The sequence below is a fragment of the Diadema antillarum genome, unplaced genomic scaffold, assembly GCF_040938485.1.
Source record: "Diadema antillarum isolate AM-2024a unplaced genomic scaffold, OU_Dant_1.0 seq00001558_RagTag, whole genome shotgun sequence".
Classification (NCBI taxonomy): Eukaryota; Metazoa; Echinodermata; class Echinoidea; order Diadematoida; family Diadematidae; genus Diadema; species Diadema antillarum.
The window spans coordinates 1,478,634-1,550,722 of record NW_027272284.1 but is presented as its reverse complement, the minus strand read 5'-3'; the positions used below and the strand labels follow the sequence as shown (position 1 = coordinate 1,550,722).

Below are 72,089 nucleotides of genomic sequence, written 5' to 3'. Positions count from 1 at the left end.
TCTTCTTTGCAGAAATTTATTTCCATATCCTGGAAATCTATCTTGAACGGTTGTCACAAGAGATCTGAATTCAGTGGAAGGTTTTATGTCGTTTTATGGGTCTTACTATACACAATCGCCTGGTACTTTTCTAGGTCCAAGAACGTTCGCAAAATTGTCGCAAAGGATTTGCAAACAGTTGCTAATATTTGCAAAACTGTCGCTAACATTTGCAAAATTGTCGCTAACATTTGCAAAATTGTCGCTAACATTTGCTAACATTCGCTAATAGTCGCCACCTGCGTTCGCAAACACTTTCGCAAACATTCGCTAAAGTGTTGCTAATTGTCGCTAAACATCGCTAAAAGTCACTAACTGTCGCTAATGGCAGAAGCGAACTTTGATTTTTCGCAAACATTCGTCAGAAAAGTTGGCGAATCTCAAATTCGCTACGTTCGCAAACGTTCGCCGCTCAGTGAGATACCAGCTTTATAAAGATCGAGAAGACTGGTGGGGGTCCGAGAAATATCCTTAGTTTGAGTGGGAAGTTTCGCGAGAATTATATTTTCTTTGTATCGTAGTCCATTATGTGATGTCATGATCCGCAGTTGTCTTCTGATCCAGCATTCTCATCACGAAAATTTCAAAAATTCATAACTTTTCAACGGATTGTCCGATTTTCCCCAAACTTTTACTGATGTGCTGCGTTCACTCATTCCACATGTTAATTTGGGGTTAATTTCCCTTTAAGGCCCTATTGCCCGAGGCGAGGAATTTTGTTCTCCGGACGTTGTCCAGACGTCGATCTCAGCGGCAAGAAGCAAAAATAATTTATCTTTTAGAGTAGCAATTGAGTCTCCTCTTCCAATTCTATACCTGCCTCTAAGGAATTTGCGTATGTTCAATTTCAATGATTTTGTCTGAATTTATGCTCATTGTTCATTCCAGTTGTGACAGTTTGCTTCTGATGGATGAGACCTCTGCTGTCAAGTAGTCAAGCTTCCCGCAGACCATGTTGGTGTTTGAAGTCACCGAGCTCGTGTATCAGCTACGGCTGGTGGAGGTTGGTCATTGACTTGAGACCGATTTAGATTTCGACTTTCGCTTTGATCGCTAAAAATTCTTGCATATAATTCAGTGTCACTCATTCGCATCAGTGGTGAGGGCTGTGATGGAGCTGAAGCTTCAGAATGGGAGGCAGCTTGAGCGGGTGCACGTCACGAGACCGACACCCACGAGTCGTACAGCCCACGAGTCATACAGCCCACGAGTTCGACACTAAGCAAACAGGTCCACGAGGCTGACACATTTAACCTCGTGTTGTATCTGTCGAACTCGTCATACTCGTGGGCTGTTTTACCAAGCATCAAGCTCACGGGCTTTATTTGCCGAGTGTCGAACTCATGGGCTGTATGACGTACTCGTGAGCTGTATTACTCATGGACTAGTTTCAATGTCGAACTCGTGGGTGTCAGTGTCGTGGGATGACCCCGCTTGAGCAGTAGCCTCGTTGTTTTGACTTGTGTCGATGCTTGGTTGTTGCGCGGTTAACTTCATAGTATTAAATCACCAATTATTTCTAGGCACTGAGGCATTGAGTTGATAAAAAGTAAGCGGTAGGCCGCATATGGATACATCAAAACATGGGAAGACAAAGTCCGACCTAATGCACACAGTGTAGTAATTACTGTCGTGAAGAATGGACCGATTCCTTAAATTTTGGGTCAATTTGCTGACCAATTTACTTGGCACTGTCTAGCAGGCTGGCATATTGTTTTTAAAAGCCATGTATCCTCTTCCCTACTGCCACACCCCTCACCCTAATTGTTCCAGCTTCCCTTCCAGAAACTCTTTGACTGTCCCTATAACGTCTTGCTCAGCGAGGAATCCAAGCTTGACTTCCACTGGTGTTTGGAATTCAGCACCTTCAACTTCCCTGTGTTGCATGACAGTTTCTCCATGGTGTGTATCAATCGTTGGCTTTAAAGAAGTGCCTGCTGTTGTGGTAATTCAAAGCAAAAGTAAAACAAAATACGGTGTATCTTTGGAGAGAAATGAGAATGGAATGAGACTTAATGTTAACGAAAATATTGTCTGAACTAGTTGGTGTGTCATATAAACCAGAGGAAAATAAAAGCAGAAAATTCACAATGTTGCCTGTTTTTATTAAAATTTTGTTCATTTCATTTCATATCATTTCATTTATTTTTCCACTTCCAGCGAAAATTATACACAATCATAAACACAGCATGATTGCCTGGATACAAAGTACATGTATTTCAAATATGCACGTGAAATATGTGACAAGGTAACAAACCTTAAACAAAGTCTTTTGAATTAAATAGATCTATTAGATAATGGACAATACATTATAGGCTGTTGGAAATGGAGGGGACTGCTCAAATGCTTAGCTTGTACAATGCAGTTTCTGTGGAAAAGAAAACCCACAAATGTAAGCAACTCTTCCGGCTCATATTAAAAAGAAAAATAAATGAGAACCGAAAACAACAATAACAACTACAAAACAAAAAACAAACGTGCACTCTGGATGTGCAGCATTTAGGAAAACGAAGAAGTTAATGGGGGGGGGGGCTTAAAAGACTGTATAAATTAAGGAAATGCAAGACATTACAGAAATTGGTAAAATGTTTATAGAAACAAGTGGTATATGATTTTCGCAGAGCAGGAAATGTTTGATCCAGTCAGGAAGATGCCTGTTTGTTTCCAAGAAGCAGTCTTGATGTCAGATGGTATATAGCAGCAAGTTTAATATCTAAATTGATGCAGACAGAGCTGAAGTCTGCATCACATTCTTATTTCTTAGTGTGGTATTGGGATGGAGAAGGTTATGTTTGTTTGCAGTATATCAAAAGTGCATGGCTACAGACCTGTGCATTATTGTACAAGATCTTGTATGAGCTGAATAGGTGAGACCCTCAGCAACTAACAGAATGACTTTGAATACCGCGCGTATAATTCTTGTACAGAATGCGAAATCATATTAAAAATCATTTACTGTTTGTGTTTTTGTTTACACAACTTATAAATAAACAGGTATGGTCTAAGTCATGGCCTGTGTATAGCAACGCAATAACTCATTTTTCAGGTCTTATAGGCTACTTCTAGATGAAGAGCCCAAACTAAGGGGAAATGTACAGTACGTCGTTGGTGGCATCATTTTCCATTCTACATCCTGTAGTATGACATGGTCACATATTGGTACATGTCAGCAAATGTTATGTGAAAGATGATAAACCAATTACATAAAGAGAACCTTTTAGGCGTTGTGTCAAAAATATGTACAATGCTGTATAGTATCTTTACCTTCGTGACCACTTTCCGCTTTATCCTCTGCTTTTCCTGTTTTACTTTGAGTAGCAGCATTCGCTTGGTTCTTATTCCCACTCATTTTCCGCTAGACCTGCTGTTTTACTTCTTGCCTAAAAAATGCAGTCTTTCCCCAAAAATGATCAATACGTTATAACATATATTTGCTTTCCTGCTCATGCACTCTAGAATGTGTGGAAGGAGGGGGCTCGTGTTGGTGAAGCTAACATGAAGCCTTTGCCATGCAGATGGATCGGGACGCCAGCGGTCGGGTACTGCTTATTCTTCCTGTAAGATATCAAGAATCAAATATTTAGGCATTCATAACTGACCTGTGGACAGGCACTGCATGTAATGTATAAATACATGTCTTAAATAACTCTCTGATCTCTTGAGCATTTGTATTGTCATGTTTTCTTACCAGCAGACGGGCAGCTCAGTAAGCGTTTTCACATCAGCCCGATAAAAACCCAAGCTTGAGATATTTTCTTATTTCCCAAGTCAGAAAGTAGCGCGCTATTTCGAAACATCGGGCTGATGTGAAAACGCCTAGTGTGCAAAAATTCATCCTACAGAGGCACATTATCTTGAATGACAATGGTGATGCAAATGAATACTCTGGGGAATGTACAGCATTAATGAAGGCATTCTTTTCATGTTCATTGTCATTTATGATGTGCTTTTCTATGCCACCAGTTTGTTTTGAATCAAAGTTCATCGACTCTACATCTATATCACTCCCAGTGGCCTCCCAAATAATAATAATAATAATAATAATAATAATAATAATAATAACAATGATAATAGTAATAATGTTTTCGATCATGCAATCTTGGACTAATTATGTAATTCTTGAAGATCAAGCTAACAACTCTGCATAAAATGACGGGGCGTAAGTTGAATAATCAGCCAAGTCAAAAAAAAAAATCAAAGAGAGTCAATCTACACTGCAAAAAGTCCGGTGTTAAATAGTGAAAACCGAGCTGGTGTTAAATTTTCGGTGCTCATTTATGGTGTTAAATTAACACCTCCGGGTGTCATTTCCAAATATAAAACTGTTTTTTGAAGAGTTTCTTAGTAACTGCACATCTTGTTGATTTTTAATTTAAACAAGACGATCAAGAATTTTACATTAAAATACTAGATTTTTGAAAAAAAAATGTGAAAATAAATTTACACCACAGTAACACCAGCTGGCGTGGTCTCTTATTGAAGCTGGACGGGTGTTAAACCATTGATATTAACACCAACAAATATCAAATCAACACCATGTGGTGTCATTTTTGAATTAACACCAGTACAGTGTCAAAATAACACCAGGTACAGTGTCAAATTAACACCACGAAGTGTCAGGTGAACACTTTTCAACACCAGCACAGTGCATTTTCTACACCTGTGGGTGTGGTCTTCTATTGAAGTTTGATCGGTGTTAGATTTAACACCCATGGTGTTAAATCTAACACCGATGTTTTTACAGTGTACTATTGTCTAAGTGTGTCCTTACGTGCTCCTTACTTCTTCCTACTTCCAAAAAGGCGTACAGACCACTTGCGGGCCTCACTTTTTGAGCAAGACACACCCATACTTCCCCTCCGATTTAATTTTCACCCTGCGACAACTCCACGCCTGACAGGAACTCCGAGTCCGCACGATCTCTAAACACGCACGACGGGATGTAAGAGAGGCTTTAATATCACAATTTGTATTGACCACTCACTCACCTCAGGTTCAGCTGCCCGGTCCGCGCATTCGGTCCCAGTTGAGAATTATTACCTATACGAGGTAGTTTTGCGAGGCAATTACAGTTGGTATTTTGCGGGGTCGGGAGTTCAGCAGGCGACATTAGAGCATATCACGAGCATCCGGGGTTTCACATATATACAGTGGACTCCTGTTATAAGGAAATCCTCGGGACCGGCAGTTTTCTTTCATTATATCGAAGTTTTGTTAAAACTGAACAAATAAACAATAGAAATACACAGAGTGGATGACATTGCAGCTCAAATTTATTCTTCATTATAACCGGAATTTCGTTATAATCGTGTTCAATATAACGGGAGTGCACTGTAAACATTCCAGCTGACCACAAAGCGAGACACTCGGGAACGTCGCTGTGTGTCGGTTACACCCACCGTGCACAAAACAATGTGTGCCAAACAGTGCAATGTCAATGACTGAGCAGACAATCGCACATACGTAAAGCTCTCACAGTGGTCAGTACAAACGGCGCGGCCTATTTGAGCATGCAAAAACTAATGTGACGTTGTACCAAGGAGGTACTAGTACCTCCTTGATGTAACACAGACTCTTACCCCGAAGCTATGGACTGTCTGAACACCTAAGAGGGAGAGGCACGTTGCACCCGACAATGTTTTCTCGGTCATTATCCTCACATTCGGAAATCACAAACAACTTATTCTGAGGTAAATAGAAAAAAAAAAGAAAAGAAAAAAACCCCACTGACTGAAGTCAGCTTTTGAGCGGAGTTTGAACAAAGCATCGCCATCCCTCGACCTCCTTAAAAAATTGCAGGATTTCTGAATGCATCGAACAAATTGCCACGTATTTTTTGTTTCTAGTGTTTGTTTGTTTGTTTGTTTTTTACAGCTTTTAAACTTACATATGGCACAGTTCTATTTGTTTTTGAAATAGCGTCATATTTTCACAATCATAACACATTGGTACCATGTCCAATGTGTTGAGTAAAAAAAAAAAAAATCCGAAGCAGAAGAGTGTGTCCTATTACGTTGCAACATTCACGGTATACTAAACAAATATAGTACACTATTGTACCACGCACTGAGAGTTTCTATGGGCGACATTATGAATTCCCCAGTGAAGGAACATCAATTTCAGCTATGCATAACAATGGGGTTCTTAAACATTGAATTACATTTTGTTTTGAATATATATCGACAGAGTGTATTCATAAAAATATATGCGATTAGTCGAAATAGTACCACCATTTGACATTCATTCATTAGTAATGGATGACTTCTACTCGGGTATATATTGTACTTGACAGGATCATTCACTCTGAGCATTGCGGTGTAGGGTCCATGCTCTCAATGTGGTATCGTCGGGATTTGTGAGTGTCTCGTGCAGTATACAGGCAGGTCATACTCATAAAAAAGTGCGAGGAAAAACGTGGGTAGGGTGTACATTTGAGATTCTGAATGACTGTGGACTCTATAAGGCACGATGTATTTTGTTGATTCGAGTCTTAGATGGGTATTGAACAAAAAATTAGCTTGGTTGCCACATCGGTAACATGGGCAATTATTTCTACTAGCCTGTGTTATTCACATATAATTTACCCCTCCCCCAATAATTCCCGAAATGTGGAAAATTAGTCTGTCTTTTTTATGCTATCCAAATATTTAACCTACAGTGTGCATCAGATTACTGTATTTCAATTCTGAAAATGCAAAATCTCCCTCACGTGGGAGGGGCTAAGCCCCTCCCCCGTTAGGTACGTCCCCTTCCATACACTCGTTACACTTTGGAGACTGACAAACTTGTAGCCCACCTCTCGCTCTTTCACACTCGTAGACCTTAGATGGAGAGAGAGAGAGAGAGAGATGGACTTCTTGTGGTGAAAAGCAAGTCTTGAATGCTTTCACCCCGCAGACGAGATAACAACCCCAAAGAAGTGTTGGACTCTTCCATTTGAAGATGGAGTGTCAGCGCCAGTATATTATATTGTGTGTTGTTTAGACGCCCTCTAGAGGCGACTGTATTGTAACCATGTTTCAGCCTGGATCTCCAATAAAGTGGAGTGTTCTTTTCGCATCCTAAATCCGATGTGTTATGTTTGTCTGTTTTACGGTAATGGCGTGGTGGCAGCGCTCGGATCGTTTTCCACCCATCAACCAAGGCTTGCAGGCCACATATGGCCGACACATCAACAGTTAGATACAGTAGCTGTCGTGATTTTTGCGATTTGAACTGGCTGTTCATCACCTCCATCAGCGTTAGCGACACACAGGTAACGCTTTGATAGCCCCACGTATACATACGATACGATGGCGCGGTCAGCTGCGGATGCGCCCGCACAATGGCGCTTATGTCGGGACGAGACTCCCGAGTCCTTCCTAGCGTGGAAGAGTAGTCTCATGAGCACACTTCGTGCATACCCAGAATTCTCTCCATTCCTAGCGGAGGGAGTTTCTTGGAAAAGGAAGTCGAAGGCAAATCGTTTGCGCGGTTTCGTCGATGATTCCTCTGACTTGTCTGGCGGCAAGACAGCCGCGCAGAAAGTTCAATTGCTAGAATTGATGCTAGGTCAAATTTCAGCTTTCTGCCCAATCATTTCTCGAGGTTCGATTGTCAATAATTCAACTTCCCTGGCAGACGTTTGGCACCTGGTTTGCATCCACTATGGGTTTGATAGACAGGTAGTTGATCATGACATACCGGTACGTAACTGTGATTTTGTTGATGGTGAATCTGTTGCCAGTGATGATGAACCAGTTAATGATGTTGGGCCATTAGAGGATTATAATGATAGTGAACTGAGAATCATTGATGAGTCTGAATACGAGATTGGGCCCAGAGCTAATAAAGAAAGCAATCATGATTGGTTGAATGTGAGAAGTGTAGATAATGGGATAAGTTATGCCAGATCTAGTCACAATTTGGATGAGTCACAAAGTGAACTGACTAGCAGTACCAGTTGGGATATGTCTGTTGGACGTGTTGTACGTGTAGCTCTACCCATTGGTTGCACAGGATCTAGATCTGTTGCAGACTGTGATCATGATCATACCGCTGTTCCCCCTTATGGTCTAGGCCAACATGGCACGTACACTGACAAGAGGTTGGTAGTAGATAAAGTCGAGCTCCCTGATGACATTCCCAATATTCCTGGTGATCATAAGCATGTGGAGAGTGTGTCAGTGTTAGATGAGGGTATTCTCGGATATTCTCATGGTCTTGAACTCGCTCTTGGATACGACTGCCCTTGTCACATGTTGGCACATTTTGGTTTGTCAGAAATCAGTAATGTTGAGTTTACTGCCAATGTTGACAACTGTTTTAGTTGTGTTGGGCCAGTAGAGAAGGGTGAAACTGTCAAAGAAGCAGAGTTTTGTGGTAGCGTCCCTGTATTGCAGGCTCAGTTCTCTTCTTCTTGTGTCGATGAGTCCCAGTGTTCTGTAATGCTGCGCTCTAGGCGTACACACACTCAGCATTCACACTCACGCAACATGCACGCTGTATTTGGTAGCGAACATCACAATTTCGCCATCACGCAGAACACCGGTCCAGCCAATGCCTTGAGCACACATCATCCGGATCTGTACGTGGACCAGCCATTTCCACGTCAGCCATCACCGCTCGATAGTCCACCCCCCACACTGGGTGCTACTCACAAGCACGTTACGGCAGACGGCCAGCTCTATCCGTGTGTTGATGCTCCCCAGCCCCACACAGACCAGGTCCAGCTCATTGCAGTTCCTGATCATCCTTGTCTCTGGGATACACGTCCACAACATCTCTGGCGCAAAGCAGCGCAGTCGTTCCTTGATGACGCGCACATCTTCATGTACCAGCCAACCAGTCCCGTCCACCCCACCCCCACTATGGTCGATGTCGAGGGAACTCAACTTCAGCTTGATATGAATCAGGCTCCTCCAGGCCGCCCTCCTGACACCCCCGCTGATGGGACCCACCTTCAGCTCGATGTGAATCGGGCCCCTACAAACTGTCCTGATTACCCTGCTGATGGGACCCACCTTCGGCTTGATGTGAATCGGTCTCCTCTAGGCCGCCCTCCTGACACCCCCGCTGATGGGACCCACCTTCAGCTCGATGTGAATCGGGCCCCTACAAACTGTCCTGATTACCCTGCTGATGGGACCCACCTTCGGCTCGATGTGAATCGGTCTCCTCTAGGCCGCCCTCCTGACACCCCCGCTGATGGGACCCACCTTCAACTCGATGTGAATCGGGCTCCTACAAACCCTCCTCCTGATACCCCTGCTGATGGGACCCACCTTCAGCTTGATGTGAATCGGGCTCCTTCAGACCGCCCTCTTGATATTCCTGCTGATGGGACCCTCCATCAGCTCGATGTGAATCGGGCTCCTACAAACCCTCCTCCTGATACCCCTGCTGATGGGACCCACCTTCAGCTCGATGTGAATCGGGCTCCTTCAGGCTGCCCTCCTGATACCCCTGCTGATGGGACCCACCTTCAGCTCGATGTGAATCGGGCTCCTACAGGCCGCCCTCCCGATACCCCCGGCTGCCAGCAGACAAGCGGTTCTTACTCCACCCCTCCTGTTCCTGACACCATTGCGACCCTTTCTCCAGGCCGCCCCCCTGATGTCCTTGACTATCACCCTGCCTGTGGTGCTACCTTTGTTGCTGTCAAGGGTAGCTGTTGTGGAACCTACCTCCTGTGTGACAACATGTCATCTCCTCCAGGTCGTCCTCCGGACATTCTGCAAAATGACATCACCACCACTGCAGCACTAGGGTTGCTGTTACTGTATCTTTGCATACCAATGAAGATGCCTGAGATCATCTGCACTATCTTGCCACAATATCTCGTAAGTGTCTCGGTGCTAACTCAATCCATGTTTGCTGCCTTGCACTGATCATTGTACAGCATGTTTCTGGCACTGGACTGTTAAAACATGTTTTAGTTGCAGGCTTTGCCTTTTTGCTTTGAAATGTTAACGCATTTATCAGAAACGATGATGTATTTTTGCATATTTTTGATAGTTATGGTAGCCTGCCGGCTGTTTTGTATGTTGATTCATTTCTTCATACCACTTTTGACTGAGCAGACAGTTTTGTTGAAATCCTTCTTGCTTGTTTAATACACATGCATATGGTGCTCGGATTTATATATTATGTGTATGTAGGTTCTACATATTTACCAATCATTTCCTGTTTGTACTGAGTGTTGGTAAAGTATGACTTTATCATTTGTGCAGGTTGTCGGAATTTTTGTGTGTACTTTGTTTTATTGTCTCTTACGCTCATACTCGTACACTTGAAAAGAACTTTCTGTGAATTTGTTGATGGTTTGTTTAGAATATTACAGCAGTACTGTAATGTTGTTAATGGGATTTTTTTTCTCCATTGGGAGGTATTTTATTGACCACAGTATTTTTGAAGGCTTTAGTGATATAAGTATTTTGGTGTACTCTTATCGTTTATGTACATGTCGTATGCTGTGATGATACAGTTTTGATTAGTTTTATGTCTGTGGTTATTTTTTCTAATTCACAGTCCTGAATAGTTCAGGGGAAGGGATATGGAACGTGGTAAAAGAAGGGAAGAGTGTATAGCTAACAATGCACTTATACAGTGTACTTGTTTTATGGGGGCAAATATGTATAGAAGTTCGGGTAGTGAAAGAACAGATGAGATAAGGGAAGTAGTGTGTGTGGATAGGACCAATGAAGATATTATGACAGAAGAATAAAGAGAAGTTATGATGTGTATACAGAAGCCACAGTGTTTTGATAGGACAGAAGATTATAGAGAAGTTATGTTGTATTGATAGGATAAAATGATTAAGTTATATGTTATTAGAGGGAAAGAATGATGTTATGATTTAATGGATAGTATACAGTAATTGACTATTGTCATAGGACAAAAGAATGTCATATGTGGTGAGGTACAATGTAATGACAGGACAGAGTAATGTACAGAAATTTTAGTGTAATGAAAGAAAATGCTGAAAGTTGTATGGATGAGAAGAAGGGAGATAATTTTATGAGTTATTCGCAGTTTTTTGATGCATTCTGAATATGTTAAAGTGTAGTATACAGCACTTACAATACATAAGTGTATGTTGTATTATATTTTGGAGATATACAATGGTTCGGTGAATGTAGGGTTTTTTTATTTAGGGGTTCCAGTTTGGGCTTACTGGATTGATAAAAACAGTTCGCATACTATCCCCTCTCCTTTTATGGAATACGGTGTTAGATGTTGTGTGATGGTACATGTGTATTGTGATGTTAGCGCTACACTCGTACTACGGTCAATCCTTGTTTTTTTGGTTTGGCTAATTATATAAATTGTCAGAAGATAGTAGATATTGGATGCATACAAGTACTGCTTTAGTTATTTTTGAACGTGTCTTGTATAGTATGTATGGCAGTACACCTGTAGTTCAGAATATAGTACCTCACAAGTTTTTTAGTATTTTTATAGTTTATACAATAGGCCTGTATATACGTGAAAGGTAAAAGATGACATATTAAAGAAAGTTTGGTGAAGTAAAAGGTTGCTTTGATGCCAACATCATACACGTGTGATTTTACACGTCTTATGTGAGGTTGTGGAACACGTGACATTATATTTATTGTTAGTTATTTCTAATAGAAAGTTCTGTCTCAAAAGCAACACATGTTTGCACTACGTACAATACATATTGCTTTTAGTTTGTTGGAGTACGGTACAAAGTGTTCCCATACTTGTGATACATTATTCCGCACTACGTACAGTACATATTGCTTTTAGTTTGTTGGAGTACAAAGTGTTCCCATATGTATTCATTATTCATGGTATGCACATGTTTGCACCATTCCCAAGAGAGGAAGGAAAAACAGAAAGAAAGAAAGTAGTCACGCCAGTATATATTGTGTGTTGTTTAGACGCCCTCTAGAGGCGACTGTATTGTAACCATGTTTCAGCCTGGATCTCCAATAAAGTGGAGTGTTCTTTTCGCATCCTAAATCCGATGTGTTATGTTTGTCTGTTTTACGGTAATGGCGCAGGGTCAATCTCTTGAGGGGTTACCTCTTCCTAATATTTTAGCAATGTGTGGGCTTGCCCATTGCACTCTCCCTCAAACTAAGAGGCTCACGCATAAGGTTTAAAAAAAACTTAATCCTTATATCATTCTACATCTTTATACATATTAATATCATAATGCTCTTCTAATACAATATGTACTATAATCTGGGAAATAATAGTCATTCTCAGATTTTCATCCAACAACACAACCAGGGACCCGTTGCATAAAAGTTACTATTATGGTAACATTGCCATCCAATGGTAAATTCCATGGAAGTCTTGATTTTGATTGGCTGTTGAGTATTGTTGCCATGGTAGTTACCATTGGATGGCAAAGTTACCACAAAAGTAACTTTTATGCATCAGGCCCCAGATGGTGCATTCCCTTACCAAGGGCAGTTGGTGTAAACATCGATTACTGGAATATAATTTATCACAAAGCATCCCATGACGACTGGAATCTAGCTTGCAATGACTCAAACGTGTTTCCCTATGGCTATAGGATTCTCCCAACTTAGGGTTCATGTAATACAGTGGCCATCCTTTTTACACGAAGTGGATTTTTAATCCTTCACCAAGACGTGCTATCACCTGGTAGGATTCTACCGATACAAGCAACTTTACTTTCCACATACTCTTCTCCTCAGCTAGGTGCCGTCAAGTTGCACAAAACAATATGATTGTTCTGTCTAGAACTTTTCCATTCAGATTTGATTGTCCCTGGTGCAGTGGTGTCTTAACAGACAACTTTATGCTTGAATTCAATCATTACCTAAAAATTGAAAGTAATCGTAACTATCTAGCGTCCCAGGTCTGTATGGGTGGGGCTGGCCAGGTTTCAACAAAGCCTTGTCGTCCCTGGGTGTAGACTTGTCCATACCGAACCGAATCGTTTTCTCATAGGTAGTGGGGTGTTGCCATCATGCCCCACGGCGGTACTTGACTATGCTGGAACTGGTGCGTCGGCTGTTGCCCATTCCAATGGAGTGGAACCATCCTTTGCGTTGCGGCAAGGTAGTTCATGGTCCCGTCTGGACATGCTTGGTGCGGTTGCCCAAGCTGTGTATATGTAAACGATGGAACGGGGAACAAGGGGGGCTCCTTCGAATGAGTGGAGGGGGACTATCACCCAGCGCAGCATCGAAATTAATTACATCAGCTGGTGGTTGTTGGCATTGAGGCATGGCCGGGGTGTTAGCGGGTTAGTTTTTGGTGAGGTTAACGGAGGATTTTGAGGCACCGAGTGGTGTTGTTGAGGCAGCGACACTGATGGGTTACTCGGTGGTGGAACAACTTGAATTCGATCCGGTTGGAGTGGCTCCTCCACGGACATGGGTACAGTCTAGGGTTGAGATGGTTCTGGGTTCTGTGGCACAGGACGAGGTACAGGGTGCCTCTCCTGAGATGGGGTGGTTGGAGGTGAAGTTGTATTTGTATAGGGTTGTCGCTGGGCAGGTTCATCGATTAACCGGACTGAAGTTTCAGGGACAAGCACAATCTTCTCGTCATCCTCTGAATCACCTTCTCCTTCCTGCCCCTGTTCTAGCGTTTTTGAGTTGTCGTTCACTTGCAGGTACTCACATGGAAACAGGAGGTTGCGATGAAGTACTAGGTGTTACAAAAAACATTTCCCACTTTTGATACTTAATAGCTCGAAAACTATACATCAGATAAAACTGTCATTGATATGAGTAAAAGCTGAATAGTGTACAGCTTAGTTGGAGGTGATTTGAATATGAAAACCTAGATCAGTTTCATGAAATCGATGATTAATTTCAAAATTAGGTTACAGATTTTGGTCAAATTTTAACCCTCTGTACAAAACCTGAACTTTACACAGGAACTAATGATGTGTATGTGAGTGTGTACTTACAATGACCCTGAACACTGGACCTGGATAGCACCAGTTCAGAGCTCTGCCCCAAGGCACAATGCTTTATTGATTATTCATGATGGATTGCCTGGGCACTGCTACTCTGAATTCCTAGCAAAGGGTGAAATGCATGCACATGAAAAAAATAAGCACATGTTTCCACGTGCTTCCATACACCACATTTCAGACTGAATAAAGACTAGCTGTGATAGTGGAATTTCTCATGAATGAATAATGGAGCATTCAAATCTTGGTTATTGTCCAGGACCAGGTTTTTGTCACGAAGGGTTTTTCCACTCATAGCCCTCGCATGTGAGGTCTTCCTCGCTAATTCATACGCTTCAGCCATAGCTTCCTTCCACATCTGGACAAAGGTTGAGTGGTCCTTAAACGGCTGTGTGCTTCTTGGGTTCAATCCAACGACAAGGTCGACAGGAAGTCGGGGAGAACGACCAAACATGAGGAACGAGGGCGCATAGCCAGTAGCCTCTTAAACTGGGGTAGAATTGTACGCACGGACAACTTTATTCAGGTGCTCCTTCCAGTTCACCTTCTGCTCCGTGGTCAATGTCCTAAGCATAGAAAGTAGGGTGCAGTTAAATCGCTCTGCCTTCCCATTCCCTTGCGGATGATGGGGGGTAGTACGGGAGTTCTGTTCCCCAGAAAGAAGTTGTTGTAATCGATGGAAGAGCTGATTTTCAAATTCCTCCCCTGGTCGTGGAGGATAAAGCCGGGGAAACCAAAATTCAAGACAAAATCGTTGAAGATGCGGTCCGCTGCAGTCAGACCTGCTTTGTTCCTGGTGGCATATGCTTGGGCGAATCTGGTAAAATGGTCAACTACCACCAAGATATATTCGTACCCGCCTTTGCTTGTTTCCAGGTGGAGAATTAAAATCAACGGAAATCAGCTCTAACGGTTCTGTTCACGATCGGTATCATTGGTGTCTTGGGTGGATGGGCAGCCTTCTTATTGATCACACAGCTGCATTTGTTTTTGATGTGGTGCTCCACTTCCCGCTGCATGTGTGGCCAATAAAATCTCTATCTGACAAGTTCTAGTACACTGTCAGTTCCCAGATGTCCCATTTCTCATGGGTTTCCTGGATCGCACGGCCCCTGAACTTGGTGGGAAGAACTACCTGCATATGCTGTGCAGTTTCCCTACAGAGGATCCCATCCGAGTTGATCTTCAATTGATTCAACTTACGGAGGAATGGCCGCATCTCTTTTGCCGCCCTCTTCCAGGTTGCTGAAGTTGGTGTCTCATTTCGCTCCTTCCACTTCCTGACCTGTCCAAGCAAGGGATCACTCATCTGAGCATCCATCATGTCTTCTGTGGTAACCTCTTGTATACCTCTTTCACTGGGTTCGGGATACACTTGGTTGCTGGTGCACACAGAACAGGGTCAAGGGTGTCTTCTCTATAGTTTGCGAGACGGCCTTCACAGCGAGACCAGCGAGAGCCTCCAGGGAGCATTTGGTCATTTACCTTTCCATGTCCAAAGGTATTCTGGACAGAGTGTCTGCATCTGTCACCTTCCCGGGCGGTACTTGATGGTGAAGTTGAAGTCCGTCAGCTCCGCCACCCACCTCTGACCTGCAGCATTCAGTTTTGCCGAGGATGTGATGGGGTTGTTGTCCGTGTACACAACAGATGACGGAGCATAGTAGAGATAGTCCCGAAATTTGTCGCTTACAGACCACTTCAACGCCAGAAATTCTAGCTTCCCTGAATGGTTCTGCATGAACAATAAATGGCTGATCATAGTCAGGAAATGCCATCACAGGAGGCTGGACCAGTCTGTCAACCAGGGTTTCGAGGCGCTCTTGATGGAAAGGAGTCCATGTGACTAGGGTGCGGAATGGAACTTGCGCCTTCTTCTTGAGTTTTGATTTGGACTGGGTCGTCGGTGGAGGTTTGGCTTGAGGTTGCTTCCTGGCACGGCAACTCCGCAAGTAGTGTTCACTGCTACCACATCGGAAGCAGTGATCACAAGAATTGCCTGTGGCAACCTTCCGGCAGGCGGTCAGCAGAGCCTCTTTCCCTTCGTTGCTGTGCTTTGCTTGGTTGGGTCTCTGCACGCAGGTTGCTGAGCTCCGCCTTCACAATGGCCTTGATGCTTGCAGACGGCCAGCTCACTTAGGTCGAGGTTGGTGGCCTTAATAGATTTAGTCTTTGATGGGTGAGCCCGTTCTTCGGTCTTAGAAACTGTGACCTCTACACTTCTGCTCTTGCCCCCCCCCCCGGGTTTTAGCTTGTGAGCCCACTGTGCTTCATGCTCGACTGTGCACAGCGGTCAGAAACTCCAGTAGTTCCTCGTCGCAGATGTCTTCATTCTGGAGATGAGGTCGCATATCCACCTGAATTAACTGCCTCATTGGCTATGCCTGTAGAGATGGACCTCAATGCCATAAGTTGTACTTGGCTGGGGTCATGTACCCCAGCTCCTGCTTCCTGGGAGGCGAACAACACCTTCAGGTCCAGAACCCTCAATACGAATAAGTCATGGGCGGCTTCCATGTGACCCTAGGAGGCCGTGGAAAGTTCCTGGAAAACTGCCGTGGCATCTTTCTCCCGATAGTGAGCTCTCAAAATTCATCTGAGATCAGGCAGGGAAAGGTTGGTCCGTCCTTCCAGGTAGGATCTTAGTCGTAGTTCAGGACTCACTGCGCGCACTATGGCTTCTGTGACCTCCTCTTTAGAGAACCCCTTCCGAATCCCGTGCTCTACTTGACGAGCCAAGCTAACGAAGGACAATTTGTCCTTCTGGCCAGGCTCTCCCACTAATGACCATTGATCCAGAATTCCTTCCTCCACGTCGTTAAAATAGGGCCCTTACCCTCCCCTACATACAGAAAATGTCCCTGTGTCTCCTCTGGGCAAACTAAATCCTCTATTTTTGTTGGGCCGGTTTCTGCCCCTGCCTCATTTCCTACCTTCGTCACACTCGCCGGCAAACCGACCACCCTCACTCACACAGCCTTACTTCTATCATCAGCATCGGCGAAGTCATCCCTATCCAGGTGTCGGCGGACAGCTCGTTGGAGTTCCAGCTTGCCTTTGCCTTCAGCCTTGGCCCTCTCCGTTGTGCTGATACCTATCTCCACGGCCATTCGTTTTAAGCCCTCTTTACTGGCTAATATGCAAGTCGAGCAAGGGATTTCTTCTGGACCTCGTTGAAGCTCTCCATCTTCTAGTCTACTAATCAGGCCTGCTTCAATGGCGTCGGTAATTATATCAGCACAGCCATAGTGTCAGGCTTCTTGGGCGGCTAAATTGTAGTGGATTACTGCATCGGTGGTTTGCAGAGAATGTGAGTTAGAAATTTGAACCACCTAGCAGCATCCGGGCAGTGCCTCAAGAATTGTAGCCCATCTCTCGCTCATTCACACTCGGAGACCTTAGATGGATCGACAGAGAGCTGGCAGACTTCTTGTGATGAAAAGCAAGTCTTGAATCTTTTATTCCGTTAATGAGTAAATGAACATTGAAATGATAAAACAGAAAACTACAACAATAATTATATAGGTCCCCAAGAAATAACATTGATTGTTTTTTATAAAGTTTTGATCAAATTCTGAGTATTATTTCTCAGGAAAAGAAAGACACTTTTATAATGGGAGATTTTAATATTGATCTTTTAAATAATTCTGATAATCATACAATGCAGTTGCTAAGTTTATTGGCAACTTTCTCATTTCAACCACATATCAACAACCCAACAAGAATTTCTAGTACATCAAAAACTCTTATTGATAATATATTTTCAAATGTAATAAACACAGAATTCACAAATGGTATATTTTATTATGATATATCCGATCATTTACCTGTTTTTACCATCAACAATAGTTCTTTACAAACAAAACAATATTTTGAAAATAAAAAATCTCAAATGTATTATAAGGAAACAGAAAGTAATATAAATTCTTTGATATTTGATTTAGCGCAGGAAGAATGGGGCGATGTGAAAGCAATGCTGATACTGCTTATGAAAAATTTATCAGCAGATTATTGTATTATTATCAGAAAAATATTCCTTTGGTTAAACGGAAACCTTTAAAGAAAAATAGACAACCCTGGATTACCAAAGGTATTATGCGGTCTATATCAACCCGTAATAAGTTATATAAGCAAGCAATAAAGAATCAAAGTAATAACTCATTTATGAAATACCGGAAATATAGAAATCAGTTAACATCAGTAATAAGATTGTCCCGAAAATTGTATTATTCAACTAATATAGAAAAAAATAAGGATAATCTTTTTTCATTGTGGAAAACTGTCAATGCTCTTATGGGAAAGACGGTAAAAGAAACTACCAACTCTATCATCATTGACAATGAGGAAATTACTGATTTTACCACAATTGCCAATTCATTTAATGATTATTTTATAAGTATTGGTCCTAGTTTAGCATCTAATATGAATTCATGTAATACACATTTTACTGATTATTTACCCAATCCTTGTGAAAATCATTATTTCTCACGCCTACCAATGATCATGAAATAATCAATGTTGTTCAGAATCTGAAAACAACTAAATCGAGTGGGCATGATGGTCTTAGTGTTCATTTATTGAAACAAATAATTTTTTACATTGCAAGCCCCCTAACTCACGTATTTAATATGTCTCTTTCAACAGGCATTTTTCCGAACTCATTCAAACTTGCAAAAGTTATTCCCATTCATAAAAAAGATGATTTTAAATTAATGAGTAATTATAGACCAATTTCATTATTACCAAGTATATCCAAAGTTCTTGAAAAAATTGTGTATAAAGGTTATATCAGTTTTTACAAACCAATAATTTATTGATACCCAATCAATTTGGATTTAGAAGTGGATATTCTACTGACTATGCAATCGCTCACATGTGTGATAAAATGATTGAAGCTTTTGCTGATAAAAAGCATGTTATAGGTACATACATGGATTTGTCGAAAGCATTCGACACCATCGACCATGAAGTATTGATACATAAACTTAATACGGGGGCTACGGAATACGAGGTCACGCTCTGCTCTGGTTTATAAATTATTTGCAAAACCGTCAACAGTATGTTAGTTTTCAGTCTTATGAATCACACAAACTTGATATTAAATGTGGGGTACCTCAAGGCTCCATTTTAGGGCCTCTGTTGTTTAACATTTATATAAATGATATTATAGGTTCTTCTCCATCTTTGAATTTTATACTTTTTGCTGATGATACATCCATTATTACATCAGATTATGATATAGGGACACTTGTTAATCGTTTGAACACTGAATTATTGAATATACTGAAATTGGTTTAAATCAAACAAGTTATCTTTGAATGTTAATAAGACAAATTTCGTTCATTTTAGAAAACCCTACTCACAGGATCTTAATGTCAACATCTCAATTGTTGGGTTTTCTCTTTGCGAGAAACAGGTTATTAGATTTTTTGGTATTACAATCGATTCTCATTTGACATGGAACGAACATATATCCTGTTTACAAAGGACCCTATCAAGAAATATTGGTGTACTCTGGAAGTTGAAAGATCTCTTATCAGAACGATCCCTGATTATTTTATATAATTCTTTAATTTTGCCTCGTATATTGTATTCAAATATTGTATGGGGAAATTGTAGTATTACTAAACTGAATTCATTGTATTTACTCCAAAAGCGTGCTATTCGTATTATTACTAATTCCACATATTTATCTCATACAGATCCTTTATTTCATCGTTTGCATACTTTGAAGCTTCAGGACATCCACATTTTACAAACAGGTATATTTATGTACAAGTACGCAACAAATCAACTTCCCTCTTTATTTCATAATATTTTTCACTTAAATTCGAATATATACACATATCCAACTCGCCGTTCGACAGATTTTCACCTTGTAAACCCCAAAACTGTTTTAGCTCAGAAATCAATTAGACATTACGGTCCCGATGTCTGGAATAACCTACCTGATCAATTAAAGCAGTGTACTTCACTGTTTTCCTTTAAAGCTCATTTAAAAAAGTATTTATTATTGAAATATGTTTCCAGTTAGTAGTCTTTGATCAATGTACTTTTTCTTCTTTTTTTCTGATGTCTCAGTAAGCCCTGATCCATGCAAAGTGTTTTTTTAAATTTTTTTTCATTCCCTCCCGTTCCTTTCTTTGATAATGATATTGCATACATTCATTAAAGCGTATACCTTACCCCCAAAATAGGCATGCTACAGCCTTTATTCTCTCTTGCACTGTCACCTGCACACACGACGCACTGTCACTCGCACACACCTACACTTTTATTGTCTACTATACTATGCAGCAGTCAATGGTGCTGCGTGCTGTTTTTTTTCTTGTTTTAAAGCGCCAAGTCACTATTTTTCTTTTCTGTTTTTTTTCTGTAGCAAAATGTGTTTTGTGTATTAAGATTAAGAGTTTTATGAGTACATATATAATTGGTGTTGTATTACATTGGTATCACATATTCAGATAGGGCCTCATCCACGTCAAGCTCTGCTTATGATGACGGTCCCCTGTATTGATTTCTCCTTTGTTAATAGATACAGTATGCCTTAATATGTTATTTTGATTCATAATTATGCCACTTCAGACTGAATGTTGTTACGCAAATGATTTTTCTTTGTATTGATTTGTATGTATCTGTATCATTTTGTTTTCATTTGCAATTGTATTCGGAGAAAGAAAATGCAGAAATAAACCAAACAAAACAAAACAACAAAACATTGAAAACATACTAAGTAGGCCTACATTGTTAACAGAATTAGCTGACATATGGAGCGGAATTGCACTAACTTGGCGTATACAAGGCCAGTATAGATCTGTTTTCAAAGATTAGGCCTAGCTGTTGTCATCCAGCACAGTGTATTACTATAGAAATTATTGTGCTCATCATTGTTTTACGATACATAGCGCCACCTGTGGCCAGTGTTCAGAAACCCCGTGTGTACATTGCTTTCAGACTTCGGATATTAGACGATCTCGCTCATATTGCCTTGAATAAAATGGTTGCTAGTGCTACCAGGATGAACCTCAGCTCACGCCTTTCTTCACTCATGTCCTTGCGCATGTTGATTATCAAATGATTTAGAGAGGCGTCTCTATAAAAATGAGAAAATGTACGGTGCTTACATGGATGAAATTCTTGAGTGAGACGTTTGGTGGCTTAAAGGCATAAATATTGACCATTTGCACACTGCAAAAAAGAAGGTGTTAAATATGAAACACCGCGAGCTCTTATATCAACACCTCCGGGTATCAATTCAAAATATATATATATATATATATATTTGAATAGTTTCATAGTTACTGTTTTTCTTGTTGATTATGCACTCCAACAAGACGATCAAGAATTTTCCGATATATAGTACTTGATTTCTGAAAAAAAAAGGTGTGAACACATTTATACACCACTGTAACACCAGTTGATGTGGTCTTCTTTTGAAGCTTGGCGGGTGTTATATCATTGACATTACCACCAGAAATACCAAATCAACACCATGCGGTGTCATTGTTGAATTAACACCAGCGCAGTGTCAAAAATATCACCAGCTGCAGTGTCATATTAACACCATGAAGTGCCAGGTGAACACTCTTCAACACCACCACAACATACTTTCTACACCTGTGGGTGTGGTAGTCTATTGACACTTGATCGGTGTAAGATCTAACATCCGTGGTGTTAAGTCTAACACCAATGTTATTGCAGTACAGATGAAACAAAAACCCAGCATTAGTGCTTTAAAATAATTCTATATACGTGAGGTAGTGATAGAAAGAACGACTGTAAAAAAATTGAATCAGTAAAATCGATGCCAAGTATTGTTAGATATGCAAACGTGAACAATACTTATAATAAAATGTTTCAAGATTAAACCGTCTGCAGTTACGGTTTATTGAGAAAAATATAGATATCTCCTTATATTTTAGGCTTTACCCGAAAATTTTTATAGTACTGTATAGGATGTTTTGTAGTACAACAGACCTACACGTATGCATTAAATGACATATCTTGATTTTTTTTTATCACTGTTCCCAAAGGTAAACAGTACTTTCAAAATCATAAACTCCCTTACACACATAAAACTAGAAGAAGAAGAGTTAAGGGTCATATTTGGTATGAGACTTTAAGTTGTCCGAATCTTATCCTGTGCCTACTTTGTGGAAATTTCTGAATTTCCGAGTATAAGTTGTCAAATCTTTGTTGTGTAGAGTACATTTGTAATAGCAAACTAATGTGTCGAACACCGCCATGGCATTTGTGAAATATCAGGCAATCCATTCAAAAACTTTATACTGTATATTACACGTATTGCAGTCACTGCTGGATGAGAAGACTACCACAGTTTGTGATGTCGCATGCGTATACAGCATGAGAAAATATAAAGAGAATTACACCAAGATCCTTTTTTTTTTGCGGGGGGCATGCACATTCATTCGACTTCCGAAAATAAGTTAGATGAAAAAAAAAAGTAAAATCTTACGAGTTCAACGGTAAAAATTTGATGAAATCCGATGAAATATAAGTAAGTTATGATTTTTTTTGTTTTGCTTTTATTCTGCAAAACAGTTCCTGTACAGTGGATATGAATATGCAAATGAGTGAGCTGATCATAATCATTCATAACCTCAATTTTCCATTGATTCAATTGTACAAAAATGACAAAAATTCAATGTTTCTGTCATTGAAGTCTGAAACATGATGTTATTCCTTGCTGAATTAGATTACGAAGATTTTAGCCTCGGGCATAACACGCGTTTGAATGAAAAACTGGAAATTTCAAAATTTTATGTACAAATTATATTGCAACTTGTGAGGGGATGACAGGCTCACTTTGCCATTTGCATATTCATATTGACTGTTCAAGAACTGTTTTCTTAAATCTTGTTAAAGATAAAATAGCGAAACTTCAAAATGTCATAACTTTCTTATTTTCCATCCGATTTCGACCAAAATTTTACCGCTGAACTCGTAATATTTTACTTTTTCTTATAAAGACCAACTTATGGACTGCATTTCCCCTCTAAGGGTAATATTACTTCCCCTGCCTTCTGAAAATAAGCAAGTCAAACGTTCACTTATCATGTGAGAATAGTGAAAACATGTTTTTTTCCTATTTTTTCATTTCGTCCATTTCGTTTTGTTTCATTTTCGACAAATTAATGATTACAATATTTGGATACACGTATACTAACACAATAATGCAATGAAAAAAAATACACTGTATCATGAACAGAGATAAAATTTTGTAAATTTCAAGGCAAACACACACACACACACACACACACAAGATGTAGGAAATGACTGCTAAAAAGCAAAGCTTGTAATCTTATAGTCCCCTCATTTTCTTTATCATTCTACGCATGTGACATTACAAGCTGTAATAGATCTACGTATGTTTAATTATTGTTTCCTATCCAGCGATTGCGGCACTGAAACTTCAAAAATCTGTATTTCGTAAGGTGGATTACAGCTTGTCTTTCATAATTTTATTCTTAATACCGTCGTTGATAATCATTTTGGTTTGGGTTACAGAATTTTCGCAATTCTTAAATTTAAAACTATTTCGTAATTCTGCAAGATACTTTAAACTATTACAAATCATTGTTTATTTCTAAAAAGTGCAAATATGCCTTGTGTAAATGCCATCTTTTTGCTTAGTTTGTCCAGATTATTGACTCTAATGACTTTCATTTTGATGAGTTACAGTTTTTATTAGAATCCGATCACACTCAATCATGCTCTGTCATTGGTCTGAGTGAAACTTGGCTAACCGCGTCGTCTGAAAACTCTTTTGCTATCGACGGATATAATATGTATGTTAATAATAGATCTGACAGGAGTGGAGGTGGCGTTGCGTTTTATGTCTCAAGTTCTTTTAAATGTGTTATTCACAGCGATATCTGCAGAATGGATAGCACTGTTGAATCTCTTTTCATTGAACTTAGTATTCCAGGATGTAAGAATGTGGTAGTTGGAATTATATATAGACCTCCCAATTCAAATATTGTAGATTTTTTTACTTATATTTCAGATTTGGCAAAAAATCCAGTAATTCGAAACAAGGACTGTTTTTTACTTGGCGATTATAACATTGATTTGTTGAAATCAGGAAATGATCATTCTTCAAGTGAGTTTCTCGAAACGCTTTTGTCTTCTTCCTTTCTGCCCCTCATTTCCAAACCGACTCGGGTTACAGATCATTCGGCTACTCTCATTGATAATATGTTTTGTAATGTTTTACCCCTCCCTGACTCTTTTATAATTCTTTCAGATATAACGGATCATTTTCCAACAATGAATTCCTTTTCTTTGAGAACGCTTGTTAATGACTCCAAATCTTCATTTTCTTTACTTAAACGTAGAGTGTCCCCTGAAAAGTTGGCCAGTCTTGATGCCGCCCTTGATAATGCAGATTGGTCACGAGTATATGACAGTGACGATGTTAAAGGACAAGTTCACCTTCATAAACATAAGGATTGAGAAAATGCAACAATATTAGTAGAACACATCAGTGAAAGTTTGAAGAAAATTGGACAATCGGTGCAAAAGTTATGAATTTTTTAAATTTTTGTGTTGGAACCGCTGGATGAGGAGACTACTACAGCTTGTGAGTCATATGCGTACAACAGTATAAAGAAAATATAAAAGAAAATTCAACATATTTTCACTTTTTTCGCATAATAAATTGAGCAATTGACTTGCCTCTTTCTGAAGGTAGGGGGAATAATATTACCCATAACATTTATCGGTAACGAGTCAGGGGAATGTGTACTTTTTTCAAAAGATGGAATTTTGTGAAATTCTCTTTATATTTTCCTTATATTGTTGTACGCATGTGACATCTAAGTTATTCATACGCTGCAGTAGTCTTCTCATCCAGCGGGTACTGCACAAAAACTTCAAAAATTCATAACTTTTGAACGGATTGTCTGATTTTCCTCAAACTTTCAATGATGTGTTCTACTAATATTGCTACGTTCTCTCAATCCTTATGTTTATGAAGGTGAACTTGCCCTTTAATTTGTCTTTTGACAATTTTATAAATATTTTGAATTGTTTTTTGGATGATATAATTCCTAAACAAAAGAAAAGAATGGATTATAAGAAGACTCCTAGGTTACCGTGGATAACTAAATCAATTCTTCGCTCAATTAACAGAAAAAAATCGTTTATATCATAGATATAAAATGGAAAATACTGATCAATCGAAAAGGAAATACACATCTTATAAAAATACACTAATCAGAATTTTACGTTTTGAGAAGAAAAATTATTACTCACGACAGTTGTCAAAATTTCAGTTTGATATTAAAAATACCTGGAAAGTTTTAAACCGGGCGATGAATATACAGAGCAAAAAAGTAGAGATTGATCAAATTAAATCGGATGATAATTTAATTAACAATTCTGTTGATATTGCCAATGTTTTTAACTCTTATTTTTCTCAGATAGGTGAATCGCTTGCTCAAGATATCCCGGCCACAAAACAAAATTTTACTGAATTTTTAGGTCAATGTAACCCAAATTCTGTTTTTTTTTATTCCAACGAATAGGTATGAAATTATTGATATTGTTTCTTCTGTTAAAAGTAAGCGCAGTTCCGGTTATGATGGTATTGATAATTGTATTCTTAAAGGAGTCATATCTGCAATTGCAGACCCTTTGACTCATATCTTTAATTTATCAATTTCTCATGGTATATTTCCTGATAAAATGAAATTGGCGAAAGTAATACCAATATATAAGAAGGGTGACAAACTGGATATCAGTAATTATCGCCCAATTTCTTTATTATCTTCATTGTCTAAAGTATTAGAAAAAATAATTTATATTAGAATTATTAAATTTTTTAATTTACATAAAATTTTTACCAAGTCTCAGTTTGGATTTCGAGAAAAACATAGCACTATTCATGCAATTCTTCATTTCGTTGATAACGTGGTTAACGCAATTGACAACCACGCTCATTTAATTAGTATTTTTTTGGACTTCTCCAAGGCCTTCGATACAATCAATCATAACATTTTACTTTATAAGTTATCGCATTATGGAATACGTGGGAAGGCCTTGGAGTGGTTTAAGAGTTACTTAGGTAAAAGGAAACAGTTTGTTACTATTAAAGATAATAATTCAGTTATAAGAGATGTTAAGTGTGGTGTTCCACAGGGAAGTCTTTTAGGACCGTTGTTATTCATAGTATATATCAATGACTTTTCTTCTGTTTCTGAAATACTTTCTTTTATTCATTTTGCAGATGATACCACTGTTATTTTTGCTCACAATGATGTTGATATTTTAGTCCAAAAAGTTAACACAGAACTGTTAAAAGTTACTAATTGGGTCAGGGCTATATCATTGAATGTTCAAAAAACAAAATATATGCTTTTCAGTAATACTGTCGAAGTATTAAATTCTAACATAGTTTTAGATGATATTAATTTAGAAAGTGTATTAGATTTTAAATTTCTTGGTATAATTGTTGACAATAAACTGTCTTGGAAAACACATATCGATCATATCTGTAAAATTATTTCACGTAATATAGGTGTTTTGAACAGATTGAAATTTTATATTCCTCAAAAGTCATTACTCATGTTATACTCCACTTTGATACTGCCTTATTTGAATTATGGAATTTTGGCTTGGGGTAATACTCATCAGACCCTCTTGAATAGAGTGTTGTTACTGCAGAAAAAAGCCCACCGTATTATTTGTCATTCTCCTACACGTTCACATACAAATTTACTGTTTGCGTCTAATAAGTTACTAAAAATAAATGAGTTGTTTTTATTCAACTTAGGTCAATTTATGTACATGTTTAATAACAGTTCACTTCCATCTATTTTTGATTCAATGTTCCTTAAAAACCAATCATTTCACTCCTATCCCACCCGACGTTCAAATGAATTTCATTTACCTTTTTTCCGAACAATTTTAAGGAAAAATTCATTTATCTACACTGGTCCAAACTATTGGAATTCTCTGAACCACGATATAAAAACAGCTCCCTCTTTGTATTCATTTAAACGCAAATTAAAAGCCTCTCTTTTGCGATTTTACAACAACATTTGTCATGAATCGGATTAGTTTTACACGTTATTCATTTTGATACCCCTTTCATAAAATCCGCATAGTTGATTACACATTGTCGCTCGTACTGGCTGACCACCGCCAAGTTCGTGAATAAAGTTTTGGGTTAAGTTAGTCATGCAGTTGATGGATTTTTCTTCGGGATCTGCACTCTATACGCTTATATAATGAGGGATTTTTTTTTTTCCGTCTGGTCTTGTCTCTGTCTTGTTTTTGTTTTCCATCGTCCAGCCCTCGTGTATTGTTATCTCCGTTGTGCTAGTCTTACTTCCTGTCGTAGTCTGTCTTTTGCGTTTAACTATAGCCTCGTCGATGTCCCAGTGTCGTTTTATGTCCATTTATATGTTAATGTTGTCATTTTGTGTTTTTCTTTCTTTTCTGTCTGACTCTTTATGGGCTTCCATTTCTATTTCTATTTTGTCAATGTTTTTAAACATTTTTTCCTCTCTATTTTTTTCTTTTTTTTCTGCTGTTACAACTATTTTCGCTGTTGTTGCTTCAGACATTTTCGTTGCTGTCCTGATGCCGATAATTGTTACCAATGTTTTCACTGATTCTTTCTCTCCTGAGGGGCCCACACTCTACAAGCTTCGTCTTTTCAGTGGGTCCCTCCGTTTTTCGCCTTGTGTACGTTGATATTCAACTTTACTTTAATTTACTTCAGGCAATTCAATTCAATTCAATTCAATTCAATCATAGTTTATTTCCAATCAACGAAAATCAAAAACATAGTACAATGTATACATGTCATTAAATGAAATTGTTCAAACGCTTGCAAAAGATTCATGTAATATACGAGACAAATTATAGAACAACATATATGTACAATAATAAAGAGGAAAACTGTACAAATACTACGTGGGCGAGCGGAAAATAAATTCGATCATGGAAAATAGTGATCCACTAAAAAGCAAAGCTTGTCGGACGTGGATCGCTAGATAAATAATGAGTGAATGATATACTATTCTATAACAATATACATGTAGTTATTTTGAGATACACAGGTCGGGAAAAAAATATAGAATACCAATGCTATAGTGCCCGGACACTGTTTATTGAACCACGTGTACCGGGAAAATATGACAAGGACAATACATTCGTACACACATTCAATTACCCACACGCATATACACTGTTGGACGCGAGACAGTACCGAGAGGAGAGAAGACGGTAACAATACAAGTCTACGAAGAACAATAGACAGGAAAGGAAAAGGAGAGAAGAAAGAAGAGAGGTCTGCACACAGAACACGCCAAGTGCTGCGATATCAGGACAGGTGAAAACTCAAACATAATTTATAACAATTTAAATTATCTAAGATTATAAGTAGAAAGTAAATGTTTTCTGAGTTTATATTTAAATGTGACAAATTTGGGGGAATCTTTTAAACTATTATCTAATTTATTCCAAAGTCTGGGTCCGGTATAAAGAAATGTATTTTGGGCATGTGCGGTTCTCATTGTAATGTATCTTTGTAATGTATCTGCAAGTATACAAGTACTGTTTTACTCTGTTAAACTCACTTTGCTTGTTTGGTTTTTTTTTTTTGGTACGATTCTTATCACTGAAGAAAGAGTGATGTATGTTATGTTATTTTTTTTACTGTCGAGAAACGGAATAAACTTGAATTTGAATTTGAATTTTGAATTATAAATGAGTAATATCAGTTGAATTCACAGGTGATAAGATAATGATTATAATTATTTACGAAACTCTTCAGGATTCGCTGGGCTTTGGTAAGGGATGAAAGCATTTTTTAAACTGAATCACTTTCGTTATATGATTGATCATTGGAAAATAGACATCTTGTCCGGCCCAAACAAGGGCGTGTCTCTCTAGATGACACCTGCACCATTTTGAACGTTGAATGTCGCGCGCTTATAGGGTTTCTATCTTTGATGTTAAAGAATGTAATAAAATTGCCATGGGTTGCAATGGCATTCTACCTCTCGGATTTCACATGACCACTACTTTTAGCTGGAGACACTGAACTCAGTGTGATGGTACACTTGTATATTGTGCAGTTACGTTCCGTCCGGCAAACTATTTCGCACGACCACGCTCTAATGAACTTCCGCAAAAACGGTGAAACAGGTGGCAGTCTGAACAATTGTCCAATCATGAGCGTTGTTTGACGTGCGCTATCCAGTGGCGTACCGCGCCAGTTTTGCTCCATTCCGATCGCACAGGCAGGCGTCACCATCCAAATCTTACGGCGCCCGAGTGGAAGGGGAAGCTACCCGTATTGGATGAGCACACGGGGACTGTCGCAGCTGATTGCTCCAGCGTATTCTCGGTCTTCCCGTCGTGTAGCGAAAACTCGCTATTCTCTCTTGCACTGTCTCCTGCACACACGACGCATTGTCACTTGCACCAGGGAGGTGACATCCTCACTCTCACCTCTCTGCTTGCACACACCGACACTTCAATTGTCTGTTATATATGTATATTATTACCAGCAGTCAATGGAGCTGCGTGCTTTTTTCCCCTTTAAAGCACCAAGTCATTTTTTTTTCTTTTCCGTTGTTGTTGTTGTTTTTTCTTTCTTTAGCAAAATGTGTTTTGTATATTATTGAGATTAACAGTTTTATGAGTAGAATTATGATTGGTGTTGTATTACATTCGTTTTACATATGGCCTCATCCACATTAAGCTCCGCTTATGATGACGGTCCCCTGTGGATGGTGTATATGGATTTCTCCTTTGTTTATAAATACAGTATGCCTTAATATGTTGTTTTGATTCATATGCCATAACAGACTGATGTTGTTATGAAAAATTACATTTCTTGTATTGATTTTGTGCTCATGATATGCGCTTCGCGCACATCAAGTTGGAGTCTCCCTTTTGCTAGGGGTTTCGGGCGGGATAATTATATCTTCAGATCAGAAGGTGCTTGGGGTTGGAGTCTCTGTATGTAGTGAGTTTCAAGATAACTTGAGCCACTTCCGAATTATGGAGGAAAAATTTAGTGCACTTTCCCTTGATCTTTGACCTTTTGACCTTTGAGGCAAACAAAAAAAAAGAAAAAAAAAGTTTCCAGAAAATCTCTATTAGGTTATACATGCATACACCAAGTGTAAAAAAAATAATCCTGCTCGCATTGCAAAAATATGAGGGAATTTTAAATTGTTGCCCTTGACCTTTGACCCCTGACCTTTGACCCCATGAACGCTAAATTCTCTAATCACTGCCAGTCAGTACATGTACATAATTTTATACTATGTTCCATGAAGATACCGTGAACAATTTCCAAGGTAAGGAAAAAAAAGTGGTTTTAATTTTTTACTTCACCTTTTGACCTTTGACCTCATGACCCCAAACTTTCACCAGAGATTCTAAATTGGGTAATACATGTATACACTAAGTTTCAAGAGAATATCTTCTGGCATTGCATTGATATGGTGGAAATAGCGAAATATTACGTATTTGACCATGACCTTTTGACCTTTGACCTTGAGCATGTGCACCCAAAAGTTGATAGGCACAACTTCACTCCCTGATACACATACATGCCAAGTTTCATAAGGATACCTCAAAAGATTTTTAGTTACGCGGACCACAAAATTCATTACGGACGGACGGAAGGACGGACTGACGGACAGCCCGAAAACATAATGCCTCCGGCACCACTTCGTGGCGAAGGAATAAAAATGCAGTTTGGAACGAAACTGAATAGCTGCAGATATTGAGCATTAATTCTACAAACTGAATAACTTTTGCATCGATTCTCTGATTTTCCTCAAACTTTCACTGATGTGTTCTACTAATGTAGCTGCTTTTACTTAATCCACATTTTCCTTTAGGTTTTGGTTTCCTTTAATATTAGTCATTGAAAATATGTACCCATCGTTAAACTAAGGATTTTTTTTTCACTTTGGCTTTCATGTCTCTGATTTTTTGTTTTCCCAAAAGCCCAAGGTCCGCTGCTAAAGTAGATTAGCTATATAGGCAATACAAGTTTCTGTTGTGTGTTTTTCAACAGCTCTTTGCCTTGATGCTTGTGTGATCGAGAAAATCCCATCTGTGTTCCTTTCTTCACTATATAGGCAAAAGATTTTAGCCGACTTACTTAGTGCTGGCATCTTATGAATAGTGCAGTGTAACGGGAGAGTCAAAGGGTGCAGTAGTTTGATTGTTCTCTGTGGAAGGCTCGCATTCAAATGCACCTACAGTGCAAGATATACAGTCTGTGTAACACTGTGATAGACCTGTGTTTCAAAATCTGAAATACAAACTTGTATCAAAATGTACCAAACTGATAGACATTTGGATGATATTAATGTAAACAATCTGGTCATGAAATGATTGATTTTCATGTTGAAATAAATGTTACGCCTGTGTCACATCACTTAACATACTTTGGGTCACAAGGATTTTACTGCTAATTTGTAACTATTTGATAATTACTACTTATAGCTATTTTATACATTTTCCAGTCTATTTTCAAACTTTTGTCATTCAATTTAATAAATTCTATGTTCTATTTCGTCCCGAGAAATCTAAAATACGCAAGTCCTACTTTCAAATTCTTGCTTGGTCGATCATTCTGATTATGTCTATTCTATGTAGTTCTTGGTTATTTCATTTCCCCCTACAACTGTACACTTTTTCCTCATTTCGGAGTAACATACATGCGTGTGTCTCACCACCCCCACACAAAACACACATCTACACATGCACACACACACGACAAAAATGTATTTTACTAAACATTCGAATGGGCTTGAACTCTTAAGCTATCTTTAATCATGTGCCCGGAAATCGTGAATAACTATTTTGGTTTGTTTGACAGTACATGTTAAACTACGTGTGTACTCTGAATAGGGTGTGTTTGTACAGGAGTGTAGAGGTTAAGCCTGTTTTAATGTGAAATATTATTGCATCTTATGTAAGATTTTAAAAAAAGAGAGACTTTATTCAACATGAAAAATGTCTTTAATTTTTCTTTCTTACGTGTAAAATTGTATTTAATCATGTGCGCCTGGACATCGTGGAGCAGTTTTCGTTTTAATATAAATATCATTGCATCTTATGTATAAAACAAACTTCATTAAACATGGAAAAGGGGAAAAAAAGGATTTTCTTTTTTTTCTTCTTACATCTAATTTTGTTTTAATCATATAAGTGCCTGGAAATCGTGGATCACTGTTTTCGTTTATGCGATTGTCTCCGTGCGTACTGTGAATACATGTACATGTAGTATATTATGTTTGTATGTGTGCATGTGAGTGTGTTTGTGTGTATGGGGTGGGGTACACGTGTGTATATTACTCCCAAGTGTCGAAAAAGAGAACAATTGCAGGGAAAATGAAATAACCAAGAAATCACAGCAGAAAAGATATGAGATGAATTTGAAGGAAAATGTGACAAAAATGATCGTTTCAAGATGATATTGCTCTTGTTGTTATGTGTTTAGCGAATATGACGGACTAATTTGAATTGCAAATGACGAGAATTTGTGACTTGAAAATGAATAGATTTTACTCGAAAATGATCAACAAAAGACGAGTTTGAAACCAGGATTGGCATATTCTAGATTTCTTGGGACGAAATTGAAAGACAAATCTAAGTTGAATGAAAACAGTTTGAAAATGAACGTGAAAAACTATAATAGTCTAATTCTATGAGGTGTTTTTTTTTCCCCCGTTTTGTGTGTCTGTGAGTGTCTGTGTGCCGGTGTCATTATGGTCAATGACACCTTGAAAGTAAGAGCTTACACAGTACATGTTATACTTTGCACAGAGTATGTTGGAAGTGAATAACGAAATAAATTGTGTCATGTGTATGATAGATGCAAAGGAATCAGTGTATTTATTCAGGTATGATGTGCCACAACTACCAGAAAAAGATAATTCAATGAATTTTGAAGCAAGGAATCACACATTCAGGTCTATCAGATGTCACATTTATTGGTTTTTAACCGCAGTCTTGATCATCACAAACTTGAGATCACACCACAGAAGCCATTAATGTGAATCTCCGTTTTCTACGTTTAGATAACTTTTCGTCTATTTCTACTAGAAAAGAATAGACTTTCCACCACACTAAAGTAGTAACGTATGTTACTCACCGAGACACCATACTCGTGGTCATACAGTGTATCACTACGAATGTACAATGATTTTGAAAAAAAAAAAAAATTACGAGTCACTATCCACAAGCATTGTACTCTTCATTCTCTACTTGACATCAAAATCCGATAGACTGTCTCTTACACAGCTGTGATTTTTTTTTTCATACATCATAACCTTACTTGTAGGCCTAAGAGAAAAATTACTGAATATACCTTTTTTCGTTTTTTTATGGTTCAAGATGAACGATAAGGAGTCATTTCTTTTTCTTTCTTTCTTCTTACAACTGATAGAGCAATGTACCTCTGATATAACTGCAGAAGGTATAATGGAGTGGAAGGGGATAAAGTTGAGTTGTTGTGTGCGTGATACACCAGGACCAAAAACTGACAGTATGGAAGCGAGGCTTGAGAAACAGCATGGCGGACAGGTTTTATATAAGAAAATGACATAAATCATACCTGCACAGCATTGATTTTTCATACAATGGAATACTTTGTACGTGCACACACTGTACAAATGATTTTTGAACCAACCTTCTCAATAATGATCCACATAAGAAGAGATCAACTTCAATCCTCGTAAAGCCAATTCAAAACATATTCTATAGATTTCCTGGGCCCTATTTCATCAAAAGATGTAATGGATTTTAGATTTCCTTCTAACACACATAGAATGCCATGCAAAGGATTTATCATAGAAATCAACTCTATAAATATTTTTTAACTCTTCATAAAACAGGGTCCAATTGTCTATAAGATTGAATAACAAATCTTGGCAAATAAGTTTAAACGAACATTTATCAATGTAACGTGAACAACCACAAATGGGCAATCAGCTGTACCCATGTAGTAATATGCCCATTTTTAATACATGTAATACAATGTGTATAATCTCATCATTAAGATGGAAAACATGTAGGAGTGAAGCTGAAAATGACACTTGTAGTCAAGGCGCAGGGACCCAGAAAAAAAAATGACTTCGTTCAACCCACCCCGCAGAAAAGGTTTGATTGCATGGGGTGGTCGGGTGGACCCTCTGGAACACCCCTAGGTAGTATGTGATCCCAAATTGTGGTACATGTATCAATAAAATTTTACAGGCCACTTTAGTTGCGACAAGACCTCATTCTTCGAGAAATAGTTTGCGCACACAAAGACTACTACCAGCACCACTAGCACTGCTACAGGCGCCAGTGCCAGTGGTGCGTGTAGTAGTCTTTGCGCATACAGACTTTTTCTTCGACAAACAAGGGTTTTTGCCGGCAAACTAACTTTTCATGCCAAGCTGTTGTCGGTGTAGTGTAGTTTCTAGACGTTTTTATTTCATCTTTATTTCTCCGAGTTTAAGCAAGCCGAGTGAGAGCGCATACCCAGTGATTGCGACGCCCGAACCGTTTTTTGTCGCAATCACTTGATGCACCCTCACTTGGCTTAGCGCAAAACAGCGGGCTTCTGCACAATACACATGATTCAACTCAGAGAAATAAAGAAGAAATAAAAACGGCTAAAAATAAAGACGAGAGTCAATAACGCTTGTAGCTATTGGGGCACTGAAAATGAGAAATTATCACAGTTTTTGCATTTGATATCACGAAGAATTCATCAAAACGCCATAAAACTATATTATGTCCATGTTGCTAGATGTCAGCAATACAATGGGATACATTATAAGGTATAATATTGTGCGTGGTAACCATGGTAACCGGATGCCTACAGGTGATTGGGAACCCTAAAAAAATATCTGGAATTTAGACAGGTTTGTTTCTTTTGCCTTTCGTGCACATCACCCATTGTAGATCGGATCTGAAAGTACCTACCTCAACACTGTAAAATTGACCTGGATTAAAGGGAAAAGACGCGCCCAAAATATTTCCCTCATTCTCTCCTTAGCATTAATTCATTACTGCACGTTTTGATACAAATTTACATAATCATGATTTTTCATTTTATTCTATTTTTTTGGCAATATGTAGCGAACACAACAGTACGCACAGCGCACGTGTATATTCCTTCTTTAGAAAGGAATTTATCTGCATTCTTGAAAAAAAAACTTCCTTTAAGAACATGAACAGTCAATTGCTTTCCTCTGCTCTTTTCCAGGATTGTTTCTAATAACCATCGCTCTGTAAATACTCAAAAGAGCTAACATTAGAATATAATTGGCTTTGCTCTCTGTATTCACCCTTTATTTTTAAGGGAGATTCGTGTCTATACATTACTAAAAACTACATTTGCCTATTATGGCGCGCCAGAAGGGAATCAAATATTTATGTTCGACACAGTCAAATTTGTGTTGAAAGTACGACGGATGCAAGTTTTTCAGGAATTCTACTATATTGTATTACAAAATGATATCTTTCTTTCAATGGCTGTTTATATATTATGCCTTGTTAAAAATTTTTACTGTAACTTTAGAATGTTTCAATATATTCTTCACATAATATGTGGTACACTTATGCAGAAGGAAGGACATGCTTATTGAGCTTTTTGAAATTGCGGGCTTTAGTTTTTGAGTTATTGACAGCTGAATCCTGATTGGATAATTCTGGTTGCCATGGCAACAGGAGAAAACTTTTTTACAATAATCAATTAAAATGTTTTTTTTTTTATTGCATCTATAAAATAAACAAAAAAAATCAAAATTTGCAGCAGTAGGAGGCATTTTAGGGGTATACCAATCACCTGTAGGCATCCGGTTACCATGGTAACCATGCACAATATTATAACTTACAATGAATCCCACTGTATTGTTGACACCTCTAGCAACATGGACATACAATGTATATAGTTTTATGCATTTTTGATGAATTCTTCATGAAATAAATGCAAAAGCTGTGATAAGTAATACTGTTTGTCATGTTCAGTGCCCCAATAGCGACAAGCGTTATTGACTCTAGTCTTAATTTCTAGTCGTTTTTATTTCATCTTTATTTCTCTGAGTTGCAACTTGTGTATTGTGCAGAAGCCCGCTGTATTGCCCTAAGCCTAATGAGGGCACATACCCAGTGATTGCGATTCGGGCGTCGTAATCACTAGGTATGCGCTCTCACTCTGCTTGCCTTAACTCGGAGAAATAAAGACGAAATAAAAACGGCTAGAAACTGCACTACACTGACCTCAGCTTGGCCTGAAAAGTTAGTTTGCAGGCAAAAGCCTTGTTTGTCGAAGAAAAAGTATGTGTGCGCTAAGACTACTGGCACTGGCGCCTGTAGCAGCGCAAGTGGTGCTTGTAGTAGTCTTTGCGTGCGCAGACTCTTTTACGTTTATTCCAACAAAAAATGATGAAAAGTGGCCAGTAAAATTCTACTGACACCACAATTTGGAATCACATACTACCTGGGGATGTTCATGGAGGTCCCATCTACCACCCTGTCTGGTCAAACCTTTTCTGCGGGGTGGGTTGAACGAACTCCTTAATTAAGCCCCGTACAGGAAATAGCGCCTTGACTATTGTATTTGTCTGTAAAACGTATGATGAATTGCGTACTGAGATGCGTCACTTAGATTCTGTCTTACGAATACATAATCAAAATGGTCATGTCCCCTGGGTAAAATAGTTTGCATAAAATCACAGATATAGTAAACCTTACCCAGAGATGACACATCGTCCTATGTGCACCATATATGGATTAATGATAGTGGAATATTTCAGTTACGTTTTGACAACAAATTAATTAAAACAATATACAAATGTATACCATTCAAATTATGTGCATACAGAATATACAGTAACCCTCAAATCTAAACTTAAAAACACCACTACCTAATGTTGTGTAGTTACATGCTATTCTGTGTATATGCTGGTCATTACGTAGGATTTCATGATTGAAAAGAAAGCTTTAAAGATTCTGTATTATGTATGAAACGCAATGTATGGAAAAGTGTCAAAAACACCAGGGGGCATTTACTATCTCATATCAGAGCACATCAAGAAAAGGGTTTTTAAGTTTTCTTCATGAGAGTATACCAATACAATGTACAGTGTATAGGCCCTGCGGTAATCAGTTGATAATCAACCTGACTCAGCTTACCTTACACTGTCTAAGTCAAATACAACTGATAAATTTTGCTTGTTCATATTGGGTTTTGAAATTCTAAAACTGTACACACAGTACATAAGATGAGGAGGGCCATACAACACCATGTACCATGCCCCATCATTTTACATACTTAATCTTCCATTCAATGATACATGCATGACTGGTCATATCAATTATACACGTGTTAAACTGAAAACAGTTTCAAATTCCAAGTAACAAACAGTTACAAATAACTGTAATTTACTCATTACAATTACAAATTACAGTTTCACATACAAAATTATGTGTCGGTCACCAAGTGTTTGAAGGCGATGCCTACACTTAAACAAATACTGCTAATGAAAATGAACATACACTATAGTGTACAATTTCAATGGCAATACACTGTATGAACATGCTTAATTTTTAAGTAATGTCTTCAGTCTGAAGGTTAGTGACTATGGACCTCCACTCTGTTCTGTTCATGACAATACCACATTGACAGTAAAACTATTTGTTATATGGAAATATAAAAAGTCATCATATCTGACTTCACATCTGACATCTGACAGCATTACACTGACATAATCTTAAACATATTTCATCTGCAAAAAAAAAAAAAAAAACCAAATGCAAAACATCCCTTAGATATATGTGAACTTCACATCCGCAAAGAGTGTGCAAAGTACATGTAATGTATAGGATAACCCACTTCAAAGAACAGCAAGGCAGCGAGTTGATCAACAGTGCCGTATGTTATTGTCCACTAGTAGAAAAACGCCCTCTGCCGTCGCTTGACAAACAGCGATTCACCAACCCTCACAGAATCAACACATATCTCGGTCTCCCTTGCAGTATGTGTTTATTCACTTTCCCACATCGTGCAGCATTAGTCATAGCTCAGAAACAAGTTAACTGATGATTGATACCATAATATTCAATGACACAACAAAAGACCATTAAAATATGAATTATTATCAACATCTAATAACACTGATTGATATTTAAGTTTGCTTCCAACAATGGCACATGTTTATTGATCTTTTACTTAGCAATTCGTTCATGCTTCTCATCTTCTAGTGATAGTGATGCTACAAACCGAAGTCATTTGGACAACTTTTCACAAAGCTCATCACCTCACAAATGTTTTCATGGATGGAAGACACACAAGTATTAACTATAATACTGCAGCATTTTTTTTTTCACTCTTGTACTTACAATTTGTACTTTTTGTCATTTGTTTACCTTCAAAGTAGATATATCAAGAAAAATTTAGTTGTTCCGCTCAGTGGCTGCTTGAAAGGTGTCAAATAACTCCACAGAAACTACATTTCTTGCTGCACTAGAATCATGTACACTGTATATACAGCTTAACTTGTGGAAAATATCTTAGCAATAGGCCTATGCTCTTTCAATCTCATTCTTGTACCAAACGTACATTTGTAATCAATTCAGAGACAAGGTAAATAGGGTTGTACCAATGTAGCTATTTGTTAATATTCAGAAATTGTTACAATGTCAACTTCTCCTCTGCTGTGGAAAACAGTTCTGAACTTACAAATAATATCTTTATCAGTCATTTGTATATCTGTGTATTAGGGAATATGAAGAATCTATAGTAGACTGATTCATCATATTTACACATTCCACAGACTTGTGTGCAGTACCGTCATTACTCATGCATCATTATCAATCCTCATACAATGCACAATATAGAAATCTTGATGTGCAATTTCGACAAAATGCTGTACTTTTATATACAAAAGTCAAAGTGGGCAAGGAGGCAAGTGCTCAATAGCTGCTCAAACACTAGCTCAGGTTTTCTTTTGATTGTCCTTATTCTTGACACATTTACCAGTTAACATCGAATGTACTCAGTAATATACATCAGTACAGTGCCAAACATTTTCAGCAAGCATATCATTTTTTTTTGTGCTATGTTTCATGTGATTCATATGTGCTTTGTGTACACATCTGACAGTGACTGCACTGATCGTCTGTCTTTCAGACAGAACTTTTCTCTGACACAAATATGTACAACATACATTATATACAATATACATATTCTACCCAAGTACAATACTTTGATTTTCCACAGCTTTCTACTTTATTGCTGTTAACAAATATACTCATACAGTGTATTTTGCAAACCAATGCGAAATAACACATTTAGCACTGCTGAAACAACAAAAACATTTCAAGGGATACATGATGTGTTCTCCCGTTAAATAATATGTCAGTGACTGCATTACAGTCTGGAAGAGAGAGTATCTCTCTGAGAAAGGTATATGTATACTTTGTATGACATACGGTAATGAAAACCTTTACCCGAGTATGCTGTAGGCACAAATACAAATTGTACACAAATGGAGTATTTTCAACTTTGAAAAGCACAACAAAGATTCTCTTTGGCTTTCTCTGTAATTACTATCTACGAGTATCTAGACAATTTGTTTGTAGAATACCAAGGCAAAAGTCAAGCACTGTGGTTTGGATTTCACATAATTGTAGCTCCAACTTAGAGCCATACTGGATAGAAAACCATATGTGACCATGCATCAAAAAATAAACAAAAAGTCGCACCCCTTGATCTTATGTGAGGACTCAAGAAAGGTGAAATGATTCAACCAAGTCAATTTTGAGTTTTCCATTTCCTGAAAGAGCTATTCTTCTACATTATTCTTGAGTTCGGGATCATAAAGGGAATAGGAAAGTGGATTTTCAGCAGTTTTTATACAACCTCTTCTTTGGTAGAGTAGTGTGATCAGGTTTTTCTTAGATGTCCCTTTTCATTTTTTGAAAATCCTTTGCACATTCTTCACTTTCAACAACTTTTAAAAATATAGTGCTACTGATTTGAAAGTTAATATTTATCATGGACACAATGTGTTGATAGAGCATGCTTAATTTCAGCTAAATCCGATAATCCCTTCATTGCTGTTGCTACAGTGGTTAACATGTTTTTGTCTCATTCATGGCAAAGGTAGCATAGCTTAGTAAAGATTAAGAGCTTGAATAGACCCTGTACTTAACTACCTCTTTCCTCAGTTCAAACTTTTCCAGAGTCTGGGCTTTCTTGCCAATATTAAAGTAGGTTAGGAGAATCCATTGGAATTGAGTTATACATCATTTTAAAGCTTAGAGTCTGCTCTGACTTTCAGAATCTGCCCTTAACTAAAATCCATGTCTGACGACTTTTTGTTGGTTTTGTGATGCAGGATCACACATGGAGTAATGAACAAAATGAATTGAGTGTGATTTCAGCATAAACTAACTGCTAGATAAACACTATATATGGTAACATATTTGGCAATTGCAAGACACAAAACGATGGAAGATAGTTACTGTAAATAAACATGGATATAAGGACGTGTGTAACTGACAGTCACAACAGAACCCAAGCAACACACATGTCTGCTACGCTGGTCACTACACTACAAAGTATCAGGTGTAGTTATAATATGTTTGTTTAGTTTTTTTATCACTTTCTGTTTTCATTCAGGGGAGCAGTGCGGAATATGTGCATGTTGAGAAATCCATACACGGCAATTTGTCTTGCATCAATAAAATCTCATGTGTTATTGCTTGTTAACAGGGTTTGCCTGTACTTCTGATCATACTCATGACTAATACATGTACCTCTATTTCAATTTTTAACCAGGATATAGAAAGTCAATTGTCAATGGGATAAATGTCATACACATGAAATTTCACATCACTGCAAATCAACAGATTTGAAGCTACTCAAAGCTTCAGCATAGCAAAGAGTTTGATGACATGTCAGTTTGTCGAGATATACATAACACAAAGATACGAATCAACTGTCAGTATTAGTTTACTTTAATGTATGCATATTGGTAACACACTGTACCAAGTTTACCTTACATGTAGTATATATAGTACTATGTACACACTTGTAGCTTGGGCTAAATGTGTCATGGGCATATTGTGTTGAAATCAACAAGAATGCAAGAAATACAATTACTCCCAATGGTAGAGTATGCGGAACAAATTCTTCTCTGAGCAGGGCTCCTGCACATGCACTGCAACACCCGTAAACAAAAGACAATAAATGTGATGTGCATGTGTCAGCATAAGAATTCTCAAATATACACATCAGGACAGTTTGTTCATTATCCAGCTCAACCTTTACCTCTCAATCTGGGTCACCAATGTTATTGAAATACGAAGGGTAGCTTATCCTCGATTCTCCTGCGATGAAGCGTGTTTCCCGATCCTTATATGTGACATCATATGCCAGGGGCCCTCTAAATGAAAAGCCCAGGTAGAACTTGACTCGCTCCTGACTAGGCATACCCTTAATGGGAAGAGAAAGCTGAATTCGCACCGGCCCAGAGGCCTTGTGCTTGTAGATGACACAGAACTTGTTTTCAATAGTACCTTCCAGCCTGGCAAGATTTTGGGTCACGAACTTTTCTTTCCAAATGGAGTAACTGATTCTCCCAATAGCCTTCCTGTGGACCAGTTTACCAGGTGTGGACATGCCAAGATAGAACTCTGTCGTTGGTTTCATTGGCTGTGGCTTCTGACGTAGACGAGACCTACTGCGGATGTTGTGGTGGAACTCTTCACTACGCTTGTTGATGTATCTTTCTGACCACCTGTTATTTAACTCTTTCATGGTCTCCTGAATAGGCTTGGTTTCTCGTGTTGTTCTAGCAGGCCAGTTCAACAGCATCTCAAAGAAGACACCAAAAAATCCTCCAGTCCTCTCCTCCTTTGCCTTCAGGATATCTACATAGTGCTGCATTTCATTTTCATTGAAGTCCTCATCGTAAAAGACCAATAAAGCAAATGAAACAAACACAAAGTTCTTGACATCAAAGATTGACGGCTTTCCTAAATTTTTCTTCAACAGATCTCTTGCATGCTTTAAGTCTTGGACCTGCTTCTTTGATGCCATCTCAAAGATTCGCTGATAGCCATCAGCCTTCATGTGCTTGATTTCTGAACGTCGCATGGCAAATACTGTTTCATGAGAATATGGAGCCGTTTCAAGGGATCTTGGCTTTTGTGCAAAGAAGTGGATCCTTTTTTCATAGATTTGCTCAAGCTTTTTGTCAAGAATGCGATATTGTTTGGTTTCAAAACGCTGCTGAGCACACTGCACAAGAAAGTCTGTGGAGCGATCCAAGGCTTTATCAACTCTGTCAGACAGTTCTTTCACAGTGTCACTGTGATCTCGGAGAGAAGGAAGTTTGAGTTCAGGTGGAACATATTCTGTTGTCAGATACCTTCTCAATTGTTCCATTCCACTAGTCCCTTGAGAAAATGGTATGACTCTCTTTTGCACAATTTCCAAAAACTTGAAAATTGTGTCAATCTCATTAACAAAACCTGCGTAGTTGCCGCGGGATGTTTCAGCTTCCATGACTCTTTGGGCTTTTTGGAATGCTGCACAAGCATCATTGAAAACTGCTAACAGGTCTTTCATCTCCTCATCAGTAATGTGCTCATCCCCTTCAATTCTGTCATACTTCTTCATTTTCTGGCGAAGGATGATTCCCTTTGTGTCCCAGATGTAGGAATTGTTGTCCATAAGACCAAGGGCTTCGTTGATGGCTTCTTCTGCCTTCTCTGGATCATCTTCACGCCTGCTATGTAAACGAGCTTTCTGCTGAGCAATGAAAGGGTCTTTGAACTTCTTCATGCCAACCTCCATGATCCTGAAAGCTTGTGCAGGGTTGTCCCTATACACGTCTTCAATAAATGGGGCAAAGTCAGTTTCAACATCATCTCCATACTCTTTCTTTTTTCGCCTTACCATCAAATCTCTGCACACCTTCTGAATGTACCTCTTGCTGTAGGAATGGGTGTCAAGAATAGATGATTGTTCTATCAACTCCAGAATCATGTCTGCTCGTGTCTGACCAAAACGGTCACTTAGCTGGTTTACCACCTCCTTTGCAATTATTGGGTGAACAATTCCAAGACCTTTGACACAACCATCTATGTCCTGGATGTACTCTTCAATAAGAAGCAGATCCATGAATTTTGGTTTGTGTTTTTCCCATGGTTGATACGTGTAGGTCTGATGGCGCCCTCCAGATAAAGATGTACGATGTTGCTTTTGCATGAAGCCATCACAAGCAGACACCGGCATGGCAAAGTCTGGATGGTAGCTCTGAACAGCTGCAATGTATTTCAGGAGGTTAACAGCACTTTCCAGTTCTTTTGGGGAGTTTTCTGTGATGTTTGGCAGAATGCCCTGCACAACTTTCTTCAGGTACTCTGGATCACATTCAGTTTTCATTACCATGAAAGCTAGAAGGAGTTCGGGAGACTCTTTCTCACTGAAAATCCTCCTCTTTTCCAGATCTTCAGTTTTCTGCACGAACCACAACCTCTCAGCTTCTGTGAGTTTATGCTGTAGCGGAAAGCAGCATACGTTGTCTTCAATTTCGCACAGCTTTTCAGGGTCATTCGCCTGTTTGCAATATATGAGAGCAAACACCAGCCCATCATTCTGGATGTATCTCGTTTCCCTTTCAAGACCGAGAAGGAAAGGTCGCATGTTCTCAGAATCCACATTGTCGAGGAAGAGCACAACAGGTCCAGCATCGCTTGAGTGCTCATATCCATATTGGCGAAAAGCCATGATTTGTCGGACTGTGTCGTTTGTTATCCTTCTCACAATGGCACATCTGTGTTGGCAGTGGAAGTCCCAAAGGAGGTTTTTGGCGACTGTTGTACCGCCTGCTCCAGGTTCATGGAAAATTGTCAACATAGATATGTTGTCTACCTTTTTTCCATAAGTAGATGCCAATTTCTTTTGAAGATATCCATGGAGTTCTTTGTAGCATTCACGTTGTAAGACCTGATTGAAACCTCTACCTTTGTTCAACTTCTTCTCTGTCAGGTAAAAGTTCCACCAGTCAACTTCATGTCCCTGATAGAATTGTGCCTCTTTTCTTTGAGCAAATTCCTCAAAGTTTGGGTCACTCTCATTCATTGATGTATTCTCACACTCGTTTCTTGCCAACACTGAAATATCTGACCACTGGCTTTGATGCTTCTTCATCAAGGGACAGCTGCCTTTAGGAGCCATTGGAAGCTCTGGGAGACACATCTCACTTGAGCCCAGAAGTTGCAGCATGCAGGAGCTGACCTCTTCCCATGGTATTCCACTGAGACATCTCTGTTTCATGTCAGAGCTGGTCACAAGATTTTCTCTCTCCAGATGGTTTATCCACTCCTGTATAAGGTCCTCACTTTCTGCAATGACTGTAAAATGTCCCAAGCTCTTGAAAGACTCTGATGTGTAGAACTCTCGGAATATGTGAGACATGACCACAATGTCAGCATCAGACAGCAGGAGGAAGATAACAACTGCTCTGCCAGGGGGGATGACGCCTGGATCTGAGAAGAATCTCACTGTCGACAGAATTGCACTGGAATGCTCTCTAATCCAGTCTATATTATCCAACTTCACCTCTTCCTTTTCAACTCCATCAAGTCTCCCATTGGCAAACACCCAAACTGGGACCTCTGGGAAGTCAATTTCCTCTCGTAGGATATCAGTATCTTTCGTCCTAGCAAATTCATGTGGCTGCAGGATTTTGATGGAGACCCTATCATTCACAAAGTGGCACAGACCAGTGTTGTTAGAATCTGGGTCACAGTCAAAGACCACGTTCCACTTCACAGCAGAGATAAAGTCAAGCTTTGCCTTACACTTTGTTTTCAGCTCTGTTCCTGGTGTGTTCATAACAAGAACTGGGTAATATGAAGAATCCAGCTCTCCTGAATCTGTTCCTAGGAGGAGCTTTGCAAGTTTCTGCTTAGTGTCTGCTTGTGTTGCTGATAAAGTTTCCCTTGATGCCAAGTCTGCTTTGCCAGAAGGCATTGGTGAAGAATCCTGGCTACCAATATCCTGTTTTTCAGCGAATCCTGAATCTTCACGTCCAACACTATTATTTTCCTCTACAGGGGCTGGTTGTGTGAGTTCTACAATTTCCGGTTTGATTTCTGCAGACCCATCACTTAACTCTGAAGGTATTTGCGCTGGAGAGGATTGTGTGTGGATCAGGGCAGGTATCCCTTGCTGTAGCCCGGTATCCACTTCCTCCCCCAGATTCCTGGGAGAAGCCACTGGAGGAGATGATGGTTTTGCCATCTGTGTTGATACTGAGACTGGTGAATCATTTGCACTCGGAGTCATTTCATGATCTTTTTCTCTCTGTAGTGTGTCTTCACGCTTGTACAGAATTCTTCTGCATTGTACAGGGGTTAAGTTGAAATCATCAATGAGGTCATCTTTTTTATACCTCACCAGCATGTAACCATCGACACCATCAAATGCTTTCACATCTGAAATACCAACCGAAGTCTTCAGCCATTTGCTCACATCTTCTTCATTCCAATCTTCCATTTTTGTCAGAACTTGTGACCCTGAGTGGAGAGAAAAAGTGACCTAGTTTTAATTATGTACTGTGATGCACCAAAAACTCCTGAAAGAGAGAAAAGATGAATAATACATCGCAAAGGAGAGTCTTAGGGAGCTTGATGCTCACCTAAGCTCTCAAACTCTATTCAATCTTGATGCAGCCTTTTTATATTGTCACCTCAGGAGTGTCACTGACAGTTTATAATTATCTTCTTTGGGACTGGAAGGGAAAATAACTTCTCCTTCATACCTACAAAGGCATCTACACATAGTACATCTTGTATTGATAGGGATGCTTCCTAAATAGTATTGAAAAATATGATCTAATGTGTGTTTTGTATTATGAAATATTTAAAAAAAAATTCAAACATTTGTGACCCGCTACAACAAAAGGATCCGAAGTCGGGGGAGGACAATTTTCTGAAAATGGCATGACATAATTCCCGTACTCTTCTGCTTTAATTTCATACATACAACAACTCATAAAAGTACTCAGTTGCGGAGATATCAATGATTTTATTAGCGCATGTCAAGTGGTCGAGGAAATCAGAGTTTGGAGAAAAACGCTTTCAAAGTTTTCCTTCCTACGCTATCATGTTCAAGGAGAGGCGAGACAGTTTTCACCACTTGACAATAGAAGGTATGCACCTAGCGATCTCCGCGATGTTCATTCAAGATTAGCGCCAGCGGTCTACGCACGACCAATCAGTAATCAGGATGCCATGCATTGACCAATAAGATAACTCCTTCGTTGCTAGGGGCGGAGTGTAGCTGCAGCGCTAAATCCAAATCTTCAGACACTTTTCTGTTACGTTGAAAATCGGAAAATCAAGACCCAGAAAAACGCTGATTTCTTGCCTTTCCTTTGATCATTCAGCTTCGAAATTTCGGCAGATGACAGACAAAACATTAGACTACAAAATTATGCCAAAATCAGAAATCCGATTGTTTTGACCGATTTTGATGATGTGACTTCAAACTCGATTTTCTCGGCTCAGCTGTCAGCGACTTTAGGATCCTTTTGTTGTAGCGGGTCACATTTAATCCCCCTCCCCCTCCAATGGACAATCAATACTCACTGTCATGAAAAATTGACCTTCTTCACCTCTAGAATTCTTTTAGGCATGCTTCTAGTTCAGCAAGGAATCTGTTTGAGCTTTCTTTCTTTTTAAGTTTTGACCATTCAAATCCCTACCCCTCGGGTCTAGTATGGCTAATAATGTCATTGTAGGAAAGTGCAAAAACTCAGCTGTGTACCCTCTCCACTGATTACAATACCACATAATATTAACCAAGTGTAATTTTGTTTTGTTTTGGCTTTTTTCAACAAATTGGGACTTCCATACTATTTGACAAGTGGTTAAATTTGCAATTGAAGGTTCACATGTACACATACATGTTGCATTCATGTCAATCCCTGACCCACAAAATTCACACACACACACACACACAAAAAAAAAAAAACCTCGCGAAACATACAGTAAATAGGGTACAACTCTTTCAAAATTTGGCAAAAATCTAGCAACAGGTACTGGAAACATAGACTAAATTTGCTCAATGATGGACAGCAAAATAGCCAAGTGACCAAAAACTTTCAATCACTATCATACAGGTGTGAGCCTGAAACAGCTGAGGAAGGAGGCATACATGTATCAAACTTACCTCTCTCAATGGCAGCATGTATGGTCCCCTTCTTGTCTGCAGTGGCTGAAACCGCCACAATTGCCATCTCTTCTACATCATGCACCTCTTGTGCTTGCTCTGTCTTTGATTCAAGGGATGGTGAGCCATGTTGAGATGGATGGACAACAGGACCAGCTGCTGTAGGTGGATGGACATCTGATAACACCATCTCCAGAACTTGTGACTCTTCCTTTCTTTGTCCATGGGATGGACCAACATCATCAGTGAGGGGGGATGCCATCCTCCCTGCATCCACGTTGGATCCTTTCTGTGAGGATGATTGATGAGTGACTTGCGTAGCATCTTCCCCACCCTTTTCTTGTAGGGTAACATCAAATGAGATGTTATCTGGCAACCCTTGACGGGCATCTGGTGGGATGAGTGCATCACCAAGCTGTCTACCAATCAGACCATTGCGAATGTCATCTATCAGGAGGGTGTAGCCTTCATCACTATACACCCTCACGGACAGGTGGATAGAGTCTAGTGTGAATCCAGTTGGCTGATACATTGCCGGCCTTCCCACAGCCTTCTGAATGGCCCTAATGCGGTCTGCTGTATGTTTCAGCCAATCACCCAAGGCCCGCATTACCTGCCAGAAAGACTCCCCAAGCTCACCGCCCTGAGGCTGGAGAGAGTCTGGTGTGGGAAGTAGTACGCTCTTCACATTCCCTTCAGCTTTCTTCTGAATCTCAGGATTGTTGTGACTAACCAACAGTTGTATATCTGCGAAGAAGAAAGACAGAAAAGAAAACATTTCTTTTCCAATGATTTAATTTAACTTTGCAGCTAATAGGAGTTGTGGTGGTAGTATCATAGCTGATAGTATGAGTACTTTTGGTAAAGGAATTGGCACAAGAAGTGATAATATTTGGGGTAATACATATGTGATAAAGGTAAAGTTGAACCTATGTCTCAAACCCTTCAAATGGTGAAAATGACATGTGATGAAAATATTGCCACGGTGTGTACACTAAAAGATTACAATGTACACAATTCTAGGGAAAAAATACTGTTGACAAAAAATAATTGAGCCTTAACCTCTGACCTTTGATCTTCTGGCAGGAAATTTCCATGTGGAATTACATGTACAAAGTGTATATATTAAGTACAAAGTTATATTTAAGTTTTCAAAATAATCCTGCAAGCATTGCATATATAAGGGAAATAGTAAAATTTTTAGTTGACCATGACCTTTGACTCCTGACCCCCGTCCCCCCCATTTCCCTAGATAATCCTTGCCAGTCAGTACATGCGTATGTACCAAGTTCCATGACGATACATTGAACCATTTGTAAGAAAAGTGAAATAGTATGGCATAAAATTTTCTCTTGAGAATCTTTACGCAGTTGAACACGTCTACACTAAGTTTCAAGAAAATACCTTTGTGTATTGCATAGATATGGGGGAAATAGCAACATTTTTACCATTTGACTTGACCTTTTGACCTCTTGCCAATTTCACTTAAAAACTACTCAACTATTGGCCCCATCATATGTCATCCTTGGACCAAGTTTGGTGAAATTTACTCGATCCAGTTTTGAGTAATCGCGTCAACAGTTACAATTTCATGGTTTGACCTTGACCTTTGGCATTTAGCCAATTTCACCGAAAATCTAATTAAGGAAATTCCCATTACACTGTACACTTGGACCAAGTTTGGTTAAATTCCAGTCAATATTACTCAAATTATCGTGTCAACAAATGCCGACGGACATATGGACGTACGGATATAAAGACGTACATACGGACGTACGGACGGACAACCCGAAAAAATTATGTCTCAGGCATCACTTCGTGGCGGAGGCATAAAGAAATAAAAGATAAACCATATTGAGCATACATGTACCTCATGTCATGCATATAAATTCCCTTTGAATTCACTGAGGATCACTACAAATACAACCATAAAATCCTGTGATGCAAACCTTTCTGCTCTGCTGGGTTCACTTGGGGTGGGGGCTGTGATGGCACAAACACCATGGTCTTCCCTTCATTGATGACACTCAAGTGGTTGTGTCCTTTTTGCAAAGAGATGACAAAAAGGTCATATTTTCTGCTTTGATAATGGTAGTACACAATGCAAACTGGGTATTCAAAATATAGCATGAATGTTAAAATAAACACAGGTACATGCACATTGAAGGAGATCATTGGTGCACTGTTGACTGCCAATTAAAGGACAAGTTCACCTTCATAAACATAAGGATTGAGAAAATGCAATAATGTTAGTAGAACACATCAGTGAAAGTTTGAGGAAAATTGGACAATCGATGCAAAAGTTATGAATTTTTTAAATTTTTGTCTTGGAACCGCTGGATGAGGAGACTACTACAGCTTGTGAGTCATATGCGTACAACAGTATAAAGAAAATGTAAAAGAAAATTCGACATATTTTCACTTTTTTTAATAAAAAAATAATAAAACAGCACTTGACTTGCCTCTTTCTAAAGGCAGGGGGAATAATATTACCCATAACATTTGTCGGTAACGAGTCAGGGGAATGTATATTTTTTTCAACAGATGGAATTTTGTGAAATTCTCTTTATATTTTCCTTATATTGTTGTACGCATGTGACATCTAAGTTATTCATACACTGCAGTAGTCTTCTCATCCAGCGGGTACTGCACAAAAACTTCAAAAATTCATAACTTTTGAACGGATTGTCTGATTTTCCTCAAACTTTCAATGATGTGTTCTACTAATATTGCTACATTCTCTCAATCCTTATGTTTATGAAGGTGAACTTGTCCTTTAAGTCTTTATGTGCCACGTTCGCACGCCGGACTCAGTCGACAGCGTGCTAACTTTACATTCTGCTCAAACACACAAACCTACCACAAACCGATAGATGAATCACGAAATACCATGCGCAGTATAATGAAAGTATTTCTCGCAATTCTGTTCCTCTTGCACCCAGTTTGCATTTTATGTGGTGATTAACCATCAAGTGGTGTTCCCTCCTAGATTCACATTTAAATTTCAGGTTTCTGTTAACTGTTTTGCGTGCAAAAGTCATGCCTTTACAATACTGTATATATGTAATTTGAAAGAAAAATGGTCATAGATTTGTCATACAATTTACATCAAAGCAATGCTTGGCATTTTCTCTGCAACTTTGCTCACTACATGTCCTGCTCAGCAGAAATCTATAGAAGTTACATACAAATTGTAGATTTGAAAAACAAAATGTTTTCCCCAAGCATGACTATGTTGGTGTCTCAGAATAACGTGGCACACAGGGGGTTTCCACCATGGCACATAAAGAGTTAACTGTTTGATGTGCAACATTTCCAAACTTCAGCAATGTTTGTTCAGGATAGTAGCCTCATCTTAAAGGTATTAGTCCACATTTGTAAACCTGCAGCAATTGGTCTCATACTTAGCATGGAGTTTGGGTATGATTGCAGTAACACCTGTGCAAAATTTCGTTCCAATTAGTCCATTACTTTCATAAAAATAAATGAAAATGCACCGTATGCATGCGTATAACGCTCGCTAGCTCCGGTCCACGTACGCACTACATGCATGCGATACATGTGTAAGTTACATGTACGTAGCTAGCCCGCGCTCGTAATTCGATTTTGGGTCGGGTTGACCCGGTTTGAAAATTGATTTTAAAACGATGATTTTCTCTCTTTTATCGAATGGTATAGACAAAGAGCAACAGGTGAGGTATGTTACTGTTATAACTTGTACTTGAAGTCATATTGGACCTGTTTTATGCAGTTTTGATTTTCGTGGGTTTGCACATGTGGGCTAATACCTTTAAGATGGAAAATCTTCAAATGTGACCCGCGACAAGTTTTAGGCAAAAGTCACAAGAGCAAAATTCCCTTCTACAATACTGTAGATGGGGTACAAAGATTTTGACCATTATTTTGGTCGATTCTGGTTTTTTGCACAAATAGAATCTTTGATATGTTTTCTAAATCTTTGCTAAATTTCATGGCAGAAGACTACGTCTTTCCTATTGAAAAAGCAATTTTAAAAACCCTATCTGGGCTCGCACTCATCAGTTTTGATCTTCTTTCAAACACCGCCCCAATATTCCCATCAGTGTTGCATGCAATTGCCTTGTGCTTTGCACACATTACATACAGTGTAGTTTGGTTTTCAGAGACATATCTCGCAGATTTTCACGAATGTTTTCTCCATGCGCGCATACAATGCTCCATCGTTATTGCTGCAATAGATGCGCTCACTCTGTAGTGTATATGCTCTTTGTTCTACCTAAGTTTTTCTACCACTATGTTCAACAATGTTCGAAACAAAAAGTGAAGAGCAGCGCTAACTTTAATTCCCTAATTGAAGACAGATACCTGGGGAACATGGTTTGAATACATCAGAGTCACAAATTGCCATTAGCTAGTACATATCTTGCAACATGCGATTTGAAACTCACCTGTCAATTGCAGCAAAATTTCATTGTCATGTAAAAAGACAACATACAATATTCTCAAAACTGTGTGCTAGTATAGCAAATATATGACAGCAGGTTGACTTACAGCAGAGGAGAGGAAAGGACCAGTCAAACATGACCAACATTCAAATAGTAAACGTCAAAATTGCATCGAGCTAAGTAGTCTTGTTTGCTTGTTTGTTTGTTTCTTAAGAACACTGCATAATAAAACACATGCATGGCTTGAAAAAGAGAACAACAAAGGAGCGTGACTTTTTATTTTCAAAAAGGTCCCCAATGATAACAAGGCATTAGCAATATTGTGTCTCGCTCACTTGCGAAAATACCCAGAAATATATTTTTTATATAATATATGACCTCAAATGACCTTTGACCTTACCATGTCACCCCTGATGGCAACATAATATGCAGGTCCCCCAAGTGCATCTACAACCCAAGTTTGGTTGAAAAGGGAGCAATGGTTGCAAAGTTATCTATCATAGGGGAGTCTTGCAGGTAAACTTTAACGTATGACCTCAAATGACCTTGGACCTTATCGTGTGACCTCTTACGGCACCATAACATGAAGGTACCCCCCGTGCATCCGGCCCAAGTTAGGTTGTAATCCAAGCAACTTACGTGAAGTTATTTGCCAAAAGAGAGTCTTGCAGGCAAACTTTAACGTATGACCTCAAATGACCTTTGACCTTATCATGTGACCTCTTACAGCACCATAACATGAAGGTACCCCCAGTGCATCCCTCACAAAAGTTTGATTGCCATTGTAGCAACATGTGTCGAGTTACGTGTGATATAAGAGAGTCTTGCAAGTAAACTTTAACGTATGACCTCAAATGACCTTTGACCTTATCCTGTGACCTCCAACGGCACCATAACATGAAGGTACCCCAAGTGCATCTATGACCCAAGTTAGGTTGTAATCCAAGCAACTTATGTGAAGTTATTTGTCAAAAGAGAGTCTTGCACATACTCTTTAATATATGACCTCAAATGACCTTTGACATCATCACATGACCTCCGACAACACCATAACATGAAGATACCCCTAGTGCTTCTATCACCCAAGTGTGGCTGCCATTGCTGTAACAACAGTTGCCAAGTTATGCATCATTAGAGAGTCTTGCAGGTAAACTTTAACATTTGTGACGGACGACGGATGGACGACGGATTGACGACGGACGGACGCCATTTGGATCCCTTAGTCTCGCCTTCACCTCCGGTGGGCGAGACAAAAAGTAAAAACCAACCTAAATCAACCACAAAGCAAACGCCATCCCTTCCTGTTACGTGTACACACCGGCATGTTGTATATGGTGTGGATGTCATTTAATGCATGCACTATACACACATAAACCAGCAGGATTGCAGTTATTGTATCCGCCATCTTGAAAGACGTACTGGCAAACAAACTCAGGCCCAGGAAATTTGACTCTCTCAGTGAGCCAATCAGAAGGCGATGTGGTTGCTAGAGGTTGAACTTAATCTCTATTGGCACCTTCGCACACGGATTGGTGATTTCTCACCTCGCATCACCACTCAGACACTGTCTGTTGAGCAGGAGGTGAATCTTCACAGCCCATTTTCTCACAACTTTGTCAGGCTAACAAATTAAAAATTGCATTTTATTTTGCTTTATATGCTCACTTACAGTATTTAAGTGTTTCATATCAATGCAAAGCTCAAGAAATGGGCAATGAGATTTAATATGAAAAAAAATGAATGTTAAAAATTCCTGACTTTTGTGTGAAACTGTTGTTGCTGGTCACAAATTCATGAAATTCTTTCATTGAGATGTTTTCATTGCAACTGATTGACAAGTTGCCCTACATCGACGTAAATGTTTACATCGATGTAAGGCAATTTGTGAATCCATTGCAAGGAAAATCTTTCGCTGCAGTCCCAACACTCAATCCTCCACACTACAGAAATTATCAACATTTCATTCAGCCTTTACGAATAGAGGGACATTACATCATTACAGCTGCCTGGGATCAGGCCCTTTAACCCGTTGAGGACGAGTCCCAAGTATACTGGGGCAAGTGTCTATGGGAAATGTGTGTTGTAGCAAAATCGAACCATTCTCAGCAGGGTTAAAGTTATCTGGTAAAATATCACTACTTTAGAGAGTGTGAGTGCTCATGAAGAAAAAAATATGCAGTGAGCTTAAAGGGACTGTACAGTACTGGCTGAGGTGGGGATTCATGTTTTGAACATTCCTAAGTGAGATAATGAGAAACCTCTTATGAAATATGAAAGAGCATGTAATTTTAAGAAGTATTCAACGTTTCTTTGATGAAAATTGGTTTTCAAATGGCTGAGATATCCCAAAAAGTGATAATAATAAAAGGCGACAGGCCACGCCTTTTATTAGGATCTCTTTGTTTCACCTTGTTTTTGGATATCTCAGCCATTTCAAAACCGATTTTCATCAAATAAACTTTTGATACGCCTTAGAATTTCATGCTCTTTGACATCTTATAGAGTGGTTTCTGAATATCTCGCAAAACGTTAAAAGCTAAATCCTCACCTCAACCAGAACTGTACACACCCTTTAATACATAGATTCATGAAGTTACTTGTCACCTGGCCACATTCTAAACAGATTACCAGGTAAGCTTATCAAAGCTTAAACAAAACAAAAAAAATTACACTAATTTTTAATGACAATGACAAATTGTAGTGCGAGCATCAGATGATAGACATTTTACAATGGGACCTTCAAAAATTTTCACAAATTCAAAAAATAAAAATAATAAAAATAAGGATTAAAATAACTCACTGACAGTGTTGCCAACTTTCCTGAGTTGGCAAGCATCCAAGACTCGAGCCAATGTCTCGGGTTGGTCCACATTTGATGACAATCCTTGCTGCCATTTCCACAAGCTTGCAAAGAGAGCATCTACAGTCTTTGTCCCCTCCCTGGCTGACTGAAGGCTGTTGTATGTCAGACCAAGCCTTAACCCTACTGGGATGTACTTTTCAATTAAGACATTCTCAGCGACGTCCCACAGCTGGCGTCCCTCCATGGTTCTAGACCTCTCGGACTCTAGAAGAAAGTTCTCCTCTTCAACTGCATACAAACCAACAGAATAACGATCAATACAGACACTCACAAAGGAAATACTTCTCTCAAAAGTCTTTGGATGTTTTTCTTTGTATTGACATATATATTCAAACAATTTTTTAGCATTTTCTCCTAAGCAAAAAAAGTTCCCCAAGATTGCCTACACGGGACAATCCATAACTGCAACTGTGTAAAACTGAACTGAAAAAAAAAAAAATCTTGTACTTTGGGAATTTCTTTAACATTGCTAAAATCATAAACCCTGCTGTTGCCCCATCTTATTTTGTTTTAGATTCATACTCACTACAAACTGTATGTAGCATTCAGTTGATCATAACAAATGAAACGAAGTTACCGATACTTTGCAATCTCTCACATGTCGCCCATTGCAATGATAATAATTCATTCTTGACAAAGGTGATATACAATCTAGGATGACTTATAAATGATGTAGACTACGTAATATGTCCCTCATATTTGGATAATGCAGCTCAGAAGTTGATAGCAAAAATACATGCATGTTCACTTACAATCATATTAGCAACTCTAAATTCCTGGATTTATCATTTTTTTAATCAGCATGATCCTGACCAATTTTTGTTTCAAATAAGGAAGAGACTTTATCCTGGCAACTTTCATTCATCAGGGCAAATTTCAGACATATAAATGTTTTAAAATTGTTAATTAAAATTAATTATTTATAAGTGGAAAATTGAGCAAAGAAAATGGGATTCCATCAGGATTGCTAGCCCTGTGCTCTACCGACTGAGCTTTAGAAAGCCCTGGTTCACTGTTCGTCCCAGAAACCCTAAATTTTCAATGCTCGAATGGTCAGAAGCTATAGCAGTGTGTACACTGTATGCGTGTGACACACATGTACACACTTGAACCTGGCATAAACCCGAAGGATAATTCAACTAGGGGATAAATGTGAGGGATCACAGAAGTGATGCAGCTTTTTGAGTATGTAACAAACGCAAATAGAAAAACTGACCAAAAATTATTTATTGTTAGTGGAAAATTGAGCAAAGAAAATGGGATTCCATCGGGATTTGAACCAGAGACCTCAGGATGCTCGCTCGGTGCTCTACTGACTGAGCTATAGAAAGCCCTAGTTCAGTGCTCGTCCCAGAAACCCTAAATTCTCAATGCTTGAATGGTCAGGAGCTATAGCAGTGTGTATGTGTGCGACACACACATACACAATTGAAGCTGGCATAAACCCGAAGGATAATTCAACTTGGGGATGTCAAAACGCTGGCACATCACTTTGGTGATCCCTCGCATTTATCCCCAAGTTGACCATTTGACCATTCGACCATTCAAGCATTGAGAATTTAGGGTTTCTAGGACGAAAACAAAGGAGGTCTATGTGTAATGGTAACGGAATTACCAGAAAATTGAGTCACAACTTCAACCTTGACTTTGGTAGTAGTTTCTCTGAAATCTATAACACACATTATATGTTTTTGTCTGATTTCATCATTGATTGTGTCAACTTCAATTTAGTTTGATTGTTTTTCAAATATTTCATATTTTCTTAGCAGCAGGCTTTTTCCCTTTGAAGTCAGTGGTAACGGAATTACACAAATGGTAACGGAATTACGCCTTCTAAAATACACTGGAAAAAATTACAAATTCTTGGTACTCATGTATTCTGAAATGTCTTGATGAAGACTGTTTATGCCTTCAACTAAAATATAACCACTGAATAAGTACTCTCTAGCCTTTAACCTAAAATTGCTACAAGTTTATAGATGCCAAATGAGTTTCTATTGTCAGAAAACATACATTTTTCATGCTGACTGTGATTTGAAGTTGTAACGATGTCAATCAAGATCTTTTAACTTGTACATACCACATCCATCAAGATTTGCCTACTTTCAAATTAAGAATTTTACACTCTAAGGAAAATTACATCTACGACACATGGTAATGGAATTACGCTACAATAGCCCTACACAAATACAATTCTATAAATCAACTCAACAATGCTCAAGTTTTCTTGTATTTATTTTCTTAATATCACGCAATAAATATCTTTCTCTGCTTTCTTGTTCCTAAATATGCCAATCATTGATAATATGTGTGAATTACTTACAACTGATGCAAGAGCACAGTTTGCAGGCCCATCATTGAACACAATGTTTATTATTGAGTATGAACACAAAGGATGCTTGAAACCTTTGATTTATTAGTTTAAAGGGAAAAGATGCAGTTGTGTTTCAATGACAATCATAAGAAATTTACAATTAAAAAAAAAATTGAAAAGAAAGTTTTCTTATATGACTGTACCAGTGTTCCATCATTAGTATTTATACGTTGTTGCTTTTCTGCAGTGCTAAAAGTGACATTTTACTAGGGGCTGAAATTGCCTCCTGGTATACAATGTAGTGCATGCTTTGATAATAGCTTTACAATGTGAGTCCTACTTAAGCCTACAGAAAATAAAATGAAAAAGAATACAGTAAATTAACTTTTTAACAGACTAAAACTTTTTGAACCATTAGAGTAAGTCCACCATATTCTTAAAATTCATCTCACAGGTGAGAGGGCCTCTTATCCATCTGCAGCTCACTGAGTTAAGAGTCAGATTATTCAACCTGTGAACAATGTTAGTATTTACTTGTGACCGCACATATTTTCCAAATGACATCTTCTGAAATATACATGTAACAGTGATTTGACTATTGACAGAATTCATGACTTGGCTTATAAATTTCCTACTACATGTAGTTTCCTGTCTCTTTCTTCTTGACTTTGACAATGTCCTCTCTTTGAGTGTTGCCATATTCACTCACAAGAAGTGTCATTTTTTCTTTTGCAGTAAGTGGTATTTTGACTGCCTGAAAGCAAATGATAAAATACACCGTAATGGCACTAAGGAAACTGGATTGTACAGCAAGTGATAACACTATAAAGAAGTAAAGGTAGAAGCAGAAGCCCATTGACTCATCTAAAATCTTCTGAGGAAGTATACTATAGGCCTAAATGTTCATTTTAGAGCTGTATCACAGCAACCGATTGGATAGTACAATGGTCATCACAATTGTGTTTATGTCATAATTCATTTCAAGAAGAAAGGATTAAAGAACAAATTTCTAAGCGGAGCAGATGCTCAGTATCAAAGGAGCATGAAATCAAAATAAGTGTCTCTGTGGAGGAAAGATCTAAGAAACAGATGACAGAAGGTCATAGTCATAATACCTAGAATTAAAGATAAAGGACTTGAGGATGAGGACAGGACATGTTCAATAAAAGGTCAGACTATTGATGTAGTTAATAATGTCTTTAGCATACAGAAAGATCAAAGTTGTCACATTCAGTTGGCATCCCATGTCAATTTATGACTTCTATCATGTATCATATCTTATGAATGATACTTCTTTTAAATACTCTCTCCTCACAAAAATTCTGTTCATTTCCCTCTGTTAGTAGCAGTGCTCTCTTTTCCTTTCACAGATTTGTTTTTACTTCCTCTTCTATCTAACCTATTTTCAATTTATGCTGCATCACACCCATTCAATACTCCCTCAGCACTATGCTTTTTAACTCTTAACGTGCCATGGTCACCAAACGGCGACCTTAGTCCTAACGTGCCATGGTCGCCGATCGGCGACTAAGAACAGCGAGAAAAGCATTGATCATTTAAGTTCTTGTGGTACCGTAATGTGTTACACCAAGCAACTGCCAATGATATGTACTGGTAGCTGATTAGCATAGCCATCGTTTCCACTAAAAATATGAGCATGCTTATATTGGAAAATTTTGAGTAAATACACAATTTTTTCAGCTAGATGTATTTTTCTCACATCGGGAAAATCTGCAGCGGGCGCACCCTCTGCGAGATGTGTATGGATCAAAAGTCTCATAGGTAAACCACGCGTGTGTATGCTGTTGACTCTGCGTGTATTGTCTATGCGGTTCCACTCGCATTGTTCCGCTTGGACGCTGTCCTGCGGGAAGCTGCTTTGATTTTGTCCCTCAAAGACGGTCAGCTTTCGTTCGTCGGTCAAGTCTTTCATCTTTTTGTTTTGGTGAACGTCACTAATCATCCCCACGCTAGCATAGGAATTGCGCGTGGACAAAGGCCTGCCGATTTCAATAGAGTACGCCAGCCTGCGGTCCACGTAGACAAAAGGAGGATTAGCAGGTTCTTCCTTCTCAGGTGGACAAAAGACACTATTCCAGGGCCCGGGACAATTACTTTAGTTTCAAATACAGGATCTGGGACTAAAGGAGTCAGATTTGGGAATGAATTACTGAGGCAGAAAGAGAAATTGCTAAGACAAAATAAACTGCTAGTATCTTTGGAATCATACAATTCTAGAAGGCAATTTTGTTATCATTTGAAAGAGGAAATGTTGCTCTAAAACTTCCTCACAGAGTCAAGGGAGCGTTCTTCTTCTTCTTCTTCTTCTGTATATTCTGCCTCCTTCAATCCTGAAGATTCTTGCAGATTTACATGCGTGTGTGCGTATCATAAGGGCACCCGAGTGTGCAGTACCTGGATGCAAGGTGCATTATTTACATGGTGCAAGTAAAAACCCGTTGCTCGGTTTACTCCACATCTTCCGTCAGGCGATGACGGAAGACCTCCACAGACGGTGCCAGGATGACCTCTTGGGGCAGGCTGTTCCACTGCCGTACTGTGCGTTCCATTGAAGAAAAAACAAGACTGACTCTTTTTTTCCATACTACACAAAAATTTCTAATAATTGTTTTGATGTATCCAATATTTCTGCAATATTTCAGATTCAGATAGATATTGTGGCAAACTGACTGCATGACACGAAAGAGCAAACATTTCTTGATATATGTTGTGTAGAACTCAATTCAAAACAGTCAATAGTTTCAGAGATATGGCGGTTTTAAATTTCATTGTCAGTCCAGTTTCGAAACGTTCTGGCGTTAGGTAAAAACCTCTGGCACGTTAGGGGTTTTGGGCCTGGCACATTTAGAGTTAAGATTTTATATTAAACCATGAGACTCTTTTAGCAAGAAAATATACATTGATATCTCAGAATTCAGTATGAGTTTTAACATTTGAGAATGAGTATCTTTAGTAAACCTAAAATCATCAGTTATGTAGTTCTTGTACATGAGAAATGATGAAAGTAATGAGGAGACTTCAAGCACAAATAGTCTTGTTAAGCATGTACCCTGATGCCAGGACTCACTCTCAGAGGCATCCAGCTATGGTGAGTTATGTCAGTGTATCATCCATATTTCAACTTTCACTAATTTACTGCCAATCACTAACAGGCTTTTTCCCTTTGAAGTCAGTGGTAACGGAATTACACAAATGGTAATGGAATTACGCCTTCTAAAATACACTGGAAAAAATTACAAATTCTTGGTACTCATGTATTCTGAAATGTCTTGATGAAGACTGTTTATGCCTTCAACTAAAATATAACCACTGAATAAGTACTCTCTAGCCTTTAACCTAAAATTGCTACAAGTTTATAGATGCCAAATGAGTTTCTATTGTCTGAAAACATACATTTTTCATGCTGACTGTGACTTGAAGTTGTAACAATGTCAATCAAGATCTTTTAACTTGTACATACCACATCCATCAAGATTTGCCTACTTTCAAATTAAGAATTTTACACTCTAAGGAAAATTACATCTACGACACATGGTAATGGAATTACGCTACAATAGCCCTACACAAATACAATTCTATAAATCAACTCAACAATGCTCAAGTTTTCTTGTATTTATTTTCTTAATATCATGCAATAAATATCTTTCTCTGCTTTCTTGTTCCTAAATATGCCAATCATTGATAATATGTGTGAATTACTTACAACTGATGCAAGAGCACAGTGTGCAGGCCCATCATTGAACACAATGTTTATTATTGAGTATGAACACAAAGGATGCTTGAAACCTTTGATTTATTAGTTTAAAGGGAAAAGATGCAGTTGTGTTTCAATGACAAACATAAGAAATTTACAATTCAAAAAAAAAAATTGAAAAGAAAGTTTTCTTATATGACTGTACCAGTGTTCCATCATTAGTATTTATACGTTGTTGCTTTTCTGCAGTGCTAAAAGTGACATTTTACTAGGGGCTGAAATTGCCTCCTGGTATACAATGTAGTGCATGCTTTGATAATAGCTTTACAATGTGAGTCCTACTTAAGCCTACAGAAAATAAAATGAAAAAGAATACAGTAAATTAACTTTTTAACAGACTAAAACTTTTTGAACCATTAGAGTAAGTCCACCATATTCTTAAAATTCATCTCACAGGTGAGAGGGCCTCTTATCCATCTGCAGCTCACTGAGTTAAGAGTCAGATTATTCAACCTGTGAACAATGTTAGTATTTACTTGTGACCGCACATATTTTCCAAATGACATCTTCTGAAATATACATGTAACAGTGATTTGACAATTGACAGAATTCATGACTTGGCTTATAAATTTCCTACTACATGTAGTTTCCTGTCTCTTTCTTCTTGACTTTGACAATGTTCTCTCTTTGAGTGTTGCCATATTCACTCACAAGAAGTGTCATTTTTTCTTTTGCAGTAAGTGGTATTTTGACTGCCTGAAAGCAAATGATAAAATACACCGTAATGGCACTAAGGAAACTGGATTGTACAGCAAGTGATAACACTATAAAGAAGTAAAGGTAGAAGCAGAAGCCCATTGACTCATCTAAAATCTTCTGAGGAAGTATACTATAGGCCTAAATGTTCATTTTAGAGCTGTATCACAGCAACCGATTGGATAGTACAATGGTCATCACAATTGTGTTTATGTCATAATTCATTTCAAGAAGAAAGGATTAAAGAACAAATTTCTAAGCGGAGCAGATGCTCAGTATCAAAGGAGCATGAAATCAAAATAAGTGTCTCTGTGAAGGAAAGATCTAAGAAACAGATGACAGAAGGTCATAGTCATAATACCTAGAATTAAAGATAAAGGACTTGAGGATGAGGACAGGACATGTTCAATAAAAGGTCAGACTATTGATGTAGTTAATAATGTCTTTAGCATACAGAAAGATCAAAGTTGTCACATTCAGTTGGCATCCCATGTCAATTTATGACTTCTATCATGTATCATATCTTATGAATGATACTTCTTTTAAATACTCTCTCCTCACAAAAATTCTGTTCATTTCCCTCTGTTAGTAGCAGTGCTCTCTTTTCCTTTCACAGATTTGTTTTTACTTCCTCTTCTATCTAACCTATTTTCAATTTATGTTGCATCACACCCATTCAATACTCCCTCAGCACTATGCTTTTTAAGATTTTATATTAAACCATGAGACTCTTTTAGCAAGAAAATATACATTGATATCTCAGAATTCAGTATGAGTTTTAACATTTGAGAATGAGTATCTTTAGTAAACCTAAAATCATCAGTTATGTAGTTCTTGTACATGAGAAATGATGAAAGTAATGAGGAGACTTCAAGCACAAATAGTCTTGTTAAGCATGTACCCTGATGCCAGGACTCACTCTCAGAGGCATCCAGCTATGGTGAGTTATGTCAGTGTATCATCCATATTTCAACTTTCACTAATTTACTGCCAATCACTAACAACATTAAACTCGAGGAGAATGCCCTAAAGCTATTTCATGCACACTTCTATACACATTGGCATGAAAGTAGGTTACGTCATTTTTTTCCCTATTAAATGTGCGTCTAATTCCATTACCACGTAATTCCATTCATACCACAATTACAGCAGAACTAAAGGAGATATTTCACAAAATGTTTTGTGAGTTTTTATGGAGTCACATGTAGAGAAAAATTTTTTCAAAGGGGAGAAATAATCAGTGATTAGTGTGTGCAGGAGAAAACTTTTTTTCACTTTCATAGTCACAGAATTACGTCAATTTGTCAGTAGATTTGGAAAATTTCTCAAAAAGATATAATGACAGTGACTAAATGCTTCATAAAATGTGATTGTTGAAGCAAAAGAAGAAAAATGTGGAAGTTATGGGTAAAGAAGAGAGATTTTTAAGTTGTTTCATTTAAAATTTTTATCTAATATTGTAAAATTTTAGATAAACACAATAAAGTCTTCCAACTTTGAAAGTATGTACAACAAAAAGGAGGAAATCTATTAGAAAGGGTTTTTTTTATCGGTCTGTATGAAAAACTTGAATTTCTGAGCATTTACTTCAAATTTTGCTTTTTTTGCCCCTCCCATACGGAATTGCCCTTATCAGGTAAAGTTCGTTGACCCATTGACTTTTGATCTTAATTAATTCACAAATAAGCTGTTATTTTCACGAGGGTTTAAATTTTCCGAATTTTGCGAATCTCAGTTGGATCAGGCATTTAACAACAAATGTCTCCATGCGCTAGGCTAATAGCGCATTTACGTTAGCATAGGCATCAGTTCACGAAAACATCATCTCGCGAAATGTCTATGACCTCTTCATTTATGAAAATATCTTTACACGAAAATAACAGCGTAAACAGTATTTGAATGTGGCTGGCTTCTTTAGGCGATGTATCTTTGGTATGAATTTGATGGTCATTACTCAAATCTGTGGAAAGTTATTGAGAGTATACCAGGATACCGAGTAAAGTGCTTATCAGGGCAAATTCATGTCCTTTCGACCTTTGAGCTTGTTGGGCTGCATCCATACACTTGAACTAGATCTGCACTTTTAGTTGATGTACCTGTGTGAATTTGCTGGTCATAGATCAAAGGTGTGGAAAATTAAGAGAGAGGACATCATATTGATGACTGCCACGACAGCGACACTGCAGCCGCCACTGCCGCTGCCAACAGAAAAGTGACTCTTACACGTATGTGCTGCTTTCACTACACGGACAAGACAAAAATTAATTTACTCACACATGGAAAGGAATTTGTCCCTGTCGATTCTCAGTTTCTGGACCATGATGTCAAACAGAAAGTGGGCCTGCCCTTTCACTTGGTTCTGGTCCCACGCATGAAGAACCTTGAATGCAACCTCTTCAATACTGACGCCTTTTGCCATCTCAGACTGTCGATATCTAATGCTGCTAGCAGAGCATCCCGCAGACAGGGCAAATTGTGTGAACTGTTCATGGGTGATGCACTCACTGATTTTCCACAGGGCTATCTCTGTCACTTCTGAAAAAAAAAAAACACAAAAAAAACAATGATTGAAGATGACATTTCACAATAGTAAAGTCACCTTTGACCTCATACTATATAACTTGAATCTCAATAGATCTTCTTGGTATGGTCATACACACTCAGTTTTACTCTCTTAGAGTAAAGAAGAACGCTGAATACCTATTCACTGGTGGATAGGTATTGGACATACAGCCCAATAATGCTGCTTCCATAACCAGTATCTAGTATATGGGTACATATCAAACCTGGGAAGACAAAAGTCCAACATAATCCACATCAAATTCAAGAAATTCTTTCATCAATTTGTTGTTGTTGTTTTTTTCTTTTAAAAATAAGGATTACAACCAGGACTGGCTGTCCGGAGATTAGAAGGCCATAGGTTCGAATCCTGCTCGAATATGTACGCCTATGATTTCTGTCATGGCTACATCTAAAACACTAATCAATTCAGTGCTTGTTTACACTGATGTGGGGTGTTTTCGTCCATCAGTTGCAATAAAATAATCCACACCATTTTACCAATTGCTGTTATGACCCAATGTATATCGATGCAATAGTCTGGCCAGTAGAATGGACTGATCCCATATATTAGGATTTGGGCCAGTTTGCTGAGCATTTGACTTGACACTGTCTAGCAAGCTAGCAAGCTAGCTTCCTCTACCCTAATGCCAGAACCCCTCACCCCTAGCACATGCAGCCCCCTTCCTGAAACTTTTGACTCTACCTATAGCTTCTAGATCAGCAGGAAATCCAAGCTCGAATTCCACAGGTGCTAGGAGTTCAGCACCTTCAACTTCCCTGGATCCCACAATGCCACCTCCATCCTCTGAACCAGCCGTTGGCTTTGGAGCAGGTCCCGCTTTGATGGTAAATGCAAAACAAAATAAGAACAAATACATGGTGTATCTCAGGGGTGAAATAAGATTACCTGGTAATGAGATTTCACCTTACACTGAAATTCTGTCTGAACTAAATGTTGTACAAAGTATTAAAGAAACAATGGGTCAGAAAAATCAGAGTGAAATACAAGCACAAAGTTCAGCTGCTAAATCATATCAAAGCAAATGATCATCTTTCTTTCCTGGTTGCTCAAATTTTCCTTTATTATTTGCTCCATTATTATCACGGATACTTTTCCAGTTTTTACTTGACAAAACAATGAAGTAAACGTTAAATTATCACGTGTGTGTTGTTAATGAGATTCTAAAGCATTGTCTTTTCTGTGCGAAATCTCTGAAGAGTTTTTTTTTTTCTCTCCAATATCTTCTCTTCTCACACTCATAAAATCAAATTTCTTTGCAAATGTTGCGTGATGAGCACTAAGCCAATCATATTATTGGTCATGCCATATATTTTGTGAGGTTTTTATTTTCAAAAATTTGCAGGCTGTGTGCTTTTCGTGAGTTAAAAGCATGCAAAAGCTTTAACTCTGATCTTGACATGAATGAGACATGTAGCCATTTCATGCCATTTTCTGTTCATTGTGCTCTAGTGGAAAATTGAACAAAAAAAAACCAACTAGATATATAGATACGGCGACTGATATGCCTCCGCCATAATGCATGGTTCTCCTAATAGGTCTATAGTACAATGTCTTGACAATGTGTGATGACAGTTTCACACAATAGGCAAAATATCAAAATGACAGGTTTGACACAAATGTGCTGAATGTTCACTTTCCTAGGACTAGGTTCAATTGGATGAATGATTAAAATGTCAGAGTGCAGGTATTTGGGGGAACTGATGATTTTTACTTGACTTTTGACCCTTTTATAAGTTTATGCATTGAGTAATTTTCAAGGTATTGAGAAAAAGCATAATTTCAGTATCAAATGGTAAAATAGCATTATCTAAACCTGGCCTTTGACCTTTGACCTCACAGTTCCAAAGAGAATCACTGTAAGGTTGAACATGCATAAATATGTAAGTTTCTTGATGATACCTTGAGTTACTTTTGAGATATGGAGGAAAAAGTGCAATTGAGCACTTTCACATGACCTTTGACCTTTTGACCTTTGACCTTTTGGCAAGAAACTTCCCACAGAATATATATTCGGTAATACATGTATACATCAAGTTAAAAAAAAAAACCTTCAGGCATTGCATAAATATAAGGAAAGTAGTGATATTTTGAGGAGTTGACCTTGACCTTTGACCCCCTGACCATTGAACCATGACCCCCAACTTCCCTAGATAATCACTGCCCATTGGAACAAGCATATATACTAAGTTCCATGAAGATACCTTGAACCATTTGCGAGATATGGAGAAAAACATGAATTTTCAACCTTTTTTTTCACAAAATAACCTGTGACCTTTGACCTTTGACCCAGTGACCCTAAAATCCAAACAAAGTATTATCCCCCCAGGATATACCCTCATACCAAGTTTGATGTAAAACCACCACACGGTTCTTGAGATATCGACAAAAACAAAACGGGACGGACGGACGTTCGGACATACGTACGTACGGACGGACGGACGACCCGAAAACATAATGCCTCCGGCCTCTTCGTTGGCAGAGGCATAAAAAGGGATTCCATTTACTCTTCAATAGTAAATTCAACCACTCTTGAAATTGTCGGGAAGTCCCAAATCATGAAAACTTAGACTTGCTATAGCGTACACAGCAGCAAGAATTTTTTCTAAGTGTATCGTTATGCATACAACGGACAATGCTGGTATTTTTACCTTCATGACCTCCTTCTGCTCCATCCTCAGCTCTACCGGTTCTGCTTCGACGACCAGTAGAGGCACTCCCCTGGTTGCTATTCCCACTCTTATTTTTTCGAGACCTCTTTTTAGGCATCTTGCCTAAAAAATATAGTCTTCACATTCATATAGACCTATGCATTCATGGATAGATATATCTACACAAAGCTGAAATTGTTTGCTTTTCTGTTCTAAGTTCTTGAATGTCGGTAAAAGCTCAGTTGACATGATGCCTGTGGTCAGATGGAAGACTCCAGCGGTCAGTTACTGCTCTTTCTTCCTGTATGATATCAGGAGTAAAATGTTGTGGATGTTGATTAGGCCTACTGAACACTGACTCCTAAACTATGACATGCTGAATGTCATGATACAAACACATAGAGCAACTCTAGAATCTATGCAAGTACATGTAGCTTAATCATTTTCGTCTGGAATAAAATTCTGTGTTCCATGACAAAATTCATCCTGGAGAAAATATTACTTTAAATTACAGTACTGCTGCAAATGATAGCTTTGTGGAATATACACATGTCATTGTATGTATCCAATAGATAAACAACATTTTCTGAATATAACAAAAATGTGTATTGCAATTTATGTTTCTATACTTGCATACTCTGATGCATGTTTGTACGCTACCATTTTGTCTTCAATTGAAGTGCATTGGCTGTATACACCTTGTACATTTATCTTTCAGAGCCAATATAATAATTCGATACTATCTCAGAACAAACCAAACAAGAATTCTAATGTTAAAGCAAAATATATTATGCATGTTCCTTCTGAATTAAGGTCCAAACAAGCATAATCTGTATCATTCTTAAATTACTACTGGTATATGGTTGAATGTCTTCCTTTCACAAAACAACAAAATTGTGTTGCATCCACATATAAAACTCTTAAAAAGTAAAAATTCTTAGAACACATTTAGACAAAATCATGATTAAGTTACAACAGATGCACAGTAAAAGTTCTATCAAAATTGGACATGAAAAAAAAAAGGTCATGGAATTTAAGTAATGGTAGCACATTTTCACTGCATACAATGTAGTAATCTTGCTCACAATCTCACATGCAAATTCCAAGCATTTCAGGTGATCACCTGATTTAGATATATCTCTTTCACTTGATTTTGCACACACACAAAAAGTCCTTGATGATTTACATATACACAAATCTTAGTGAACTCTATGCTATTAAAAGTCATATTTGCTTGGCTACATTGTTAAACACAACAGAAACATAAATGCTTTCAAAAGCACAACATACATGTGACTGCCAAGCTCAGAGCCAACAATAAGTCATAGATTACGATTCTCAGTATTAAACGGACCAACATGTAATCAATTTCGTTCTAAACAACACACTCTAAATTTTTTAGTTTGTCTAGATCCCTAACCTGAAGAGTAATCTTTTATCTGCCTACTGTCAAAATTTGGTGGCTTAAATGTTAGAACAAAACTGAAATTGAAATATTAGCAGCTACAATGTAGTTTTCCTGGAACATATTCTTTCCAGACAAGCACAGCTTTTGCTGGGTCTTCATTGATCCGTACATTATACAGTTCCTGAACAGCACGCCCGAGTGAACTTAATCTTTAATCTTCTTTTCTCCCTTTTCTATGAAACGTACTGCACCTTTTAACTTTTTCATTCAGTCAGTTTATGAATGGGTTAGAATGGTCAAATTTCAACAAATTAGACTCTGTATTACTATTAGGGTCTATAGAAGTAAGAACTTGAGTACCTTTTTTTTTTAATTATGCAGAAAAGTAGAATACTAGAATCAATTTTTCTCTGGCCTATTTTAGTGGGTTTTTGAACTGGTTAGTCACAATTGTGATTTCCAGTTCATAAAATGGAAATTATGTTAACCCATTAAGGACGAGTCCTGAGAATACTCGGGCAGGGGTCTGGGAAATGCGTGTTGCATGTAGCAATCAGTCCATCCTCAACAGGTTAAGATTTGTGTTCACATCAATGGGATATTCTTGAGGAAATTACATAATCTTATCTCATTCCGACATTTGTATGTTGCCGACATTTTGCTGCTGTTTATTTAACCCGTTGAGGACGAGTTCAGAGTGTACTCAGGCAAGCGCACAATGTATTGCGACTATGGCATTGGGAAATGTGTTCTCACGTGAAAGGGGCAGACACCTCACTGACCTCAGTGACACCTCTTGTCTTGAATATCCTGCTTACAACTTTCCAACTCAAGCACCTCACTTTCACCACGTTCACTTGGGGTAATAATATTATAAGGCCAGGCAGGGTATAACTTGAGGATTAGTTGAAGTATTAGTTAAGTTTGATGTTGCTTTGGTTTGAAGCGAGGATTTAAGCTTTAACCCTAACTAGGCCGGGGGGGGGGGGGCCTCCGAGGCCCCCCTCTCGACGTTCCGTGCGATGTATCGCAATCGCAAAAAGCTATCGCTGCGACGTTTCATGACTTTTTTCTTTCGAGTCTCCCGCATCTTTTGACACCAAATTTGCGACGCCCGGGCCCGCGATTTCGAAGTTACGCATAAATATGTACATGCATGTCAGACCAAAAATTGCTCAAAAACGTGAATTCGTGTACAATTTCAATGCAAACTAGGTGCTTACAGGCAAATTTCATAAAAGCATGATTATTTTGGTGTTTTATTGATTAAAATCAGTGAATAACATATTTTCTTGTTCGGAGCGATGTCACGGACAAATTTCATAGAAAAAACAATGAAAAACATAAAGTCGAAAAAACACGGAAATACATAAGAAATTAAAAAAACAATAAAATACTTAAGAATTTTTTCTGATATCACAATTTTTTTTATTACATTTGCTAAGGACACTAAAAAGAATATTTACATAAAAAATGTGCCTGTTTTGAGCTTTATTTTGTGATTTATACCAAATAGTCGGATTTCATGCATCATTATGCATAAATTAGCATAATTTAGCATAAATGATAATTTTTTTGAAAAATTAACTTCATGGTATTTTAGATTACATCATCGGCCGAGATCTGGAGGGGGGGCCTGCAAGGCCCCCCCCCCCCCCCCCCCCCCCCAGCTCTATCAACTACCTAAATAGCCCGGCCTAGTTAGGGTTAAAGGTATTAGCCCACATTTGTAAACCTGCAGCAATTGGTCTCATAGTTAGCATGGAGTTTGGGTATGATTGCAGTAACACCTGTGCAAAATTTTGTTCCAATCAGTCCATTACTTTCATAAAAATAAATGAAAATGCACCGTATGCATGCGTATAACGCTCGCTAGCAAGAGCTCCGGTCCACGTACGTACTACATGCATGCAATACATGTGTAAGTTACATGTACAGTGTGTACGTAGCTAGCCCGCCCTCGTAATTCGATTTTGGGTCGGGTTGACCCGGTTTGAAAATTGATTTTAAAACGATGATTTTCTCTCTTTTATCGAATGGTATAGACAAAGAGCAACAGGTGAAGTATGTTACTGTTATAACTTGTACTTGAAGTCATATTGGACCTGTTTTATGCAGTTTTGATTTTCGTGGGTTTGCAAATGTGGGCTAATACCTTTAAGGATTACGGTTCATGCATGGTTAGAGTGGTTAGTAGGTTTATAATATAATATTTGTGGGAAGAATTCAGCCTATTAGTCCAGTCAAAATACGACAAAAAGTGGGTTAACCCACAACTAATTGCAATGGAAACAATTCCACTTGCATTTGACCTGGAAGAGCTATTAAAATAACATGTTAAAAGTTCCCTAAAATTTGAGTGGTGGATCAGTGTCTGATTTGCATAAATTCAAAATGGCCACCATACAACCTATTTATGGGGGGGGGGGGGGATGGCTCCCTTTTAACAAGTTTGATAACAAATTGAACAGGTTTTCTCTGAAGATGAAAGAGTGAAAATTGGTCCCTATTTGGCACTAGCCCCAAGAAGGTCACCCCTGCATCTGCCACAATAATCTTGAAAGTATGCTAATACACTCACTGATGTATTTACTCAATGCTCTTTGGTTTAATAAAAGCAGCAACTCTAGATAGAGAGGGGGGCATTAGTGCCCACACGTAAAAAAAAGAAATATATACACTGTGATATATATATATATATATATATATGTGTATATATATATATATATATATATATATATAAAAAATGACGAAGTAGGCTGGTAATGCATTTCAGTCCAACAGAGCTATTTATTCAGACCAACTTTTCGACGAATACATTTGTCTTCCTGAAGGTCGGCAATGGCAATTCTGAAGAAAGACGAATGTATTCGTCGAAAATTTGGTCTGACTAAATAGCACTGTTGGACTGAAATGCATTACTACCCTACTTCGTCATCTTTTCTGTACTGGTACCAAAACGCGGACTACAAGTATATATATATATATATATATATATATATATATAATGTGTAATATTTTGAAAAGAAGATAAAACTGCGAAACTTTATAAAGCTATGCAGTCTCCAAGATATTCATCTTTGTACTTTTTACCTAGCTCTGTTATAACTGGTTCTACTTTGTGTGTGTGTGTGTGTGTGTGTGTGTGTGAGTTTTTTTTTATGATAAATTCCTTAATTTGGGGTTCTGGGACCTTTTGGACATGGTGTCTATTTGGACAACTTGATAGTCTGTCATCCTTGGGATGCCACTTGCCTAGTTTGTTGAAAATCTGTCATTACATGGGGTCTTAAAAGAGAATCTGAAAATGGTTTTTGAAAATGCATGCATGACTGTTGACGGAAGCCAGAAGATAAATGATAGCTATTTGCAATATTAGCTTGAACCTTTTTTGCTGTCTTGAAACTTTGGCTAAGATAAATTTAAAATCTAATGAATCAAAGTCAGTGGATTTCAAGAAAACTTTCTTTCCATTTCAAGTACATCATTTTCATTTTCTGGCTTGTGATAATACAGATACTGAAGGTATGTAATGTGATCTCTGAAAATATAGATCAATGATAAAAGTGTAAAACATGTAGACTCGCTTACACTCAAAGTGTTCTATGCGTTTACCGCAAACTCTGGACTAGGATAGTGTGAAATTGCAGTTGATTAATTTAAAGCAAACAGGATCCCGGCTTCATTTCATACTGACGAAAAGAAGAGTGGTAAGTCTCACATTTGTTGCAAACTGTGTTGATGTCTTTCAAGAATGCTATTTATTCCTAGTCACCAATTAGAACAGCATCATCTGACTCCTCACATATTTTAGAAATACAACATTACAAGTGTCTGATCTATAATGGCCCGCATCTGCCACTGATATGGGTTGTGTGCAGTCAAATCTGTCTGCCCTGCAACTATACACTACCAGTTGCTAACAGCCTGTCTTGCAGTTGCATCAGACTTCCTTCAGGAGTTCCTTAATAGCTGCAGCTTTGTCTGTAGTAATCAGAACATATTTTTGATTAAACATCAATTCCGATGATTGTATAATTTCCCTTCCACTGTTGAACTCGAAGAAAAGCTGCTGCTGAAGTGGAGAGAAGGGACCTTTTGGAAATGTTAGGAAAAGAAAATGATATTATGTATTTTGTGTTTTATCTGACTTCTGACTGCTTTCTTGCCTGTAAAATTGAA

At 38.4% G+C, this 72,089-nt stretch overlaps 1 protein-coding gene across 1 annotated transcript; it reads right to left on the bottom strand.

Annotated features, from left to right (window-relative positions):
* Nucleotides 1–39,171: 39,171 nt before the first annotated feature.
* On the bottom strand, nt 39,172–66,786 carry LOC139710723 (sterile alpha motif domain-containing protein 9-like). Its single transcript, XM_071622641.1, has 7 exons — nt 66,500–66,786; nt 64,533–64,667; nt 63,542–63,802; nt 54,420–54,710; nt 49,145–49,237; nt 47,196–47,942; nt 39,172–45,538 (listed from the first exon to the last, which is right to left on the bottom strand). The coding sequence occupies exons 1-7, from the start codon at nt 66,615–66,617 to the stop codon at nt 41,283–41,285; spliced, it is 5,901 nt and encodes a 1,966-aa protein (XP_071478742.1). The 5' UTR covers nt 66,618–66,786; the 3' UTR covers nt 39,172–41,282.
* Between the last annotated feature and the right edge of the window lie 5,303 nt (nt 66,787–72,089).

Bases quoted from the DNA above. Each gene is read 5' to 3' on its own strand.
- LOC139710723 (XM_071622641.1), bottom strand. From the start codon at position 66,617: ATGCCTAAAAAGAGGTCTCGAAAAAATAAGAGTGGGAATAGCAACCAG. The intron at 64,668-66,499 runs GTAAAAATACCA...TTACCATCAAAG, and splicing joins AGCAGAAGGAGGTCATGAAG to CGGGACCTGCTCCAAAGCCA. The intron at 49,238-54,419 runs GTGAGTTATTTT...CTTTGCAAAAAG, and splicing joins GAAAGTTGGCAACACTGTCA to GACACAACCACTTGAGTGTC.